We start from the raw sequence: 72,089 nt of genomic DNA on the forward strand, positions 1-72,089 counted from the left end.
TATATTGGTTCTATGCCATGTTTAGAGGTCTAGGGTGTTTCGGATACATTTTGGATGGACAGATACTTCTAGAGAGGGATGCATTTTCCCCTCTTGGCTTTGGATATATTTTGGATTGATAGGTACTTTTAGGGAGGGATGCAATATCTTCTTTTAGTTTTGGTCTATTGAATAGATTTTTGGTGTTCTCATTATGTTATACCACCAGATTGTTGTTTATGGCATTTATCTATTTATGTTTTCATTATAAAGGTGATAGGAGAGATTGTTCATCTACATGTGTGTGACATGGATGGGGTTTTCCTTGTGAGATTTTTTGGCATCCGGGAGGATTTTGCAAGCTTTTTTGGCATTCGAGAGGATTTTACGAGCTTTTTAGCATTTGGGAGGATTTTGCAAGCTTTTAAAAAAAATTGTTCTATGAGCATTGAAATGACTAATTATGGCCTAATTTGTGATATCATGGCCACTTTTAGAACCTGTGCATGGACACAGTATCGGCCATATCTCTTGGGTGGGCTACAAAGTTTCAAGGAGGTATCCTCCACATGCATGAAGCCCCATCTTAATTGGTTTTTCATGAGGATCACAACCGTGCAATTTGATTTAACGTAAACATTGAGGATTATCTGTGGCTAGAGGGTCTTTGCTTCAATAGCACAATTCTTGGTAGCCCAAAATTGGCAGATTCTCTAATCAGGGCCTAATTTGACCTGTTTGTGTCCAAACCCAAAATGGCATGGCACATGCACTGGTCATGGTATGTTCGTATAGGATCTAGGGCTCCGTCCCCATCTAACATCGCTTGTTTGGTTTTTGAAGGGCTACAAATGACTTTTAGATCATAGCTGCTTTTGGCACCTACGCAAACACACTATTAGCCATACCTCTTGGGTGGATGGTCCAAATGATATCTAGTAGGCTAGAAAGTCTCAAAAGGAGGTATCCTCCACATGCCTGTGAAGCCCCATCTTAATCAGAGTCCATTCTCCAAGTATCCCCTTGACACATTGTCTGACCACCACCAAGAGAATCCGCTTGGGCATCCTTGCTCAGGAGCCAAATCCGGTAGCACACCATTTGAAGAGTTTAAAATATTTTAATAGGATTTCTAGGCAAGGATGTAGACCATACAAAGGACTACTCTCACGAGGAGCATTGGCCTCATCAAACATTTCCTTTATGGTTTCCCGATAGCCCAAAAATGGCACTAGGCCACTTTTTCCAACGTGTCGCCAATGAAGGGAATGGATAATGGTCGTGCATCATAACGATGTCGGACTACACGCATCTAAAAAGGTAAAATGCTTTGATTTTTGTGAGGATCACAAACGTGCAATTGACATAAGCATCAAGGATTATCCGACCAAAGGGTGGCCAGTTCCTAGTGGCCCAAAATTGGCAGATTCTCTAATTACGACCTAATTTGACTTGTCCATGTCTAAACCCAAAAAACAGCCTAGCACATGCACTCGTCATGGTATATTTTTACATGATCTAGGGCTCCATCCCCATCCGACGTCATTTGTTTGGTTTTTCAACGGCCACACAACTTTTGGGCCAAAGCCAATTTTGGCACTTGCTCGAACACAATATTGGCCATATCTCTTGGGTGGATGGTCCAAAGTGAGATCTAGTGGGCCAAAAAGTCTTAAGGAGGTATCCTCCACATGCTTGTGAAGCTTCAACTTAATTGGAGTCCATTTGCTCCAATCACCCCTTAGCATGTCATCCGACCCACCAAGAGAATCCGCTTGGGCATCCTTGCTCAAGAGCCAACTCTAGCAATGCACCATTTGAAGAGCTAAAAAGATTTTGATAGGCTATTGGGCAAGGATGTAGACCATACAAAGGAATACTCTTGTGCATAGCATTTTCCTCATCGAACCTTTTCTTCATGGTTTCCCGACAGCCCAAAAAACAGCTCCAAGCCACTTTTTCCAACGTGTTGCCCCGAAGGGAATGGATAATGGTCATGCGTCGTAATGATATCGGACTACACTCATCCAAAAATGTAAAATGCGTAAATTTTTGCAAGGATCATAGCCATTTAATTGGATGTGATATAAACATTGAGAATTATCCACGGGGCCAGAGAATCTTTGCTTCGGTAGCACAGTCCTTGGTGGCCCAAAAAATTGGCAGATTCTCTAATCAGGGCCTAATTTGACCTATCCGTGTCCAAACCCAAAACGGCCTCGCACATGCACTGGTCATGGTATATTCATATAGGATCTAGGGCTCCGTCCCCATCTGACATCATTTGTTCGGTTTTCGAAGGGCCACAATGACTTTTGGATCAAAGCTGCCTTTGGCACTTGTGTGGACATATCTCTTGGGTGGATGGTCCAAAGTGAGATCTGGCCTAGATTGCTCTTCTTGCAAGAGCACATAAACCAACTCCTTTAACTTTACGGCATCTAGATTGACTTTCATCATGAGTGTGATGGTAGAAGCAAAACCTTGATACAAGTGTGGCAACACATTCAAGACAGTAGGCACCAATGATTTGTTAGGATATACTTCATCAACACTAGCCAACTACTCCTTAAAATCCTTGATTTTTGTAAGGAAAATGTCCATGGGGACTCCCTCATCCATATGCTCTAACTTTAATTGCTTGCATATATAAGCAACACATGCTTCATTACATGCCTGGTACAATGATGCAAGTGTATCCCAAGCATGTTTAGCAGTCTTGCATGACTGAATGTGAGAAATGATACTCCTCTTGATTGATAAAGCAGGGAATGCATATACTTGCGTATCTCTTCCATCCCACTTTGTTTGTTCATGTGTAGGATGTACACTATGCTATGGTAATGCACCATGTGAAACTGAGTCTATGTCTATAGATGTGCCTTCTACATCATGTTCATCAAAGGAACCAGGACATTTCTCATCAGTACCAACCACAACGTTCAATATCCCTTCGGCTACCAATACATGCCACATTATATAGGACCATAATGCATAGTTGGTGCTAGCGCTTCACTCATAGGCCGCTTCCTTGGTCTCTTATCCACCGTACCGCAAGCTCACCATTTAAATCGCTGGTCAAGACCTCGGCCGACCTTGCTACGCGAGACGTCCTCTGTTGACTCTCCGTCTCAGCAGTTGCAACTTTATCAGCTAGGTCTCCACGACCTTAATCACAAGACGGTCAAAATGCTTCCCCAGCATTCTTGATATAAAACAGTCATTTACAAACAGTCATTTACAAACAGTCATTCTTGATATAAAACAGTCATTTACAAACAGGTCACAAATACAGTTTCTATATTGAACTCTCGTCTTTCCACATTATCCCTCATCAGTCCACATTACTTATTCCACATTCCATTCATATGTGTACTCATTCCAATCACATCATTTTCCATCTCATCACCTCAGATTCATTCACATCACAAATCATTTATTCACATCCCAATTCACATGTCATCACATCTCATCCATTCACTCATATCAACGACACATCCATTCACAAATCATTTATTCACATCCCAATTCACATGTCATCACATCTCATCCATTCACTCATATCGATGACACATCCATTCACATACATATTCGCATTCATATTCCACATACACATCCACATTCGTATATCCACATCCATCTCTATATCCATACATCCATTTTTTCACATCCACATTCATACATCCACATCCACATCCACATTCATACATCCACATCCACATCCATTTCCACATCCACATTCATATTCGTACATCCACATCCACATCCACATACATACATCCACATCCACACCTACATCCATACATCCATTTTCACATCCACATTCATACATCCACATCCACATCCACATTCACATTCGTACATCCACATCCACATCCACATCTACATCCATACATCCATTTTCACATCCACATTCATACATCCACATCCACACATCCATTTCCACATCCACATTCACATTCGTACATCCAAATCCACATACATACATCCACATCCACATCTACATCCATACATCCATTTTCACATCCACATTTATACATCTACATCCATTCTTCGTTCATTTTCATCTATCTGATTCATTTCACATCCTCGTATCTATTTATAGAATACAAGAGAATTCTTATTTTTTATATAAGATTTCTTTACGCATCTATTTATGCATAAATTCCATTTTAAGGAGAATAACACTTTCGAAATAAAAATCAATCTTTTATGCATCTTCTTATGCATAAATTCATTTTAAATGAGAATGACACTTTTGAATTAAAAATCAATCTTTCATGCATCTTCCTATGCATAAAAACAAATTGATGAAAATAACTCTTTTGAACTAAAAATAGATTTCTTTATGCATCATTCTATGCATAAAATCAAAATTGAAAATAACTCTTTTGAATAAAAATAAATTTCTTTATGCATCAAAATTGAAAATAACTCTTTTGAACTAAAAATAGATTTCTTTATGCATCATTCTATGCATAAAATCAAAACTCATGAAAATAACTCTTTTGAACTAAAAATAGATTTCTTTATGCATCATTCTATGCATAAAATCAAAATTGATGAAAATAACTCTTTTGAAAATAAATTCTTTATACATCTTTCCATGCATAAATCCAATTTAGTAGGAATTACACTTTTAGAATAAAAGAATTTCTCTTATGCATCTAATTTATGCATAAAATCCATTTATGATGAAAATCTCACTTTTAATATAAAAAAATGCTTTTTTGCATATGTTTATGCATACAAATCATTTATGATGAAAATCACTCTTTTAATATAAAAGAATATCTTTTATGCATCCATTTATGCATAAAAAATCATTTATGATGAAAATCACACTTTTAATATAAAAAAATATCTTTTATGCATATGTTAATGCATACAAATCATTTATGATGAAAATCACTCTTTTAATATAAAAGAATATCTTTTATGCATCCATTTATGCATAAAAATCATTTATGATGAAAATCACACTTTTAATATTAAAAAAATATCTTTTATGCATATGTTTATACATACAAATCATTTATGAAATGAAAATCACTCTTTTAATATAAAAGAATTTCTTTTATGCATCTAATTTATGCATAAAATCATTTATGATGAAAATCACACTTTTAATATAAAAAATATATCTTTTATGCATAAAAATCAATAATGATAAAAGTAACACTTTTATAATAAAAATATTCTTTTATGCATTCTTTTATGCATAGAAATCAATAATGATAAAAGTAACACTTTTATAATTAAAAAAATATTCTTTTATGCATACTTTTATGCATAAAAATCAATATGATGAAAGTAACTCTTTTATAATTTAAAAAAAAACTGTTATGCAGTATTTTATGCATAAAAATCCATAATGAAGAAAGTAACACTTTCATAATAAAAAAATTATCAATATATATCTTTCTATACATAGAATTTAATTCTATTAAAAAAAATTTATAAAAATTAATCAATATGCATCTTTCTATGCATGAATGAAAATGACACTTTTAGAATACTCTAATGATGGGGATTACTCTTTTTGATTAATAAAAGATAAAATTTATTTCATAAATTTTCAAAAAATTTCACCATAATCTCCTTTGTATGGCTGACCATTTTTCAATTTTTAACTTACTAAAATTAATTAGAAGTTCACCAAGAGTATTTAAATCATTCTAATGTAAACATTTTCTACTTATTTAAGAGAAACATTATGAAAAACTTGATTTTATCCAATAATCAATCATCTAGGATAAAGAATGGTTGGATTTACTAAAGAAGAGAGGGGAATGCCTTTTTTCAATGAACTATTAACCTTGTCCTTAGTCAACTCTTCATCTTATGTGAGTATTTACTCATTTTTGGGGGGGTTTTCTTTTATTCTTTCATTTATCTCCTCCCTGCATTTGGATAAATCTTATTGGTCCGTAGAAACCTTAATTTAATTTTTTTTTTCGAAAATGTGGACCCCTAGGATAAGGTCTCTTGAACAGATTATACTTAATTTCTAATGCACCTTCTGGAAATCTTTTTGAACTTCTGTTTCAGGGGAACTTATTTTAATAAGATGAGAAATTTTTCTATCCAAAAATATTCAAAATCTGAATAATCTCTCTCTAGAACTTTTTCTCAATCTAGACCAAAAGAGGTAGAAACAAGATCTTTTATATTTCTGAAGAGGGATTTGATTACAGGGGAAGATACTGGACATCCTGAGAGGCTGGGGAGGAATCTTACAGCATGGGTGTGCATACGCCCATGCAATATGGACGCCCACATGTGAAGGCAAGAAGAAGAGGTGTGGCGTAAAAGGAAATGTTTTGTATGGGTGTGTGCATGGGTGTGCACATTTGAATTTACCATTCAAAGAATCGATAGCATAGAATAGAATTATTTGAAGGGAAGGGGTGTGTGGGGTTAAATGGAGAGTCAACAACAAGTGCCCACGAGCTTAACTATTGTATCACTTACCACCCATTGAAAGAATCAATATTATATAATAGAATGGTTTGAAGGGAAGGGGTGTGCGGGGTTAAAGGGAGAGTCAAGGAGGTGGGAGAGCATCAGTTCATTATATTACATGTCCAATCACATGGTTAGATTGGATAGTAAACATAGTCATTAGTCTTTACAAACGACTGCAACCATATTCTCATCAGAGGTTCAATAGAGAGTGGTTCAGTAAAAATTGAACCATTGAATTGAAATGAGATGCGATGAGAAGACAAAATGTAGATTACATCATGTTCTACATTTTCACTGGTGGGAATTGGAAGACCAAGTCTATAACACAAGATATATTCATTCATATCTTATAGGACTAATTTCCACGTTTTCAAGGATGATAATCTCCATCTCTCTTAGTAGGGACATAATCTCACCATTGAGACAAATGCAAATAATATCTTCCAGACATTTCTAGAGAAACTTATAGAGAAGATTGGGAATGTTGGGATCGCTCTAATTTATCAAGGAGCTGAAGTTGTGGCATGACTTCCAAAAGCATAAATTGTAAGAAATTATGAACATTAGGTGATAATTGAACATGTGCTTTATAAGCTTAATGCTCATGTGAAATGTAACAAGTGATATTTTATAAATTGCTAGGCTACTTAGAGTCATTTAGTCTTGGATTGAGCAATTCTCCCTTCTTTTACAACTCCATATTATATTAATTTTTTATAGCCTTGTGAACATTACAACTCATTACATGTAATCTACGACTCTAATGGCTTTACTATTGATTTGATCTTTAATATATTCATGTTTTGGACTTACCTCTTAGTATATTCCTACTCCCTGGACCTAGACCATAGAATTGCTACTAATTAAGTTAGGGAACTCCTTATAGTCAACCATTGAAAGCTATATCTTCACAACTCAACTGTACTAATTTCGGAGCTCAATTAGGAACTAAGCGCACAAGTCGTCTTGGTAATATTTTATGATCAAGTTTTTAATCAACTTTTAAACTCTAAATCTTACTTATTTATAACTTATTTCATGGATATTCATGGATAGTCATCATGTTATGTATAGTCATTACCAATAGGACTAATCTTTTTGGAATAAGTTCGGAATCACAAGATATAAGTTGGGTGGCTCTAATTATAAGCTTTAAATGAAAAGAATGGAGCATATACTTGTGTTGTAGGCTCATATTAACATTGTTGAAAGCTAAGACACTAGACCACATAGTCCCAAGCAACAAGCCGAAATGGGATTCAAAGGCTATAAAAGTCCTGCATATTATCAAAGCTAATGTAAGTGTTGTCTTACTTTATAATCTTAAAGAAATTACTAACCCTAAAGAAACATGGGATACTCTCAACAACATCTATACACGAAGGAGTAAAACTTGTTTGATGTTGATTTTCTTGATGAAGCTTAGAAAACAAATAGACACTATCCATTTGTTACCATTAGAGACCCCTCATGCATATGCTCTTAGAATCAAGAACTTGAACAAACAACTTTCAGCTGTTGTGATGCGATGAAGAGTTGGTCCAAATTGTATTAAATGGTCTTTGGGAAAGGTCATGACTTGGTCTAAACTATTTTTCTTTAAAGGAATCCACCAAAATTTGTGAAACTACAATCCATGCTACTTGCTAATGAACATAGAAAGCAATCTATCCAAGCAAGGAAGGGGCAGCTCAATGAGTATACCATGTCTTCATCTTAAAACAAAGGTAACGGAAGCAAGTGTAAATTTCAAATTAGCTAAAGTCAGAGCTCCAGCTCAAGAACTGTTCAAGACCCTCAACAAAGAGGAAGAGGTGGCAACAAATAGGTAGCCAAGCATTACGAATCATTAAAATTTCCAACATAAGGTGAATGTTACATGTCATCATTGTGGCAAATTTAGGCACGTTATTAAAGATTGTAGAAAGGAGCATGCTCATATGAGAACATGGGAAAGGGCCAACTTTAGGCAAGGAAACTATAAAAATGATGCTCAGCTCAATAATGAAGACCAAAATAGTGTTTTGGTGAATAATATGGATGATGCCTTAACTTCAATATTTGTTGATGATGTATGAGAATCAACCCAACACCATGCATGCCATGTCAAATCTTCCCAATGGACTACAATATGGAACCTTAGCATATAGGTAGTGGAGCCTCCTCTCACATATAACATGTAGTAAAGATCTATATTTAGATTTGGGTCCTATTTTAGATCTTAAGAGCTCTCATTTATAGGATAGATAACACACCAAATCTAATCCAATGTAAAGGTAGAATTCTCATACAAATACATATAGGCAAGAAAGGTTTATTAATGATGTTTTAGATGTTCATAACTCAAAAAAAAAAGAATCTTATCTCTACTAGAGCCATGACAAAGAAGAATTATAAAATTATCTTATATGGAAATGTATGTGTGATTTAAGATGACACCAAGTATAACTAGGTAATTATAAAAGATGCAAAGTAAGGAAAGCTTCTTAGGCTTATAACCAGCATTCTAGAGGATTTCATGTATGTGTACTAGCAATGAACCCTTGTCTACTACATAATTATGGCACAAAAGGCATGGGCATTTAAATTAGCTAAAACACTAAAATATTGGAATGCCTTTGGTAAATTTTAACTTGTGAATAAAGTATGTTAAGTTGTTGCATGGTCTAAAAGCAAAAGCTAGATTCAACCATAGTAAATTAAGTGGCTCGATTCAAGTGGTTGAGGTTCAATTGACCACAAGGAAGGATTTTCTCATGTGATGAAGATGGATAACATTAGGAGATCATTAGAATGGTGTTCCCTTTGGCTTAAAGACAAATGGAAATTAGAAATTATTTCTTTAATGGTGATCTTGATGAAGAGATATACATGGGCAGCCATTGTAGCCATATTTCGTAGTGGTGTGTGTGTGTGTGTGTGTGTCACTGGACCCTTTAATCTTCTTGAAGAAATAATTAAAAACTCATAAAATATATTAAAAGTTAAAACAAAGACTTGAATTAAATTGGAATCAAATCACATATGTTTAAAATTAAGCAAGATAGAAATAATAACATCACCATCAAGACAAGATTGAGTGCAATCTCCCCCCCGACATGTGTGGCTCCACTCTCACACGCGGTATTTAAATCATATTAATAAATTTAGCCCTTGGAGCCATAAATAGCATAGATTTTCCAAAATTGGGCTTTTTACAAAATTGAACCTTAGTCCAATGCTTTTAAAGCATTTCATAAAAAATAAACCTTGCCCAATATATAATTGCTAGTGGGCCTTGTTACATAAATGACTATGTGCACATTTACACCTGTACATTAATCTTGTGCCAACTTACACATTCCATTAAACTGAATCCTGCACAAATTAAATTGAACATATTTTTTTGTAAGATTATTAATTCATCAAAAATATGAATAAATATATACCTGTAAAACAGTCCTCCCGTTTGAGGAAGCAATTGTCCTCAATTGCGTAAAAAAATGCTACCAAAAAAAATAAAAATAAAAATAAATCTCCTGCGACACCAAAATTAGTGATGCTCGCACCATCATCAAATCACAAATAATAAAAAATAATATGATATAGACAAGATCCCTTATGTGTGACACACACACATTGCTCTTCATCACAAACACATCATATATTCACCACTTGTTTCACTATGATGAGAGTATCGCTATATGTACACATCATCTAGCATGGTGTGAGTTGCCACTTGTTACACTCCAATGAGCATGGCATATCAGTTGCATAAACCACTTGTTTCACTTCATCCATGTGCAGCTGTTAAGCATAGTCTACTTGTTTCACTTGACCACAATACAATTGTCAAGCATGGCACTACTTGTTTCACTTGACCACAATACAGTTGTCAAGCATGGCACTACTTGTTACACTTAAACAACATACACCCATCAAGCATGGTCTCAAGCCATGCCAATACCACTAGGTAATCAATATTTAATGTGGAGTCACCCACGATACCAATTCACTAGCATGGCACTACTTGTTACACTTAAACAACATACACCCATCAAGCATGGTCTCAAGCCATGCCAATACCACTAGGTAATCAATATTTAATGTGGAGTCACCCACGATACCAATTCACTAGCATGGCACACTAGTGTCCGGGCATCTCCGTACAACTAAAAGATAGACATTATGTAACATCCCTCCTAATTGGATAAGCAACTGACCTCAAATGCAGTTCTTCTTGAATTTAAATTCAAAAAAATTTACCAAAATCACTTGTCTCTTTCACCTCTTTGCCACAAGGTTTTGACCGCTTGCAAGAAGATTAAATTAAACCAAAGCTTGGATACCACTGTCACGGGACCCTTTAATCTTATTGAAGAAATAATTAAAAACTCATAAAATATATCAAAAATTAAAACAAAGACTTGAATTAAATTGAAATCAAATCACATATGCATAAAATTAAGCAAGAGAGAAAGAATAACATCACCATCAAGACAAGATTGGGTGCAATCTCCCCCCCCCCCCCGACGTGTGTGGCTCCACTCCCACACGCGGTATTTAAATCATATTAATAAATTTAGCCCTTGGAGCCATAAATAGCATAGCTTTTCTAAAATTGGGCTTTTTACAAAATTTAACCTTAGTCCAATGCTTTTAAAGCATTTCATAAAAAATAAACCTAGCCCAATATATAATTGCTAGTAGGCCTTGTTACATAAATGACTATGTGCACCTATACATTAATCTTGTGCCAACTTGCACATACCTGCGAAGGATCCTAGAGGGTGCTGACCATACGGTGCTCAGGCTCTGGGTCGCCGGAGATACCCACATGTGCATCGTGAAAGATATTGGAACAAGGAGTAAGAGTTGTTTTCTGAAACCGAGTATGGATCTGGTTGATTGACCTTGCTGGTCCTCAATTGATGAGTCCATAGCTCTCTTATATGGATCTGTTGGTTGATCTTGCTGATCTTCAATGAGGATTCCATCTTGATTTTTATAAGTGAATATTTGCCGGGTACTATGAGCTAGGAACTATCGAAAAGACCCCTGAGTGAACAGGTGGTGAGCGTTCTAGTTGCCAATGATGCCATAGATACTCCGATAAAGGAATGATTGGAAATTAAGATTCAACTGGATACTTGGAAGTTTATGATCAGTAACACTATGATTTCATTAAAGATTTAAATACATTTGAATCTGGGAAAAAGGCAATTTCATATTAAGTGTGTGAGTGGTGTCACTGGAGTTAAATTTGCTTGAAAATCCAGCTAGGGGGCCTGGGAAATTTTTTCCCTGGTACCCGGGACAAAACCTAACCAAATTCTAAATTGGATCCCATCACTACAGTGGTTGGGCGGTTGGCTAACCCATGGGACTGGATGGGGTTAGGCTGGACTGATGGATCCGTAAAATGAGACTCAATTTCTATTGTAGTACGCTAGATGAAGTAAATCCCGGATAGTAATTGTTCTATGGAAAAAGGAATCAACGGCTGTGCCTCTCGATGAGGAAAAAAGTGTTGATCTCTATGATCCAAGTGCAAGTTTCTTCCTTGATTTGACCAAGTGACTTTAGGTTCAGTTGGATCAGTTTGGTCAGTAATGATCCTGACTACGTTAGAGTAAAATTTTATCATGGAGGAATCGCATGTGCTTTTTGGGCAAGGGAAGTTTTTCTAAGTTCGGTTTTGGAAGAACCGAGGAGTTACCTGTCCAGATATCCGTGGTTAAGGCCCCAAGTGTAGGACCCTTCCCCGTGCAAGATGTGCTACTTCCGCTGCTAGCACCCAGAATCCGTTGCGCAGTGGGGACGGGGATCTTACAGTTTGTATCAGAGCCAATTGGCTAATGAGGTTCAACCGAGAAGCCAAATATGTCAAAAGTTTATCAAGAAGCACAAAAAGGTTGTAATTGTGTGATAAAATTCATACAATTTGATATTTAAACTGAAATTCATAAATTGGTAATTGGGTCTTCAGATGGAAGTACTGCAATTGTATGGAATCCCTGACTTGCTTGAGGCCTAGACATGATGGTCTTTACCTGATAATTCCAAGGACCATGACTACCCGTATATACCGAGAGTATAACTGCAGCTCTTTACTCTGGCAGTATATACGAGTTAATCTAAGACTTGAAATTATAAGCATTAATGCTATCTAGTTGATGAATTCGCATGTGATTGATATGATTTTTAAATTCTGGTTGAGAACTAATGAGTTGATTTGGATTCTGATTGGAAAATGGAGATTTCTGAATTTTGGTTGAAATAAGCTGAGCAAAACCACAATGAAGATAAATGGGACGAGTCCCTGTGATAATGTTCGTAGCTAGAATGACGTTAATGACTTCAGCAAATCACTACGAGATTAGTGGATTGTGCTGGAAGATTGCTACTGTTAACTTTTGTCCAGTGGATCAAGTTAAGGGATGATAAATTAAAAATCAAAAAAATTGTAATCCCCTTGGAGGACTATTCAGATGGAAAAAATTAGTCTGATGGACCATTATTGTGTTAAAGATATGAATGAGATATTCTGAATGAATTATTAACTGATAATGCATTCTATATGAGTATCTTTATCCCTTGATTCTGTGGGGAGCCGACCTATTTAGAGAACCTCGGACTCAAAAATCGGATTGAATCATAAATAAAGAAACTTAACAAGAATTTTCATATTGATAGGAACATGGATCGAGGTCGTCGTGGTAGAAATATTAACCCCCAACTCGATGAAGAAGAGCTCGACTTGGATGTTTGTAAAACTCTTCATAGTTCGCAGCCTGGACCTTTCAAGGGTGAAGGGGAAAATTTGGGCAAGGCTGTGGAGAAGTGGATCGAATCAATGGAAGAATACTTCGATGTCATCAAGTACAATGAGAAGAGCAAAATGGCTCTTGCAAGGCTGAAGATAGTGGAGACAGCTAGAGTGGCATGGAGAAACCACTGCGAGACAAAGCGTCTCGACCGAAATACCCAAACCTGGACCGATCTCAAGGCTTACCTCAGAAAGAGGTTTTGTCCCCCAGGCTTTCTTAAAACTAAGATGAATGAGTTCTTGGAACTAAAGCAGGAAAACCGGACAATTGAAGAGTACCATCAGGCTTTTGCCCTTCTCCTTAAATATTTCCCTCGATTGGATGAAGAGCAGCCGATGGCCAGGTTCATTTGGGGAATGAACGAGCCATTGGATGAAGAGCAGCTGATGGCCAGGTTCATTCGGGGAATGAACGAGCCATTGGATACTTTAGTCAAGAATGCCAAACCTATTTCCTTGGCCGAAGCAGTTCGGATGGCGAAGGATTTCGCCAAAGCCTTTGATGTCAAAGTTCCACCAAAGCCAGCACCATCACCTTTCAAAAGGATTCCCTGAAGATAATTCCAACCTTCCTCCGCATAAGAGACATCAGGGTCAAACCCAGGATATGGGAAGTTCCAGAATGGAAGAAATGTCCTTTTCTCGAAACTCAATCCCCTGGATTTCAACTTCAGAAGTTCCACCCTTGAACAAGAGAGTGAAATGCTATAACTGTCAAGGATTTGGACATCCCCTGGATTTCAACTTCAGAAGTTCTACCCTTGAACAAGAGAATGAAATGCTATAACTGTCAAGGATTTGGACATCGCAGTATGGATTGCCTGACTCCTTTTGGATCAAGGTTTTCAGGGCAGGAAAATCAGGGATCAAGATTCCAGATTCCAGTCCCTTTCGTCCAGAGTAATCAGGGTTCTATCTGCCAAAATCAGGGGAATCCCAAAGGTAGACCCTTTATCCAACCTCCAATTTCAATCCAAAGTAATGCAAGACCTCCACCTCAGAATAGGGGAAGTCAAAGAGAGTTGTTTCCAAATCAGCCGTCCACTTCCAAGGCAGTAACGCTGGAAGTGATTGAAGAAGAAGAAGAAGATGAAAGAAATCATACTCCACCTGCGAGATGAGGACATCTCACGTTTTTTAAGTGGGGTAGAATGTAAGATTCCTCCCCAGCCTCTCAGGATGTCTAGTATCTTCCCCTGTAATCAAATCCCTCTTCAGAAATATAAAAGATCTTGTTTCTACCTCTTTTGGCCTAGAGAGAGAAAAAGTTCTAGAGAGAGGTTATTCAGATTTTGAATATTTTTGGATAAAAAAATTTCTCATCTTATTAAAATAAGTTCCCCTGAAATAGAAGTTCAAAAAGATTTCTACAAGGTGCATTAGAAATTAAGTATAATCTATTCAAGAGACCTTATCCTAGGGGTCCAGATTTTCGAAAAAATTTAAATTAAGGTTCCTATGGACCAATAAGATTTATCCAAATGTAGGGAGGAGATAAATGGAAGAATAAAAGAAAAATCTCCCAAAAATAAGTAAATACTCACATAAGATGAAGAGTTGACTAAGGACAAGGTTAATAGTTAAAAAAGAGAGATATTTAGAAGAAATGATGCATTTTTGACACCTCAGTATGGGGGAATTTCCCTCATGAAGGAGGCGCCTATTTCACATGTGTGGGAGAGTTTTAAACTCCCAAATAATGAGATATTTTTATCTCTCCTCTCTCCTGTTTCAACTAGATCCAAAAAGTGAGCTAAACTGACCTAAAAATGACCAAACTGATCTGGAAAATTATAGAATCAGTTTACTTGGTTAGAGGCTCACTTTTTCCTATAAATAGAAGCCTTCCCCTTTGTTGGAGCTTAATAGTGTTTTGTACCGTTACTTTGCTTCTCCCATCAAAAACTGTGAATTTTACTCATAATTCATTAGTTTTGACCTTCCCTCTTTTAGAAGATTGGTGGCCACTCCTGTCTCAAACAAGGGTAGAACCCTCAAACCATCAAGCCAAAGGAAAGCTCTCAAATTATCCATGTAAGTTGGAGATTCTTCTCTTTTCTATTTCTTTTATGGTTTTTTATGATTTTTGTCTTCTCTAAAATGAAAGGATGTTATGCCTCATTGCAAAAAGGCATTCCCCTCTCTTCTTTAGTAAATCCAACCATTCTTTATCCTAGATGATTGATTATTGGATAAAATCAAGTTTTTCATAATGTTTCTCTTAAATAAGTAAAAAATATTTACATTAGAATGATTTAAATACTCTTGGTGAACTTCTAATTAATTTTAGTGAGTTAAAAATTAAAAAATGGTCAGCCATACAAAGGAGATTATGGCAAAATTTTCTAAAAATTTGTAAAATAAATTTCATCTTTTATTAATAAAAAAGAGTAATCCCCATCGTTAGAGTATTCTAAAAGTGTCATTTTCATTCATGCATAGAAAGATGCATATTGATTAATTTTTATAAAAGAATGATTTTCAATAGAATTAAATTCTATGTATAGAAAGATACATATTGATAATTTTTTTATTGTGAAAGTGTTACTTTCTTCATTATGGATTTTTATGCATAAAATAATGCATAAAAGTATTTTTTTTTAAATTATAAAAGAGTTACTTTCATCATATTGATTTTTATGCATAAAAGAATATTTTTTTAATTATAAAAGTGTTACTTTTATAATTATTGATTTCTATGCATTAAAGTATGCATAAAAGAATATTTTTTTATTATAAAAGTGTTACTTTTATCATTATTGATTTCTATGCATAAAAGAATATTTTTATTATAAAAGTGTTACTTTTATCATTATTGATTTGCATGCATAAAAGATATATTTTTTATATTAAAAGTGTGATTTTCATCGTAAATGATTTTATGCATAAATTAGATGCATAAATAAAATTCTTTTATATTAAAAGAGTGATTTTCATCATAAATGATTTGTATGCATAAACATATGCATAAAAGATATTTTTTTATATTAAAAGTGTGATTTTCATCATAAATGATTTTTATGCATAAATGGATGCATAAAAGATATTCTTTTATATTAAAAGAGTGATTTTCATCATAAATGATTTGTATGCATAAACATATGCATAAAAGATATTTTTTTGTATTAAAAGTGTGATTTTCATCATAAATGATTTTTTATGCATAAATGGATGCATAAAAGATATTCTTTTATATTAAAAGAGTGATTTTCATCATAAATGATTTGTATGCATAAACATATGCAAAAAAGATTTGTTTTATATTAAAAGTGAGATTTTCATCATAAATGGATTTTATGCATAAATTAGATGCATAAGAGAAATTCTTTTATTCTAAAAGTGTAATTCCTACTAAATTGGATTTATGCATGGAAAAATGTATAAAGAATTTATTTTCAAAAGAGTTATTTTCATCAATTTTGATTTTATGCATAGAATGATGCATAAAGAAATCTATTTTTAGTTTAAAAGAGTTTTTTTCATCAGTTTTGATTTTATGCATAGAATGATGCATAAAGAAATCTATTTTTAGTTCAAAAGAGTTATTTTCAATTTTGATGCATAAAGAAATCTATTTTAGTTCAAAAGAAATATTTTCATCGACTACGTTAGAGTAAAATTTTATCATGGAGGAATCGCCTGTGCTTTCCGGGCAAGGGAAGTTTTTCTAAGTTCGGTTTTGGAAGAACCGAGGAATTAGTTACTTGTCCGGATATCTGTGGGTGAGGCCCCGAGTGTAGGACCCTGCCCCATGCAAGATGTGCTACTTCCGCTGCTAACACCCAGAATCCGTTGCGCGGTGGGGACGGGGATCTGACAATTGGTATCAGAGCCAATTGGCTAATGAGGATCAACCGAGAAGCCAAATATGTCAAAAATTTATCAAGAAGCACAAAAAAGTTGTAATTGTGTGATAAAATTCATACAATTTGATATTTAAACTAAAATTCGTAAATTGGTAATTGGGTCTTCAGATGGAAGTACCGCAATTGTATGGAATCACCTGACTTGCTTGAGGCCTAGACATGATGGTCTTTACCTGATAATTCCAAGGACCATGACTACCCGTATATACCGAGGGTATAACTGTAGCTCTTTACTCTGGCAGTATATACGAGTAAATCTAAGACTTGAAATTATAAGCATTAATGCTATCTAGTTGATGAATTTGCATGTGATTGATATGATTTTTAAATTCTGGTTGAGAACTGATGAGTTGATTTGGATTCTGATTGAAAAATGGAGATTTCTGAATTTTGGTTGAAATGTAATAAGCTGAGCAAAACCACAATGAGGATAAATGGGACGAGTCCCTGTGATAATGTTCGTAGCTAGAATGACGTTAATGACTTCAGCAAATAACTACGAGATTAGTGGATTGTGCTGGCAGATTGCTACTGTTAACTTTTGTCCAGTGGATCAAGTTAAGGGATGATAAATTAAAAATCGAAAAAATTGTAATCCCCTTGGAGGACTATTCAGATGGAACAAATTAGTCTGATGGACCATTATTGTGTTAAAGATATGAATGAGATATTTTGAATGAATTATTAACTGATAATGCGTTCTATATGAGTATCTTTATCCCTTGATTCTGTGGGGAGCCGACCTATTTAGAGAACCCCGGACTCAGTTAAATAAAAAATCGGATTGAATCATAAATAAAGAAACTTAACAAGAATTTTCATATTGATAGGAACATGGATTGAGGTCATCGTGGTAGAAATGTTAACCCCCAACTCGATGAAGAAGAGCTCGACGTGGATGTTCGTAATACTCTTCATAGTTTGCAGCCTGGACCTTTCAAGGGTGAAGGAGAAAAGTTGGGCGAGGCTGTGGAGAAGTTAATCGAATCAATGGAAGAATACTTCTATGTCACTCGGTACAATGAGAAGAGCAAAATGGCTCTTGCAAGGCTGAAGATAGTGGAGACAGCTAGAGTGGCATGGAGAAACCACTGCGAGACAAACCGGCTCGACCGAAATACCCAAATCTGGTCCGATCTCAAGGCTTACCTCAGAAAGAGGTTTTGTCTCCCAAGCTTTCTTAAAACTAAGATGAATGAGTTCTTGGAACTAAAGCAGGAAAGCCGGACAATTGAAGAGTACCATCAGGCTTTTGCCCTTCTCCTTAAATATTCCCCACAATTGGATGAAGAGCGGCCAATGGCCAGGTTCATTCGGGGAATGAACGAGCCATTGGATACTTTAGTCAAGAATGCCAAACCTATTTCCATGGCCAAAGCAGTTCGGATGGCGAAGGATTTCGCCAAAGCCTTTTGATGTTAAAGTTTCGCCAAAGCTAGCACCATCACCTTTCAAAAGGTTTTTATTCCCAGAAGATGATTCCAACCTTCCTCCGCATAAGAGACATCAGGGTTAAACCCAGGATATGGAAAGTTCCAGAATGGAAGAAATGTCCTTTTTTCGAAACTCAATCCCCTGGATTTCAACTTCAGAAGTTCCACCCTTGAACAAGAGAGTGAAATGCTATAACTGTCAAGGATTTGGACATCGCAGTATGGATTGCCCAACTCCTTTTGGATCAAGGTTTTCAGGGCATGAAAATCAGGGATCCAGACTCCAGCTCCTTTCGTCCAGAGTAATCAGGGTTCTATCTGCCAAAATCAGGGGAATCCCAGAGGTAGACCCTCTATCCAACCTCCAGTTTCAATCCAAAGTAATGCAAGACCTCTACCTCAGAATAGGGGAAGTCAAAGAGAGTTGTTCCCAAATCGACCGTCCACTTCCAAGGCAGTAACGCTGGAAGTGATTGAAGAAGAAGAAGAAGATGAAAGAAATCATACTCCACCCGCGAGATGAGGACATCTCGCATTTTTTAAGTGGGGTAGAATGTAAAATTCCTCCCCAGCCTCTCAGGATGTCCAGTATCTTTCCCTGTAATCAAATCCCTCTTCAGAAATATAAAAGATCTTGTTTCTACCTGTTTTGGTCTAGAGAGAGAAAAAGTTATAGAGAGAGATTATTCAGATTTTGAATATTTTTTGGATAGAAAAATTTCTCATCTTATTAAAATAAGTTTCCCTAAAACAGAAGTTCAAAAAGATTTCTACAAGGTGCATTAGAAATTAAGTATAATCTGTTCAAGAGACCTTATCCTAGGGGTCCAGATTTTTGAAAAAATTTTAAATTAAGGTTCTTATGGACCAATAAGATTTATCCAAATGTAGGGAGGAGATAAATGGAAGAATAAAAGAAAAATCTCCCAAAAATGAGTAAATACTCACATAAGATGAAGAGTTGACTAAGGACAAGGTTAATAGTTAAAAAAGAGAGATATTTAGAAGAAATGATGCATTTTTGACACCTCAGTATGGGAGAATTCCCCTCATGAAGGAGGCGCCTATTTCACATGTGTGGGAGAGTTTTAAACTCCCAAATAATGAGATATTTTTATCTCTCCTCTCTCTTGTTTCAACTAGATCCAAAAAGTGAGCTAAACTGACCTAAAAATGGTCAAAAATTGACCAAACTGATCTGGAAAATTATAGAATCAGTTTGCTTGGTTAGAGGCTCACTTTTTCCTATAAATAGAAGCCTTCCCCTTTGTTGGAGCTTAATAGTGTTTTGCACTGTTACTCTGCTTCTCCCATCAAAAACTGTGAATTTTACTCATAATTCATTAGTTTTGACCTTCCCTCTTTTAGAAGATTGGTGGCCACTCCTGTCTCAAACAAGGGTAGAACCCTCAAACCATCAAGCCAAAGGAAAGCTCTCAAATTATCCATGTAAGTTGGAGATTCTTCTCTTTTCTATTTCTTTTATGGTTTTTTATGATTTTTGTCTTCTCTAAAATGAAAGGATGTTATGCCTCATTGAAAAAAGGCATTCCCCTCTCTTCTTTAGTAAATCCAACCATTCTTTATCCTAGATGATTGATTATTGGATAAAATCAAGTTTTTCATAATTTTTCTCTTAAATAAGTAAAAAATATTTACATTAGAATGATTTAAATACTCTTGTAATTAATTTTAGTGAGTTAAAAATTAAAAAATGGTCAGCCATACAAAGGAGATTATGGTAAAATTTTTTGAAAATTTATGAAATAAATTTCATCTTTTATTAATCAAAAAGAGTAATCCCCATCGTTAGAGTATTCTAAAAGTGTCATTTTCATTCATGCATAGAAAGATGCATATTGATTAATTTTTATAAAAGAATGATTTTCAATAGAATTAAATTCTATGTATAGAAAGATACATATTGATAATTTTTTTATTATGAAAGTGTTACTTTCTTCATTATGGATTTTTATGCATAAAAGTATTTTTTTTAAATTATAAAAGAGTTACTTTCATCATATTGATTTTTATGCATAAAAGTATGCATAAAAGTATTTTTTTAAATTATAAAAGAGTTACTTTTATCATTATTGATTTTTATGCATAAAAGAATATTTTTTTTATTATAAAAGTGTTACTTTTATCATTATTGATTTCTATGCATAAAAGAATGCATAAAAGAATATTTTTATTATAAAAGTGTTACTTTTATCATTATTGATTTTTATGCATAAAAGATATATTTTTTATATTAAAAGTGTGATTTTCATCATAAATGATTTTATGCATAAATTAGATGCATAAAAGAAGTTCTTTTATATTAAAAGAGTGATTTTCATCATAAATGATTTGTATGCATAAACATATGCATAAAAGATATTTTTTTATATTAAAAGTGTGATTTTCATCATAAATGATTTTTATGCATAAATGGATGCATAAAAGATATTCTTTTATATTAAAAGAGTGATTTTTATCATAAATGATTTGTATGCATAAAAGATATTTTTTTATATTAAAAGTATGATTTTCATCATAAATGATTTTTTATGCATAAATGGATGCATAAAAGATATTCTTTTATATTAAAAGAGTGATTTTCATCATAAATGATTTGTATGCATAAACGTATGCAAAAAAGATTTTTTTTATATTAAAAGTGAGATTTTCATCACATAAATGGATTTTATGCATAAATTAGATGCATAAGAGAAATTCTTTTATTCTAAAAGTGTAATTCCTACTAAATTGGATTTATGCATGGAAAGATGTATAAAGAATTTATTTTTAAAAGAGTTATTTTCATCAATTTTGATTTTATACATAGAATGATGCATAAAGAAATCTATTTTTAGTTCAAAAGAGTTATTTTCATCAATTTTGATGCATAAAGAAATCTATTTTAGTTCAAAAGAGTTATTTTCATCAATTTTGATTTTATGCATAGAATGATGCATAAAGAAATCTATTTTTAGTTCAAAAGAGTTATTTTCATCAATTTTGATTTTATGCATAGGAAGATGCATGAAAGATTGATTTTTAATTCAAAAGTGTCATTCTCATTTAAAATGAATTTATGCATAGGAAGATGCATAAAAGATTGATTTTTATTTCGAAAGTGTTATTCTCCTTAAAATGAAATTTATCCATAAATAGACGCGTAAAGAAATCTTATATCAAAAATAAGAATTCTCTTGTATTCTATAAATAGATATGAGGATGTGAAATGAATTAGATAGATGAAAATGAACGAAGAATGGATGTGGATGTGGATGTGGATGTGAAAATGATGTAGATGTGGATATACGAAAATAGATGTATGGATGTAGATGTGGATGTGGATGTATGGATGCGGATGTGGATGTACGAATGTAAATGTGGATAAGAAAATGGATGTGTGGATGTGGATGTATGGATGTGGATGTGAAAATGGATGTATGGATGTAGGTGTGGATGTGGATGTATGTATGTGGATGTGGATGTGTATGTATGTGGATGTGGATGTACGAATGTGAATGTGAAAATGGATGTGTGGATGTGGATGTATGGATGTGGATGTGGATGTGGATGTATGAATGTGGATGTGAAAATGGATGTATGGATGTAGAGATGGATGTGGATATACGAATGTGGATGTGTATATTGAATAATGAATGTAGATGTGTATGTGGAATAATGAATGCGAATATGTATGTGAATGGATGAGATGTGATGACATGTGAATTGGGATGTGAATAAATGATTTGTGATGTGAATGAATTTGAGGTGATGAGATGGAAAATGATGTGATTGGAATGAATACACATATGAATGGAATGTGGAATAAATAATGTGGGGGACTGATGAGAGATAATGTGGAAAGACGAGCGTTCAATATAGAAACTTTATTTGTGACCTGTTTGTAAATGACTGTTTTATGTCAAGAATGCTGGGGAAGCATTTTGACCGTCTTGTGATTAAGGTCGTGGAGACCTAACTGATAAAGTTGCAACTGCTGAGACGGAGAGTCAACGGAGGATGTCTCGCAAAGCAAGGTCGGCCGAGGTCTTGACCAGCCTCGGTTCGATTTAAATGGTGAGCTTCCGGTACGGTGGATGAGGGACCAAGGAAGCGGCCTATGAGTGAAGCGCTAGGTGACCTGTGAGACGAAGGATCCTAGAGGGTGCTGACCATACGGTGCTCGGACTTTGGGTCGCCAAAGGTACCCACACGTACGTCGTGAAAGATATTGGATTAAGGAGTAGAGTTGTTTTCTGAAACCGAGTATGGATCTGGTTGATTGACTTTGCTGGTCCTCAACTGATGAGTCCATAGCTCTCTTATATGGATCTGTTGGTTGATCTTGCTGATCTTCAACGAGGATTCCATCTTGATTTTTATACGTAAATATTTACCGGGTACTATGAGCTAGGAACTATCGAAAAGACCTCTGAGTGAACAGGTGGTGAGCGTTATAGTTGCCAATGATGCCATAGATACTCCGATAAAGGAATGATTGGAAATTAAGATTCAACTGGATACTTGAAAGTTTATGATCAGTAACACTATGATTTCATTAAATGACTGATTTAAATACATTTAAATCTGAAAAAAAGGTAATTTCATATTGGATGTGTAAGTGGTATGACTGGAGTTAAATTTGCTTGAAAATTCGGCTAGGGGGCCTGGGAACTCTTTTCCCTGGTACCCGGGACAAAACCTAACCAAATTCTAAATTGGATCCCATCACTACAGTGGTTGGGCAGTTGGCTAACCCATGGGACTGGATGGGGTTGGGCTGGACTGATGGATCCGTAAAATGAGACTCAATTTCTATTGTAGTACGCTAGATGAAGTAAATCCCGAATAGCAATTGTTCAATGGAAAAAGGAATCAACGGCTGTGCCTCTCGATGGGAAAAAAGCGTCGATCTCTATGATCCAAGTGCAAGTTTCTTCCTTGATCTGACCAAGTGACTTTAGGTTCGATTGGATCAGTTTGGTCAGTAATGATCTTGAGTACGTTAGAGTAAAATTTTATCTTGGAGGAATCGCCTGTGCTTTCCGGGCAAGGGAAGTTTTTCTAAGTTCGATTTTGGAAGAACCGAGAAATTAGTTATCTGTCCGGATATCCGTAGGTAAAGCCCCGAGTGTAGGACCCTGCCCTGTGCAAGATGTGCTACTTTCATTACTAACACCCAAAATCCGTTGCGCGGTGGAGACGGGGATCTTACACATGCACACAGCCATACAACACATTCTTCTTCTTGGCTTCACATGTGGGCGCCCATACTGCATGGGCGCACAACCTTTCCTATTAGAGAGAGAGAGAGGGAAAAGATAACGATAACGATACGTTGAAAGACCATGGCGAGCTTCGTTCAACCACCGTCTCGCTACCAAGCTTGGTGCGGCTATGGCTTCACAAAGCCTAACTCAGCCTTCCAAAAGCCTTTCCTCAAGTGCTCCACACACGCGTTCTCTCACAGCCCGAGCTTCACTATCGGATCCCAAGTTACCACTCTAAGCGATCCTGCCCAGGCCTCCAAACCCAAACGCTTTTCCCACCTGTCCGGCCTTCTGTCCCAGCTCCGCTCTCCGGCTGCAGACATTTCTTCCACTTTGGAGCCATGGCTGGACAGATTGAGTGTTGAAGACTGGAATGCCTTGGTTGCAGATGTTGGCCTCAAAGACTGGAGAAATGCCTTGCAAGTGTTCAACATCTTCACACAGAAAAGCTCTGTACGGCATGAACTGCTGCAGCAGAACAAGGGAAGGGATGAACACTCCGAAGGTGAACAGAGAGCTCCTGCACTGTTGAAAATGTACACCACTCTAGTCAGAGTGCTGTCCAAGAATGAGAGAAAGGAAGAGATCACAGTCATTCAAGAGCAGATGAAAGAGGCAGACATTTGCCCTGATGCTTCCTTCTATAATGCGTTGTTCATGTCATATTCAGACCAAGGGCAGGTGGCTGAAATATCTAAAGGTCTTCTTCAGATGGAGGCAGCTGGCATCAAGCCCGACCATCTGACCTATGAGGCGGTACACATCCTTCCCTGGGTTGGATTTCCTTTGTTTAGTTGGTGAAGCTTAGATTTTACATGCTTCTCTACTCTCTCTCTCTCTCTCTCTCCACCCACCCACCCACACACACGCACACACATGCATTAATATACACGAATATGTATATATGTATACGTATTTATACATATACATATTGTGTGTGCACATGCCCGGGGGTTTGGGGGTCGGTGAGAGAGAGAGAGGGCAAATCCTCTCGGCTTTGGAGCGTCACGACTCACAACTTCCCTTTTCCCTTCCTCTGCTTCTCACTTTGCTGTCCTTGCCCTATACTATGTGTGCATCTGAATCGGGCATGTTTATGTCCGCGTGCTGGGTTTGCTGTGCCCATGTGGTCGTGTGGATGCTCATTCATGTGCATGGTCATGCGGAGTCGTGATAGTGGGTAGATCTTACAAACCTGCATCCACTCTCTACATATTTGTTTGCTTTGGAGTGGTAGATACGGGCATGCGATTACATGTGTATGTGTGTTTTAGGGATATTTTGAGTGTAGTTTTGCAAACCAATCTGGTGATACTTTATGTGTTTCAACAGCTTATTTCAGCCTACCTACACGGTGAAGGTATTGAGCTGGATCGACCGACTAAAATTTTGAAAGATATGATTGGAGAAGGCTTACCTGTTGGTGCAAACACTTTCAAGAACTTAATCAATGCCTTTTGGAAAGCAGAAGACCTCGAAGGAGCCGAGAAGATCTTCACCTCTATGCAAGATGCAGGCTACCTTCCGGACTTGAAGGCACGCTAACTTATGCCTTCCACCTAAATCCTGATGTGAGTGTTGTTATCTTGCAATTGCAAATTGTTTTGGTCCACAGTGATTCCAGGGTTTATGACAATTTTCATGAAAAAGCACGTGTATGATTGTTTTTGCAAATGCATTTTCGTGTACAACAAAAAAACTCTGCAACATTTGTGTCTCGGTTAATGTGGAGGCACGAGAATCTAGACATACAACATGCCACTTAGCAATAGGCATTACATAAGATCAGCTCTCAAGCTATCGATCAAAAGGGTTATGAGCTACTGGGACTGGAATATATGGGCGCTCTTAGTGTATGAATCTTCGTAAAATTGTTTTCAACTCAAGATTTCTCCAGCTCTCATGTCATGGGTTTGTTACTCCATGAACAAACAATTTTAAAGGTGTGAAAGACACGTGAGTGGAAGGTGACATGGCCTGCTAAGCAATGTTTCAGTAAATATAGCATCGTTTCTGCCAAATTGCCCCAAATAAGTAAAGACATGTGAGGGTATATGAAGATGCTGAATGCCATTTTTTTGGTTGGAGTTCCAACACTCCATTGAGAGATGCTCTTTGTGTTCTAGGTTCTTGAGTTACGAGTTTCAAAACTTTTATTAATAGGCGACTCTTAATTTGCAAATTGCAAGAGTTAGGGTAGACCGCATAGGTTGTAAGGCCTATCTGTGTAAGTGCAAACGAGTAATAGGGAGTAATGTGCAACGGCAGACTTAGACTAATTCAAGCACTCATAGTGTATGTTCTATTATCGTTGTGAGCAATTTTGTTCTATATACAAGCTTGCTGAAGACTGAAAATTGAAAACTATAAAGAAGACTACTGGAAAACTTTCTCCGCTGCTCTTGGCTGCACTTCAAGCTTTCTCAACAAGGTGCAGACGTGTGGGTTGAAACTTAATGTAGAAGGATGAGGAGAAGGGGGGCTTGGAAGCCCCTTTGTGCTGGCTGATTGCTGGAACGCATGCTAGATGCCAGGGCGACCGATGTTGGTGTGGATCCAGAATTCGGCACCAATTAAGTAGTACTACCATTTGCAAAGCGCGTGCTCTTGGTCATAAGTGGAAAGTTTCAAGTCTGCACCTTGGAGTTGTCACATGTGCGGAAGCTCCGTGTGTCTTCTTTCAGCCCTAGGCAACTGGTAGGAACCCTAATGCAAATCACCAACAAAAAGAGAGAGAGAGAGAGAGAGAGAGAGAGAGAAGAAGAAGAAGAAGAAGAAGAAGAAGAAGAAGAAGAAGAAGAACGCTGTTTTAATGTCGTAGGAACAATCCCAAGAGACCTAAGAAGATCTATCCGACAGGAGTGAGATTCGAACACAAGACGTGTTCGAATCTGAGAGAGAGAGAGAGAGAGAGAGAGAGAGAGAGCTGTATTTCAGTATATAGTATAGTACAAAAAATGTACAAAACTTGTTGCCTTTGGCCTTCCAAAAGAAGTAATCTAAGACCAACTAAAAGTCCTAACTCTTGAGTCTTGACTTGCTCTCAACTGAGGGTATATCTGCTGCCAGGAGGTGTGGCCAACCGGGTCCTAGCCCACAGATAAGTCTTTCTAGTGCTTGGCAAGTTCTAGTTACTACCCTAAACATTTGTTTATCTGCCGCTCAATGAGGTTTTATACTGGAAATCAGCCATGTCCATGTGTGCACATGACATCCCCTCCTGCTAAACTTGATGACGAGATTCCAACCTTTTGACCTTGGATGACTGTCATCATCCCTTTGTCTCCTCGTGGACTCCCAAATTTGTCATTCTTGCCTTCATGCCCTGTCCCTAAATACTTCAATGGTATCCTTCTCGAGGTTGATCATTGCATCCTTGCTCCACTCCCTTGGAACCGTTTTCTTGAAAGCCTTACTTGGTATGCTGTGAATGGAATCCGACCCTCAGGGCTGCCATTCCCTTGGGTTTTACTGGCATTGACCAGCCCCATGGGACTTCTACCCTGGCCATGTTACTCTTCTTGTACTTGTGCACCTTCGTGGGGCACTTTTGGCACTTAGCCTTGCTGAGCTTGATGCTCTGATACCAATGTCACATGCGTGGAAGCTTTGTGTGTGGTCTATCAGCCCTAAGCAATTGGATAAGAACCTTGATGCAGATCATCAACACAGATAGAGAGAAGAGAGATCGAGATAGCTATATTTTTCATTTATAGTATAGTACAAAAAGTGTACAAAACTTGTAGCCTTTGGCCTTCCAAAAGAAGTAATCAAGACCATCTAAAATTTCTAACTCTTGACTCTTGACTTGCTCTCAACTGAGGGTTAGATGAACTACAATGACCATAGCCTTGCCTTTTATAAGGTCTTGGAAAAAACAATCAATTGGCCGATTGCTGGTCGGCCAGTTCCGTGGACAAATAATAATATATTTACTGCTGACATGAGGTGTGCCACCTGAAAGAAAGAGCATCACAGGTTGTAGGCCCAAAGCACAAACTGTAGAAGGCTGGAAACAGCGGATTATTGCTGAAAATGAGCACAAGGGAAGCCCGTAGGTGCTTACAAGCTTCAGAGACTGTTTCTACAGCCAATGACCTCTAGCAGATATGCAAGAATGAGATGAAAACTGAGGGGAAGGGTGAGCACACTTATATATCCCTCTAGAGAGCTGGTCGGCTAGCTGGAGCAGGCCGACAGCTGTCTAGTGGCATAAAATGCTATAAAATGCCTAAAGAATGGTAGAAAAATGTCTAATAATATTTGCTAAATATGCCAATGTAGGGTCTCACAAAATGACCAGTATGATATAGACCCTCTAGAGATGATATATACCACCACCCCCCCCTATGCTTGGCCCGATTGGGTGTGGCCCATAGATACATGAGTTTTCTGTGCTCATGTCAATTGGATGTCCATTTGGTAGCTACAATGCTGTAATATCTCCACTACCGGTGTTAGAAAACATTGTGAAGAGCTTGTCCGACTCGCGGATGCGGAGGTGGCAACATGAGAACCTTGATCTTCTTGAAGCACACGTGCTCCATTGGGTCCAACAAAGTACCTGATTCTACATAACAACATTTGTTAGGGTTGGTGTCTTGGGCATAGTGCTCCACAAAACAATTGTTTGAATGGTTTGTTGACCCAAAAAAAACCTATGAAGTTCATGTACATCTTGCCAGAATTGGCCTAGGACAATGGCCTCAAAATGTTGGATTAATGACAATTCAAGTTGCAATGAATTTACCTTCTCCACATAGAACTCAATTTTGGATTAACGACAATTCAAGTTGCATATAGAACTCAATACTTCTTTTGTTGAAGTCTCAACTAACTATCATGGACTTGTCATGTGATGATCTGAAGGTGGATCTTGTGCTCCTAAATCATAGTCACAAGAAATATTTCATCCGTTTCGTTGTTTTTGCACGTTTTGTCTCTATGGACGAAAAGGAGACGTTTCAAAGTGACTTGTCAAATCCAATTTGAAAAAAGTAGGAAATTTCAACAATTGGGTGTGAAGTGAGATGCAATTAAGGTTGAAAGTATTGTTGGATTATATCATCTCCAGATGGTCTACATCACCATTTTCATGCTTGTATTGGCTATTTATGCGGCCCTGCATTGGCATATCTTAGCAGATATTATTCAACATTTTTCTACCATTTTTAAGGTATTTTATAGCATTTTATGCCACTATCTGGCTGTCGGCCTGCTACAGTTGGCTGACCAGCACTTGGGGGAATATATAAGTGCTGACCCCCCTTTCTCCCATTTCATCTCATTTCTCCGCATCTTGTTGAGGTCATTAGTAGCTACCTGTGCTTCTTACCATTGTACGACACCTACGGACTTCCCTCGTGCTCAGTTTTCAGCAATAAACATTAGTTTCTAGCATTTACAGGTCTTGGACATGGGCCTACACTTGTGTTTTCTATTTGCTTCACTTTCTTGGTATCAGAGAAAATCATTGACTTGTGAGTAGAAGAGAGCTGCATTTTCTGTTTTGGAGAAGAGGCTTTGACAATTTGCTGCGTTTTTTGTAGATTTCAGCGTAGAAGCAAAGATTTCTGATTTTTTTATGTTGATTGGATTGTTGAAGCCCTCTTCTAGGTGCTAAGCTTGGAGAGATCTTCCTTCTTCATCTCCTTTCAGTTTCCGAACCTCCCTCCCTTTCCTCTTGCTGTGCACAGCTTGAGAGGAGGATTTGCTGATTTTTTTAGCCCCTTTCTTAAGAGAAGGTTTCTTGTCAGAGGACATGGCTTCGCGAGGTTTCTCTACTGTTGCTCCTTCTCTTTGGGGAGTATATAAGGGCCGACTAGCACTTGGGGGGGTATATAAGGGCTGACCCCCCTTTCCCCCATTTCATCTCATTTCTTTGCATCTTGTTGAGGTCATTAGCAGCTGCCTCTACTTCTTATCATTGTACAGCACCTACGGGCTTCCCTCGTGCTCAGTTTTCAGCAATAAACATTAGTTTTCAGCATTTACAGGTCTTGGACATGGGCCTACACCTGTGTTTTCTATTTGCTTCACTTTCTTTTATGGTATTAGAGAAAATCGTGAGCATAAGAGAACTGCGTTTTCTGTTTTGGAGCAGAGGCTTTGACAGTTTGCTGCGTTTTCTGTAGATTTCAGCGTAGAAGCAAAGATTTCTGATTTTTTTTCTGTTGATTAGATTGTTGAAGCTCTCTTCTAGGTGCTCAGCTTGGCGAGATCTTCCTTCTTCCTCTCCTTTCAGTTTCCCACCCACCCTCCCTCCCTCCCTTTCTTCTTGCTGTGCACAGCTTGAGAGGAGGATTTGCTGATTTTTTTAGCCCCTTTCTTAAGAGAAGGTTTCTTGTCAGAGGACATGGCGTCACAAGGTTTCTCTACTGCTGCTCCTTCTCTTGTTGATTCTCCAGCACCATCATAGCTTGGATCCCCTGCTCCCGTTCCACAAGTGGTTCCTATTCCCAATCTTTCCTCTGTGAGTTTCTCTAATCGAGGTCTTGCTCCCACCCCTACCCATATAACGCCCCTCTTTTTATGGGCCTACATTATAGGCTTTTGCTTTGCTTTGCTTTAGGCTGTTTTTCTCGTTCTCTTCGTGCTTCCCATTTGTGTATATTATATGCTGAGTTTTGATTCTCATGGCCGTTACAGGTCCTACTTAAATTGATGCAACTTCATGGACGCAAAGGCAATCACAAAAGAAATTTGGAACTTTTTAAAATGCTGAAAAAATTGGGCATCAAGCAAACCGATGCTGCTTACAGCCATTTGCTCCATGCGTATTGCAAAGCTGGTCTAATGAAGCAAGCAAGAGAGACATTCGGGAATTACCAAACGGTTTGCAGCTTGTAATTTGTTTCAGTTTTCTTCATTTCAAGTCTTCATCTGCATTTAGAAATATATAGATTTAGTTGTGCTCTTGATTTTTGAAGCAGTTTGTTGTTAGTGTCATTTTTAAAATGCAGAGGTAAGTACTGCAGATGGCATGTTTTTTTAAAGGCTTGTATAAAAGTGTATCGACTATGGTGTAAATCATTTACTGGCAGACCATTGCCTTTAGCGCTTGGGTTCTCGTCTGTGTGTTTTGTTGTAAGTCAACAATGGCAGACCAGGCCTGTGGGTGACGCCGCTCTCAGACGTTTATCATTTTCCTCCTTGATACTCCTACTGCTCTAGGGTAAACCTGGCAGCAAACAACAGATTTCACAGCCTGTCATGACGGGGTTTAGCAACCCCATCCCACTCGTGCAAATGCACACACTTAACTACCACTCGTATAAGTAGTGCACTGACTTATCCCTGATCAGTACTTCCAGAACTTCTATGGCTTGCGTAGTTTATACAACACACCTACCATCCTTGACCCCTATGGGCCTCTCGACATCATCATATTTAAGATGGCGTTTCAGGGTAGGTGCCCTTTGCAGGTTTATTCATAAAGACAGCCCTACAATGGTTTTAATTCTTCATTGCTAGACCAAGTGTTCAAGAAATTTATAACCTTTTCCAAAATGCATAGCAAAGGTAAGCACTTTTAAACAAATACAATCCTGCCCAGTGTTTTCACAAAGCATCCATTGAGAGATTCTCTCCACCTGAGCACAAATTCTGTCCACCTGGTTGTGCCTTATTAGAGTTTTCAAGAAAGTAAACTAGTTGAAGATCCAAAAGCTTCAATGGAAATACAAGGCAATTGATAGTCTTTACCTTCTTTTCTTCAGGTAACAGGTTCGAAACCATCCTTGGTGGCCTTCAACATGATCATAGATGCCTGCGGAAAGCAAGGCCTTCATGAAGCAGCAGTCCAGTACTATGCAGATTTATGTAACTCTGGCCTGGAGGCTAATGTGGTAAGCTACTGTTCCATCATTTCAGCTATGGTGAAGGTTGGAAGGTTCAAAAAAGCAGAGCAACTTTACAGGAGGATGTTGATAAAGAATATTCAACCGAATCTTCACATATACCTGACCATGATTCATTGCTATACTAGGTGCAAGTCAACGAGACTTGGACATGAGGTACCGTTGCATATTGTTGCTACCATTGATGCATTGTTAAAACTAAACTGGGATTTAATTTATTAGATTTGGAACTGCAAGTGTATCGCCCTCTTAATTAATCTTTTAAGTATTGGTTGCTGATTTAATTACCACTGTTTGTTTCTGATGCAGTTGTATATTGCGATGAAAGATTCTCAGATCGAGATGACTGATACTGCTTATGGGACAGTGTTGGCACTCTACATTGAAGGTAGATGGTATGAGTATGCAGCTGCTATAGTAAAGCGAATAGAAAGTGAAGGATTTAACCTGGATACTGCTGCCCATGGCTTGTTAATCCGTTCTTTTGGAACACTAGATGATGAAATGGCCCCTCTAGCACAAGCAGTCCAAGCCAGTCAATTTGGTATCTGCAAATTGCTAACATCTCTTTCTTTAGCAAATGCTGGATGTCCCAAGATGGATCCTAAGATGTATGACATGGTAGTTGATTTTCTTGAGAGACGGGAAGATGTGGATGAAGCTGGAACCGTCATCTCTCTCTACAATGCATTTTTAGATTGTTTCTGGCAAAGAGGTCTTAGGAGAACTGCCCAGACACTTCTAGAAAAGGCAAGAAAGGTCTTTGCTGTGAACACCTGTCCTCAAATGCATGCAACGGAATGGATCCTTGATGTAAGGGGTTTATCTATTGGAGGGGGTAAAGTTGCCCTAGCTGTTTGGCTAAATGGTGTGGAGGAGATAGCTACTGAAGGTCTAGTGGATGACATCAATATGGTAATCATGACTGGAGGGGGTGACTTCTTACCACAGGTTGTCAAGCGTGAGGATGTGGAAACTCAGGCCAAGGGTTTGAAAGGAGCTTTGCTGTCGATGTTGCAGAGACATGGGTCTCCTTTTGTGGAGTCACTGGAGAATCCAAAGAAGCTACAAGCTTCTGCTGCAGATGTGCTGAAGTGGGTTTCTAAGGGTAGATTGAAGCGAGACATGCGTCTAGTGGATTGCTTTTGAAATGTTCTGTGCAGGCAAAAGTTATTTTCTACTTTCAGGGAGTGGTGCCTATCTGTAAAGCAGATTAGGGACTACTAGCTTGAGTGTGTTCTGCAGTCTGTATATAGGCAGCTCACGTGTCTTGCTTAGCATGAGCTTAACACAACAGTCTGTATCCAGATACGTGCTTTGAGTAGGAGCTTTCAAAGGCACAAGGTTTTGCAATGCCCATCTAGATGTGATGGGTTTAATTATTAGGTGTAGACAAATAATGTCACTCTTCAATCTCAGTTCTTTATTTTGATATTGAGTGTCTATCAAGGCTCTTGAAATTCCCTCTAGGGCTATTTTTCACTTTCTTCCTTTTGACAAACAGTACTTTTTTACTGATTGAAGAATTAGAGAGAGAGAGAGAGAGAGAGAGAGAGAGAGAGAGAGAGAGAGCAAAGAAATTTCATGAGAAGAACGAAAGAAGAAAATGAAAATTGTGTTAACGTTTGTAGAAGGCCAAGATGACCTATGAGAACAAACACATAACATAAAGTCCAGAAAATATAATCAGGTAGTGGATTTGCTTGGCATTGAACGAGGTAGTTTTCGGTTTAAATTCACTAAAAATTATCTAGTTTTGGTGTTAGACTAACTAAAAATCATATAAATTTGGTTTTCCTCTCGATGGGGGAAGAGAGAGGAAGAAGAAGAAGAGAAAATGTTTTTGTCCTCAAGAGGCCAAGATGGCCTGTGAACCGTGAAAAATACAAATACAAGCACGATTGAGTGTGGCGTAAAGGCTTTCAGCTTTCACTAGTGAGGATGTGTTTTATGTGTGGTTAGTCAGATTAAATTTTATACTAGACTTCCAATCTAACTGTCTTATGTATGTAATATTGGGATTATGCCAGGTGAAACTGGCTTGACCAGTGTTAGTTTTATTTAGCCATAATGATTGAGAGTCCTCGGAGCTTGCATAATTGATGCAGAGTATCCAGGAGGTGTTGCAAAGCCTCTAATTTGTGTGTAAAAAGAACCACATGACAACAAAATGTCCTAGGGTAGAACCTTGGAATTTCTCAGTGCATGAAACCGTATAGTTGATCAAACAATGTGGGGTAAAGTAGTCATCTTTCCTTTACTTTCATGGTGCTAATGAACCCGGATATAGGCTTGTCTATGTCGAGTAGTGCTATTGCCTGTACTTGATGGGAATGTCCATCCTGCCCATAGGCTATCCATGGGTAGTGTTAAATGTCTTTTGAGATTCAAAAAGCATCAGTATAATGGATTTCCTTTTAACTAGCTCTCTCCTCCATGAGGACTCGGATGGTGACAAGGTAATCAATGGTGCTATGTTTGGCCTTGAAAACGGCCCATCCTAGTGCTTAACACTTTCAACCCACTTTTGCTTAGGCTTTCTTCCACTATAGTGTTGGGCCATAATGGTGCAGTAATTACTACGTTGATTTTCATCTCCTAACAGAGCTTTTGTGTGTGTGTGTGTGTAGAAAAGAGACTTCTATCGAGTAAAATAAAATCATACAAAGGGAGGTCTCAAGCCAAAAGGTAGGCGAACCTCAACCAATCAAGGGTACTATGTTGCCATACAGCTCCGTAGGAGTGGAGGAAAAGAAAATACCATGGTTAATATCATGGTTCAACTCTAAATTTGTTGTGTTTTGTTTACACAACTCTAGAAGATCCTTGTATACGGGCTAGGTGGCAAAAAAAGAGTGTGAACGATGTCACTCCATATATTGCAAATACATTGGGTGTCATAAACTTGAATGTTGTGGAAGGCCTTTGAGCATCTGGTCTTCCAAATATGCTATGCCATGATACTAGCAATAATTTCCTACGTGTTGTCAATACTTAGCAAAGGTGGTGTATATCGTAGTTGGAAGCAAACATCTCTAAGCTATGCCGGAGGGACAAGTATAACAGGATCTACTTCCCTCCCTTCAAAAAGGGGCTATAGATACCCATATCCTCGGTGCCCCTCTACACTCCCATAAGCAATGATACGTTGTCTTAGATGGAACTAGGATCTAGGACAAGTAGGCTCCATACCAAAAATAGATCTGCAATGGTTGGTCGGCAACCCACCGTGTTGAACAACCAAAAGAAATAGGATACTTGGCTTTGCTTGTATGAGTGCCAAAGTATTTGGAAGAGAATCTCCTCAAAATGGGGGCCTCTAAATGGGGTATAATGTCATACGCCTCCCAGTGAGGCCTAAGAGTAGGGAACTCTCTAAGTTTGTCCAAGCCTGAGCAACCTGGCATTATGCAAAGTGTAGCTGAAGAGGTATGCTCCTCACGGGGTTAGTCACATCAGCTCATTCCCCACTCACTAGCGTCCCAATGTAGATATTTGATAGGGCAGCATACACCATATAGCTGTACGCACCACAAAGCATGAGTAACCATTATTGGGGAAGGGTGAGTATACCAATGCTTTTCAGAGCGGCCCACTACTCTCATTGAATGGATCACAGAGCGAGGTGTGATCACCTATACATCACATCTCTCCATCCTCCATCCAGATTGAATGGATCACCTATACATCACATCTCTCCATCCTCCATCCAGATTGAATGGAATACCATTATTGGGGAAGGGTGAGTATACCAATGCTTTTCAGAGCGGCCCACTACTCTCATTGAATGGATCACGTATACATCACATCTCTCCATCCTCCATCCAGATTGAATGGAATAGAAGGCAACATCATCTTCCTTCTCCGGTTTTGAGAATCCCATCACTTGTCCTAGAAAAAACCCTCCAACCACAAGGGTGACACTCATGTGAGAATGTACGAGTGATCCAAGGGTTAGGTAAAGCTACGTATCAATTTGTGACTCCTACTAAGATGCTGGGTAGATGCCTCTCTCGGATCATCTAAAAGACCTTAAAGTTCTTCAAGTCAAGTATTATCGCTTTTGCTGTGCACTTATCTCCCAACTTAGCCATTGCATTTATCTTGCTACACCTAGGGGTCTCCCAACTTAGCCATTGCATTTATCTTGCTACACCTAGGGGTCTGCCAAGATCATATTTGATAAGGGTATTCCACATAATGGGGTGTTTGTTAGCCTCATCTATTGAGCTTGGGGGCCTGTGATGTAAAAATATCTACATACTACTACAAGCTTGGATAATGGAAGAAACCAGTGGGGAGGACGAGGGGGCGGTAAACTGCCTGAAAGGAAATAAAATGTGTGCTATGTCACTAGACACCACTGCTCTCTGTGACACATCTAAGAATATGGTACATGAAAAAATCCTTCTAGGGCTCAATATCATGAATGAATGCTCTAACCACAAGCGCATTAGATCTCTGGATCAATGATGTTCAATCCCTCTTCGTGCTTGGGAAGGATACTAGTTTCCCAAGCAACTCTAGCCTTGGTATTTAATCCAAGAAGTGACATACCAAGTTGTGGCAAGCAACATCTTTTTTACCACGAGGGCTCTAGATGCTACCCAATCAAGCTTCCAAGAACTCCAATCAGAAGGAGCTTTTTCTTTATGTCCATACATGGGCAAACTGTTGGGTAGGTGTAATGTCTATCCTAGCTTGGCATATTAATAACATCATGGAGGCTCATAGTGATCAAGGAGCATCATGATTAAGCATAATGATGAGCTTAAGCTAGAGTGATTAACATGTGGATTAACTTAATCACAAGAATGATTACCATAATCATGCACTAATTGTATTAACTAGTTTGCCTCTTAAATAGACTTCAAGTGTACATTAATTCACCAAGAGAACTCGTGGGCATGATTTGAGGAAGAATCTACTACATCTCCTAAACCTTCTCCATAAAGCCTAGAATCTCTCCACCTCTCCATAACTTATGGGCTTTATAGTTACTATTTACAATGGTGGGTATGATGACCATGCTAGTGCATGTAGGTACTCCAGTTAGGTTTACAATGCCATTTATGATGCCATATGCTAGACCCTAGTTATGTTTACAACAAAGGGATGAGTATAGGAGGGTATGTTCTCTTTTGTCTAGAAAGGGATGAGTATAGGAGGGTATGTTCTCTTTTGTCTAGAAAGCCTAGCCATCTTCAAGGTAGTTGGCCTCAAGTGAGGCTCCTACTTCTTCCTTGCTTCATCTCCACTTAATTTTGCTTCCTCTAGAAGTAAGGCCTTTTGGGGCTTTTTCCTGGCAAAACAATCCTCCTCTTCATGGTTATTTTTTCCACAGAAGTTACAAAACTTCTTTAAAAACTCCTTTCTCTGAAATGATCATTTGAAGGATGCCTTTGGTTCATGTTTCTTGTAGCCCCCTTGGTTAAAGTAACCTTCCTCCTTGTAACAGTGACCTTTCCTTTGCTCGGTCTTTTTGAGTAGAGAAGCCTCTACATCCATTAGTGTTGGAGAGGGTAGGTTGGTAAGTGTGGTAACAATGTTACTGTACTCATCTTCTGGTAGGCTCTTTAGAAGCATTGCAGTAACCTCATCATCTTCAATGTGTTTGATTCTTGCAAGTTAGGTTGAAATGCTCTTCATATAGTTTAGGTGAATGGGAAGAGGGTCTCCCACATTCATTTTCAATTCAAAGAACTTTATAATAAGAAGAGAGATTTTGAAGTTTTTGGCTTGTGCCCCAGACAATACATCAAGTGTTTCCCAAGCTTGGTTTAGGTGTCCTTTCCATCGATGTGATGGATCATATTATCACTTCAACCCAAGGCTATAATGGCAAGTGCTTTTTCATCTTTGGCTAGCCATGTAGCTTCTGCATCCCTTGTACTTGGTTTCTTGTCTTTGCCATTTGCAAAATTCCACAATCCTTTTTCCATTAAAGTGAATTTAATTTTGTTTGCCAAGTATGGAAATTTTGGCCTTCAAATTTATCTATATTCATTGAATAAGCCATTTACGGAAGGTCTTACCTTTGGGATGAATACCCAAAAAGTAGTGTCTGGTCTCTTTACAGATTTAATGGCTAAAAAACTAGAATTCACCTTCTCCATACATATGCATGTTATTGCTCAAAAATTGACTTAAACCCATAGTCCTTGCATAAACATAGTAGTGTGGCCCTAGTCCTAGAAAAGAAGAGGGAATCAACCTTCCTATGGAAGTCATCGTCTAACCTTGCCATGAAAGGAAAAGATAAATCTATCCCAAGATGCCCTTTCAAGCATGCCTTATGTCCCCCCTTCCCCTTCTTAGTCATGGGTGTCTCAACCATGTTGAAGTCACCTCCAACAATCCAGTGATCTACCCGAGAGAGAGAGCCCATGATGACATTCCAAAAAAAAATTCTTTCTTCTCTGAGGTTAGGAGCCACATTCAACACACCAACTTTCAATCCACCCCGCATAAGAATAATCCAATGTGCTTTAGGCAGGGATAATAACTCGACGACATCATATAAGTAATAAATGCAAGTGAAGTACATTCTCCACCTTTGGTTCCATCTGTATAGTGGGGACTAAAAAGTGTGCCCATATAAAATCTTACCAGATCTAGTGCACTAGACACATCAAGCTTATGCTCTCGTATGAGCATAATATCCATAGGACCATCTATAAACTATAGGATGAAGCTAGTTCTTGATGACCTTCTTTCAATGGTGAGGAAAGAAACCATCAAGCTGCACATTCCATGAGATAATTCTCATGATGATAAAGAGGCAAAAAACATGGCACTAGATCTAGTTTGGTGGCTCTACCCCTATAAGGGGTAGAAAGCTATCAAGTGTGATGGCCAATCTATGATCATAAAACATCATTATCAACGTGGATATCATCACCAAGATGCTGTAAGGCATGTACATCTAACTCATTTGCCTACACGCTCTATTGTACATCACCATGCCCAATAAATCCTCCTTATGTAATAAATCCCTATGACTCATCTAACTACACACTCTAGTGTACATCACCATGCGCGATGATGCATCCTCCTCATGCAATAAATCCCTATGTGTAATACATCATGTCAAAGGTGATGTGTCAACATCCACATTTGTTCCACTATAACGGGATCTCATGTGATCAATTAGGTGTATAAGGGGTGGGTGCACATCTTTAAACCTATCTAAACCCAAATAAGCTGAGGTTTGGGAATAGATATAAGGACTAGGTGATGACGGGCTGTGTGACAAACACATTTGGATTACTAGAGTATCACATAGTTATAGTGCCCGCTTGTATAGTTGGGTTCACACTATGGACCGACCTTGTATGTTTTAGTAGGAGAGTACTTTCCCTTATTAAAGTATGTACTCTTATCTTTATGATATAATAGATTGAGAAAAGAAAAAGATAGAAGAAAATTCAACTATCCATTTGTCTCTTGTGTCTTGCTCTCTCTCTCTCTCTCGTGTGTGTGTGTGTGTGGTTGCTTGCAAAGAACTAAAGCTCTCCCTCTCCCTTGAATTCCCTTTGATAAGGAAGAGGGTTGATGATGAAAGTGAATTGATATTGGTTTAGCATGAGAAGAAGAGGTTGAGAAACTCCACATACTGTAAAATATCTCTAATAGTTGATACATCACATTTGTAGGTTATAACAAAAACCATAAGCACTTGACTAAGAAGAAAAATGTCATGAGAGAAAAAGAAAAAAGGGCTGATTTAGAGCTATTGTAAAAACATCATAAACATGTATAACTAAGCATATATACAAATGTTTGATTAACAAAGATGAGCATGAAGAGAGCTGAAAAACTGAAACAAACTTCAATAGTTTGTGATGGACCTATCTAAGCTTTTTTCTATACTGTCGCATGCTTGTATTTTAGCGACTATAACTCTCTTATCTTTGTTGGAATTAGGGTTGCAGGAAAGCACACAAAGCTTGGAGAGGAAGAAGCAAGAATGCACACAACACAAAGTGTATTAGATTGTGTCAATGTACAAAGATAAGTTAGCCCTAGAATGATGGGCGTATATACAAGCCGGGGAAAAAAACCTCCTAAAGAGGGAAAAAGTGCCCCGGCGGTCCTAAGTGTGTTCACACACATCACTGCCTATGTATATGGCAACAAATCCCCCCTGGGAGTGATGGTGTGAACGAGAGCTGGCACTCATGTATAGGGGAGTGCCATGCCAGAAGTAGATCAATCCACAAAGGGGAGCAAGCCCAAAGCTTTGCGGAAAGCTTCGAACTTCTCACGAGGAAGCGCCTTTGTGAAAAGATCGGCGAGGTTGTCCTGTGTTGGCACATAGGCCAAGCTGATCTCTCCTGCTGAGAGTCTCTCCCTGACATAGTGATAATGCACCTCAATGTGCTTTGCGCGAGCATGAAAAACTGGGTTTCTCGCAACTGCCAATGCGCTCTGACTGTCAGTGTGTAGATAGAGGTGGCAGACTCCTGTCCAACACCCAAATCAGCCATAAGCCGTCTGAGCCACACACACTCAACCGTAGCTGTGAAAGCTGCCCTGTACTCAGCTTCACAACTAGAAGTGGCCACAGTAGGTTGCTTCTTGCTCAACCAAGATATGCATGAGCTACCGAGCATGAAACAAAAACCACTTGTGGACACTCTTGTGTCATAGCAACCAGCCCAATCTGAGTCCGAAAAAGCATGTAAATCTGGCAGCAACGATCCCCCCTTAGGATAAAACAACCCAAGATGTATGGTGCCACTCAAGTAGCGAAAGATGCGTTTAACTGCCTTCCAATGCTGAGACCCTGGGCTATGCATAAACCTGCTCACCTGTGAGACTGCAAACTGAATGTCCGGCCTCGTAATGCATACATAAATGAGGCAACCAACAGCTGTCTGATAGAGTGTGACATTAAAGTGATCTCCAGCATCATGAAGACTCAACTTCAAACCTGTCTCCATTGGAGTAGCAATAGGCTTGCAGTCTTCAAGGCCAAATCTCCGCAACAATGTCTCAATATACTTTGTCTGACACAAAGCAATACCTCCATCACACTGCTTAAATTGTATCCTCAAATAATGATGCAAATGCCCCAAATCTGACATCTCAAAAGAGGCATTCAAGTCAGCCTTAAAATCAGCAATATGACTCTCATTTGGTCCTGTGAGCAGCATGTCATCGACATAGAGAGCAATGATTAGATGTACATCATCCACACGTTTAACATACAAAGTGCTTTCTGTTGGACTATTTTGAAAACCATGTGCAGTCAAATATGCATGTATCTTTTCATACCAAGCTCGTGGAGCTTGCTTTAAACCATATAAAGCCTTTTTCAACCTACACACTTTGTTTTCCTGCCCTCTTTGAACAAAACCACGAGGCTGCGATACATACACCTCCTCATGCAAATCTCCATTCAAGAATGCAGTCTTTATGTCCAACTGATGTACATTCCAACCATTATGAGCTGCCAATGCACAAATGCTACAAATGGAAGTCATACGACAAGTGGGAGCAAAGGTCTCATCAAAATCAATGCCCTTTTCTTGAGCATAACCCTTTGCAACAAGCCTAGCCTTATAGAGATCAACACTGCCATCTGGCTTTCGTTTCAACTTAAAAACCCACTTACATCCAATGGCCTTTTTACCAATAGGCAAATCACACAAAGACCATGTACCATTCTTCATTATAGCATTATATTCACTTTGCATTGCAGCCAACCAATTTTCTGAATTTTGTGCCTCATCAAATGAAAGAGGTTCTTCCTCTTCACACATACTAGACATAGCCAAAGCATAACAATCTGATGTATAAGAGGCATGCTGAAAACCTGAACGAGTACGACTAGTCATAGGTGCATCAATCTTATTATCACGCAAGGTTTGCACCAGCCATTTAGGCATACCTCTAGCCTGCTCATTTTCAGCCCTATCCTCATGAATTACATCCTGTAAATCTGCATCAGAAATAGGCTGATCTATGATGTCGTTTGAAATCTGCATAGGCTGAATATTTGCCTCATTAGGACTTACATTTGAATTCCCACCTGTAAAGAGAGGCAACAACGTATCAAATACATCCCGTGAGCTCACACTTGTCTCTTTGGTACATGATAACAAGGGCTGCACAGCATCTTCCACAAAAACAACATCCCGACTAATCAAGATACGCTTTGACTGCGGATAATACAATCTGTAACCCTTGCTTTCAGCACTGTAACCAACAAAAATGCATTTGACAGCCTTATCATCCAATTTTCTGCGTTGTTGCACAGGCACTAAAGCATAGGCCAAGCAACCAAAGACACGCAAGAAGGTTTTCTGCCATGCCAAGCTTCATATGGAGTAATAGACTGCAAGGCCTTAGTGGGACACCTGTTGAGTACATATGCAGCACACATGACAGCCTCAAGCCAAAACGCATGTGGCAAAGCTTGGCTCTTGACCATACATCGTGCCATCTCCATAAGTGACCTGTTTTTCCTCTCAGCAACACCATTTTGCTGAGGGGTATATGGCACTGTACATTGGTGTTTTATCCCACGACTAGCTAGAAATGCATCAAACTCTTTAGACATGTACTCCCCCCCTCGATCAGAACGGAGGGTGCCCACAGTACAATTGGATACATTTTCAACAATAAGAAAAAACTTTTTGAAGCACAAAAACACTTCGGACTTTGCCTTCAGTGGATATACCCATGCATGCCTTGAGTAATCATCAATGAAAGTCACGAAGTACAAGTGTTTACCAAATGACGGAGTTTGCATAGGCCCACATACATTACTATGTACAAGTTACAATTTGCGAGTGGCCCGCACAGAACCATCCTTTGGAAACGCAGAACGCTGCATTTTGCCCACAGCCTTCACAAACATGTTTTAATGGTGCCTCAAGAGGGGGAAATGAAGCAACCATATCAAATTTCTACAAACGCAGCAAACTAGCAAAGTTCAGATGACCAAAACGAGCATGCCATAGTTTTGCATCTGAAACTGTCTTTTCATCAGAAATTGCATTTGCTGAATCTTCCACACCCTTGTCAGAAGAATTGAGCCTATACAGCCCACGAAACAAGGTGCCAGATACAATAATCGTATCACCAGAAGTCAAATCATGAACAGTACATCTGTCATCCACAAATTTGACTACAAGCCCAAGTCTAGCAAGCGCAGAGACAGACAATAGATTCTTCTTTATCCCTCTCACATACAAAGCATCTGAAAGTGTGAAAGCGCTGCCATTTGCAGCCGTAAGCATAATTTTACCAATGCCCTTCACTGGGTAAGAAGCATTATTGGCACATGTGACAGTATTCCCATTAGGGACAACCTCAAGAGAAGTGAACATATCACGATGCGAGGTAATGTGCTTTGTAGCACCACTGTCAAAATACCAAACATGAGAGTCAACAGAAACTGCCAAACATGCATCATGTACAGATGGGTCATACTGGCAATACACGCTAAACGCCCATTCTGTATCCTGCACAACATTTGCAGAATCTGCATTTGTAGAAGCATCCGCTATTGTGGCTACATTTGACTCTTTCTTTTTTTCCTCTTTAGCCTTTAGCTTAGGGCAATTCTTAATGACATGATCATTTGCCTTACAATAGTTGCACCTGGTCTTTTTCTTGCCTTTATCAAGAGCCTTCTCAGACTTATTGTTGCTACCTGTGGAAGGAGAAGAAGTTGCAGACCTACTAATAGGAGAAGAAACAGTGGAAGGGGCTGCCTTACCACTTCTTCTCTGCTGCTGCTGGGCAGCAATAAATGCTTGATCAACTGCACGCTGCCTGGCCCTGTTTTGCCTAGACTGCGCTTCTTGCAAGAGCTTATTGACTAAAGTATCATACTTGACAGCATCAGGTCTGTCCTCATTAAGAAGTCTCCACGTGGAAGTAAAAGTCTGATATGTCTCAGGTAAAGCATCAAGAATAGTCTGCACAAGAGAATGATCAGGAATAATCTCACCTGCAGAAATCAACTGTTCTTTGAGATCTTTAATCTCAGCAAGAAAAACATTCATGTCATCATCTTCTTGCATAATCTTCAATTCTAGCTCTTTACGCAGGTAAGCGATTTTTGCCTCGTTACGATCTGCATACAAACCAGCTAGAATATCCCAAGCTTGTTTTGCTGTTTTAGCTGAACGAATATGTGGGGTGATGTTACGTTTGACAGAAAGTGCAATCAAGGCATGAGCCTGCGCATCTTTACCATCCCAACGAGCTTGTTCAGCAGTGGGTAAAACAGCAGCAATAGTAGAGCTGCTAGAACCTGCAACATCCTCAACAGATCCTACATCCACAGAACCTGGACGTACATCCATACCTTGCACAATGTTCCACACTCCTTTTGCAACCAAAACATGCTGCATCATGTATGCCCAAAGTGGGTAGTTGCTGTCTCCATCCAATTTGTCATCAGCAAATAACATGCGAAATACATTATTGCTGTTATCAAACAACCATGGCCACCACTGACTGAAACTGATGCAAAAGCTACCTGTAATGAAGCAAAGACTGAACAAAAAACAACTCGTGCTATGTAGCACGGTCCACAATAGAGTACGTATGCCTGTTTTGCAGAAAACTGCACTGTCAAAATTTCTGCAGAAAATGACGAAAACACCTGTGCAAAACTTGAAATGCAAAAACGGAGCCCGAAACGACCTCAGATACGATTTCTGAGAACGCAAATTCCTACGGCCCTATTTACAGAGTACAGGGACCTGCAAGCGCTCGTGAAAACTCACCTCAATCGGAGAACGTGAGTCGGAGGGTGTTGGCGGCGTAGCCCTGGGAGCCGATGCCTGCTCTGATACCAATTGTTGGAATTAGGGTTGCAGGAAAGCACACAAAGCTTGGAGAGGAAGAAGCAAGAATGCACACAACACAAAGTGTATTAGATTATGTCAATGTACAAAGATAAGTTAGCCCTAGAATGATGGGCGTATATACAAGCCGGGGAAAAAAACCTCCTAAAGAGGGAAAAAGTGCCCCGGCGGTCCTAAGTGTGTTCACACACATCACTGCCTATGTATATGGCAACAATCTTATGCCAGAATATATTTGACTTCATACTCAAAATTACAGGAATATGGTCGGTCGTGGACATTTTCTCAAAATTTGCTTGCATGCAAAAGTCGCCCAATATTTTTTGACTCTTTAACCTATGCATGTACCCTTTTTTATGCCTAAATTTACTCTCTACCTTTTATCTCTACACATTCTTCACTACATAAACTTAAATCTAAGTTGGGCTAAGGTTAACTCTCATCATGATCTCCAACACTCTCTTCCAATCCCCAACATTCTTGTAGCTTGTTATGTCGATCTTGACCAAGTGCTTTGGTGAAGATATCTACTACTTGGTATTTAGTGTTGACATAGACTGAATTCATTTCCTTTCCATGACTTTCTCTCGAATGAAGTGATATTGAATCTTCACACATGCTTTTCTCATGCATGAAATACTGGGTTACTTGCCAACACAATTGAGCTTATGTTGTCACAAAAAATAGCAACGGGATTTGCCATTTCAAAACCCAAACTCTCAAGCAAATTCTACATCCATGTAACTTCACATGAGGCTTTTGTGATGGCTTTATATATTCCACCTTTTTGCTATACTTAAGACCATTGTTGGTTGCTTTTCAAGACAACCTTGAAACAAAACCATTGCTTTTGTGCTACTTAAGACCACTATTGGTTGCTTTTGAGAAAACCATGAAACAAAACCATTTCCCAATGAATGAACCATACTTGCAATACTCCTTCTTGTGTTGGGATCAGTTACTGAATCTGCATCACTATACACCTCAAGCTTTAGCTCCTTGTATCTTCTGTAAAGTAGACCATAATTAACCATTGCCTTAAGATAATGAAGAATTCTCCTCATCACTACATCATAATGGTTCTTGTAGAAAATAACTTATGACTCCCATGCTGTCTGCTATATTTGGTCTAGTAATAGTGAGATAAATTAGTTTTCCCACAATATTCTTGTATAAAGGAACATCCTCAAATAAAGCTCCTTTGTTAGCTTGCAATTTATGATTTACTTCCATTGGAGTTGCTTTACTGGCTCTTGCAACTAAGCATTCCATTTTGAGTTAAGCATATCCCATATCACCTTAACACCCAAAAAGAACTTAAGAACTCCCAAATCCTTCATGTCAAACTCTTTGGACAACTCCTTGACTTTCATGAAAGCTGTTGCTAGTCATGACTAATATACATAGATGACTATATTTAATAGAACCCCCATTCACTCTCACAAATAAATAATGATATGCATGACTTACTTGAAATCCAATTTGCTTCAAGTAGACACTCAATCTCTCAAACCAAGCTTGTGGTGCTTATTTAAGTCCTTACAATGCTGTGTTGAGCTTGAACACATAAGTCCTTTTGGATCCATAAAAACCTTCTAGTTGTTGCATATACACTTCCTCTTGTACAATATTGTGTTAAGCTTGCACACATAAGTCCTTTTAGATTCAACAAAACCTTCTAGTTGTTGCATATACACTTCCTCTTGTAGATACCCATTAGGAGATGTATTCTTTACATCAAGTTGATGTAAAGAATACACTTCCTCTTGTACAAAACCTTCTAGTTGTTGCATATACACTTCCTCTTGTAGATACCCATTAGGAAATGTATTCTTTACATCAAGTTTATGCAAATCCCAACCTTGACTAGAAGCAATTGCAATCACACTCCTTATTGTTGGCATCTTGAAAACTAGTGCATAAGTCTCCTCATAATCGAATGCGTATGTTTGTGCATACTTCCATCCGAATGCGTATGTTTGTGCATAATCGAATGTGCATGTTTGTGCATACTTCCATCCGAATTATGCTTAATCCTATAAATCCACTTGCAACCTATGATTGGCTTATCCCTTGGTTGAGGTACTAGCTCCCATGTCCCGTTCTTAAAGGTTCTTTGCATTGAGTCACTTTTGACATATATTCAAAGTGGTGACACAAAATGATCATATGTAATGAAGCACATAGTTGAAAACTTAAGCACATCATCCATGCACAATGCATGATCCATAAGAATAAGAGAAATCTGCTCCATCCTCCCAATACACTACCACACACAAGGACTATCCTTAAGAAACATATGTGCTCGAGGTATGAGATCATCCTCATCAAGGAAATTAAACACATAGAACCATAAATGTATGATATTTGCATGCCAATAGCATAGAAAAATCCATACTCTCTTGTTGCACCATATAATCCATAAGAATATGCCTGAATAACCATCATATGAAAGAGAATAGAAAAATCTCCATCAATAACTACATGCCTTGTTACCCATCACAGGTAACAAGCTGAATATATCTCCCGTGAATATTTGTAAACCCACTTTTGCATGGGATAAACAAACTAGCCCCATCATGCCTCATAAAAGAATGGGATAAACCCTCCATCACATGGAAAAATCCATCAACATGGATCCCATCATGGATGGAACACATATGAACACATATATCGTGAATAGCATCATGGACCACCATGGAATCATAAAAAATAATATCATGAGAAACAACATCATCAACATGATGATCAAGAGAAAGCAAAAATGAGGTAATCATTGCATCATCAACATGATAGACATGAAGATCAATATCATGTGAATCTGGAGAATCATCAAATAAGATCATATCAATGTGATTATCACACAATCATGCATAGTACACTCAATCAATGGAACCTCCAAATTTGGATCATGTGTAGTAGGCTCAATGTGAGTCTCCACACATGAATAACTCGATCACCAAACCATAAATAGAGTGAAAGATACTCATCATATCTGCATCAATATCAATACTAGATAAAGCTAACTCTTCTGGATCATCATCAAAAATCTGTGAGAGAGTATCATTGGCTACGTCACCACTGGAAACTAGATCAAAGATGTGCATATCCTCAGTGTCATCATGCTAGAACACTTTATCTGCAACATATGGCTGATTTGGAACCATAGAACTGTCCTCCTCTAGAAAACCCAAAATCACACCATCATCATGGAGAGCATACTCCGTGTAAAATCATGGCATCCATCATGTACCACATCATCAATCCTCTCGAAATCATGAGGAAATATGACATCATCATAGACATGTGAGTCAGAACTATACACATTGGCATATCTATCATCTTGACCATTTGCCAAACCATGGGAAATATTTGATGCAAAGCTAGGGACATCTAAGGACTCCTCTTGGTAGTGCTGGCCTTCTTGATCCTCCCATGCACCCTCAACTCCCACCATTCTCATAAGCTTCCTCTGAATCCTCTATTGTTGTTGCTGATTGCAAGGTTTCAATCCTTCTCAAACTCGAGCAAGACTTATGTCTACCCCTCTCACAATAATCATATGCATCATCTAGGGTATCTGAAAAATCACAAAGTTTGCTCCTAGCTTTCTCCAATTTTTTAGATGATGATGCTTTGCGAAAAGATTTAATGATCCCATATAACTCCTTTGCTAAATCAACCATGCAATAATATTTGAATTTATCCCCTTTATGACAAGGTGTACATAATAAGAAGCAAGCAGATATCTTATGATCCCTCTCTAAGTAAATATCACATTTCTTCTTCTTATTCTTATCCATTGATCTCACAATAATGCTGGCTCTTGTTGAAAGCGCATCACGCTAATGCAAGACCAAAAAAGCACACAACTTGGAGAGCTTGGTGCTCTGCCAAGATCCAAGCAATGCACAACACTCAATTGCCTATAAACTTATCATAATTGCAACCAAATAATTATGCATCAAATTTGTATGATCAATTCTCTCTCTTCCCCGATCCTCAAAGTAAGGCAGAAGTGTCTCTCACTTCCCATCCCATAGATAAATAAACATCTATTGTGAGCACATAAAATCTCCATCATGCCTTTCCCCACCATTTGAAAATCATGTATGTTCCATGTGATAAATTATCTTCAAAAGATAATTTCAACATGTATGAGAATTGAGAAATCATAAAACCTTATCATAGATGTTTGAAACTCTCTGATGATCAGCCGGCCGAACCCTCGAACTCTTGCTAGTCTTGCGGATCTCAAATCAGACATTAGACTTCGATTAGTTTTAGATTCGGAGTCCGGACCAATCCGCCTACTACGTCTTATTGGAATTAGGGTCAGGGTTATAACAATACACACACACACACACAAGATAGAGAAGCTTGAGAGCACACAAACTCACTAGTAGAATGAACAAATGTGTGCCAGATACAAAAGATAAGTACACACCCCAAGATGAGTAGATAAGAGGGTGTACATACGCACGGGGAAAAAAACCTCGTAGTGAGGGAAAAAGTGCCCCGGCGGTCCTAAGTGTGTTCACTCATATCAGTACCATATAATGCTACAAATCCCCCCTTGAGTGATGATGTGAACATGTACAGGGTATGGCCGATCAATCTTGAAAAGGCAGTAAGCCCAAAGCTTTATGAAAAGCTTCAAACTTTTCACAAGGAAGAGCCTTCGTGATAAATCTGCCATGTTGTCATGTGTAGGCACATAGACTAAGCTGATCTTTACTGGAGAGAGTCTTTCCCTCACATAGTGGTAATGCACCTCAATGTGCTTAGTGCAAGCATGAAACATTGGGTTCCTCACAACTGCTAATGCGCTCTCGCTGTCAGTGAAAATCATAGTGCTAACGAGTGTCAAACATGTGAATCAACCATAAGACGTCTGAGCCACACACACTCAACTGTAGCTGTAAACGTTGCCCTCTGTACTCAGCTTCATAGGTGGAAGTGGCCACTGTAGGCTGCTTCTTGCTGCTGCTGAGCCATGATATACATGAATCACCAAGGGCAAAAGCAAAATCCACTAGTGGACACTCGTGTGTCATAACATCTAGCCTAATTTGAATCACTAAAATCATGTAGCTGTGAGTGACTTACCCCCTTTTGGATAAAACAATCCAAAATATTGAGTGCCTTTAGCAAAAAACTCGCTTAACAGCCTGCCAATGCTTCGTACCTGGGCTATGCATAAATCTGCTCAACTGTGAGACCGCATATTATATATCTAGCCTCGTGTTGCATACATAAAGAAGGGATCCAACAGCCTGCTGATACAAACTAGCATCAAAAGAGTCTCCTGCATCTTGAAGACTAAGTCGAGTACCTGTCTCCATAGATGTAGCCACAGGTTTATAGTCTTCAAGATTAAACCTTTTCAATAGCTTCTGTATATATTTAGACTACAGCATAACAATGCCATGATTGCGCTGCATAAATTAAATCCCCAAATAGTAATGCAACTCCCCCAAATCTGACATCTCAAACGATGACTACAAATCAGCCTTAAAGGCTGAAATCTAATCTATATCGGGTCCCGTGCGGGCAGCATGCCATCAACATATAGAACGATGACCAAAAATGTGTCCTTACTCCTCTTCACATAGAGGGTACTCTCTATTGGACTATTGCAAAAATCATTTGCAACCAAGTATGTATGAATCTTCTTATACCATGCTCTAAGAGCCCACTTAAGGCCATAAAGAGCCTTTTTCAACCTGCATACTTTAGACTCTTCTCCTTTCACAACAAGACCAGGAGGCTGTGATATATACACCTCCTCATGTAAAGCACCATTCAAGAATGCAGTCTTAATGTCCAACTGATGTACATTCCACCCATGATGTGATGCCAAAGCAATGAGACACCTAATGGTAGTCATACGAGATGTGGGTGCAAAGGTGTCATAATGATCAATACCCTTTTGCTGGGCATACCCCTTTGAAACAAGTCTTGCCTTGTAGCGATCAATGCTACCATCTGCTTTGCGTTTTAACTTGTACACCCACTTAGTACCAATGGCCTTCTTGCCATGAGGTAGATCTGTCAATACCAGGTGTCATTCTTGAGTATAGAGTTATACTCATCCTACATAGTATGCATCCAATGATCATCATCCTATGCTTCCTCAAAGGAAGCAGGTTCCTCCTCATTACATAAAGTAGAAATGAGAACATGATCCACATGAGAATAATCTGCATGATGAGAACCTGCACGAGTTCAGCTAGGGAAAGGAACTGCCAACTTGCTATCCCTTAATGTCTGCACAAGCCATTTTGGCATATGCCTAGATTCTTCTATGGCTGCTCTCTCCTCATCTACTACATCCTCAATAATTGCCTCATCAAAAGGCTGATTTTGCACCTGCAAAGGCTGAATTTCAGCACTTGGTTGAGCATTCAATTGCTCTACATATGGCTGCTCTCCCATTAAACAAAGGTAGGAGCGAATCAAACATGTCCTCTAAGCATACATTCTGCTATTTTTTGCATGAAAGCATGGATTGAACTGAGTTTTCGACAAAAACATCTCTACTTACCAAAATTTGCTTTGAGGCTGGATGGTAGAGTATATATCCCTTGCTTTCTGAACCGTATCCCCACAAATATGCATTTAACTACCTTATCATCAAGCTTACTGTGTTGTTGCTTAGGCACAAGAGCATAAGCAAGACAACCAAAAACACGCAAATGAGCCACAGAAGGCTTCCTGCCATGCCAAGCTTCATAAGGAGTTTTAGACTGCAATGCCTTTGGTAGGACATTTATTCAACACATAGTTTGCGCACATAGTTGCCTCTAACCAAAAACCATGAGGTAAATCTTAGGCTTTCCCCATACATCGTGCCATCTCCATGAGAGACCTGTTCTTCCTCTTAGCCACACCATTTTGTTGAGGTGTGTATGGCACTGTACATTGATGCCTTATGCCTTCTTCAGCCATATATGCATGAAATTCCTTGGACATATACTTCCCCACTCGATCTGAATGAATGGTGCCAACTTTACATTCACATGCATTTTCAGCCATGTGTTTTTCGTATACAGCACACTACAGTATATACCTTCTTCTCCTAAGAGGGTATCTCAATGGGAGATTAAAAAAACATGGTCATGATGAGGAGGGAGGCAGACTACTAGATCGTGTCAAGGAAGCTAGCTTTGATACCAATTGTTGGAATTAGGGTTAGGGTTGCAACAATGCACACACACAAGATAGAGAAGCTTGAGAGCACACAAACTCACTACATTTGAATGAACAAATGTGTGCCAAATACGAAAGATCACACCCCAAGATGAGTAGATAAGAGGGTGTACATACGCATGGGAAAAAAACCTCCTAGAGAGGGAAAAAGTATCCCGGTGGTCCTAAGTGTGTTCACACACATCACTACCATATAATGCTACACGTCTGCCAAATAGGAACTTTTGCCACCATCTTTGTTGAGAGATTCGAGTTGCACCTGTAGGGGTGAGACCAACCCACTTGTAAGGGGCATTTTTTAAAGTGATCCCACCCTTACATGTGTGAATATGACAAATATGGCACCTTGAAATGTATCATAAATGGCCATCTACTCCTACTGGGATTGTTATCAACCTCGTAGCACGGTCGTTCACCATGAATTCACCGCCATGTGCCATGAATAGTAAAATCAAACACCACATTGCCAAGGTTCGGAGGACACCCACACAATCGCCAAGTGTTGAGGGGTGAATCCTAATAGAGATTAACACAAAAATACATAGAGATTACCATGAAAGGAAAGCTTGCTCATTGTTTTACATGATAAAGAATTACAAACGTGTGTGGGAGAGATAGAGGGTTGTGCTCCCAAATGTTGAAATTTGAGCATAATGATGAGCTATGGTGGATCAAACACTAGAATCAACATCATTAACAAAGTGATTAGCAAATGATTAAGACGTAATTAGTGAATAATTAGCAAATAGATTAATGTAGGCATGGATACTCAAAAACCAGCAAATTCTCATTAGGGCTATGCCTCAATTTATAGAGTTTACATCAAGCATCTAATCCCATTGATTTCTCCATGATTCACTCCCAGAATATCTCCACCTTTTGCCTGATTCTCTCCACCTCTTCTCTTTTCCCTGTTATCTCCCAGAATATCTCCACACTCCTAAATTCCCTCATGCTACCCATTATTCTCTCCCAGTAGATTCTTCTAACCTTTTCACAGGTTCTTTCCCAATTACATCTCCTCTTTTACAGCCTCTATCCAAGAGCTTGTTCCCGCACACACCCTATTCACTTGTATATTTCAACACCTCCCCTCAAGTGAATACTCCTAGTACACCTAGACCCTATACCAAGTTTGCCTCCCCTTACTTGGTAGTCCGCGACGAGTGTCTACTCCTCCCCTCAAGTTATCTCAGCACACCTGGACCCTGTATCAAGTTTCTCTCTTACTTGACAGCCCGCGACCAGTGCCTCAAGTCCATAAACTCCATAGTCCTTGACACTCTCTCTCTCTATGTGTCCAAGGCTACTATAAGTGCCCGCGACCTTGACTAAAGTGCTCACACATACATCTACCACGTGGCCTACATCATCGGTGGCTCAGAGGTGGTTTTACTTTATTGGGGTAGGTTACATTGGGTTGTGGGGTCTCTCTCTCTTTCTCTCTGAGAGATTTTCACATGGCTCCTCACTCTTTGGAGCCTCGCATCTTCTCTTATCTTCAGTCTTCTTCTCGTGGCAGCATCTCTCCACGCGTCCGTCTCTTCTTTCAGTCTTCTCAGGGTAGCTTCTCTTCTTGTGGCAGCTTCTCTTCTCGTGTCCATGTCTTCCTTCAGATCTTCTTGGTGTGGATCCTCTTCTTGGGAAGAGATATTCTTCTTCTTCCATGGCTTGGGCCATGAGCTCGTCCGTCAGGTCATTTTGCTCCATGTGGGCAACGTGTTTCAATGTTTTGCTGACAGTTCCTTTGGGCTTTTTATGTTTATTTTGTATCATTATGCAATGCAAACCCAAATTTATGCGGGAGGTCTTACCTCTTGCCTTAATCTGGACAAGGGCAGTGTCTGTTCCCATTTTTACACTAATGCAATGTGCCCAATACATAATGCGTATAGCATTCATTCTTATGCACATTCCAAATGCAACTCTGGCTGTGAATAATCTTGATTTTGAGTGAGATTTACACGCATTAACCAAGGGTTAAATGCAAAATGATGATTTTCACAATTTTATCAGCACAATTTTCCCAGAAATTACATTAAATCAAGGGTAACCAATTTGTACGGGATGGTTGGAGTATCAAACCAACTCCGATTTGCAATCTGAAGCTATAGGGATCTGTATCAAATACCTAATAGTTAATTTGAACCCTCAATTACACCAAAATACAGTGATTAGCACTGATTAATCAATGATTAGCAAATTAATGCTCTGTTTTGTGTGCAGAAAACAGAGTATGCGGGGAGCCCAGATCTGGTGCCTTCCACTTCAAATGAGCTCAAATGCTTTCAAAGGCATCAATAGCAATGATTCTAGTAGAGGATTAAGCCAAGAAACACAAGATTTGACCAACTAATGAAAGCTTAATCTCTGTTTTACCAAAGTCACCTGTAGATTTGATGAAGAGCTTGGATCTCACTGTAGACTTGATGAAATTGATTTCTGTCTTCACCAGCTTGTAGAGCATGCTTGATTACCCCTTGGGCTAGGAGGAATTGAAGCAATGTGATTTGATGAAGTAGCAATGTCAAAAATAGCTCAGAAACTCATTCTGTGAAATTCTGCAGTTTTGCGCTGAATTGGCCCACAAGATTCAAGGTGAGTGTAGCCCTATGAGTCTACTACAAGTATCTAAAAGGGCTTAACCTAATGTTATGTGTGCAAGGAGAATGGAGTCCTCCACTGGCTGGGGGTGAAGGGGAAGATGAAAAACTCACTAAAAATTGATTTTTTGCTAATTACCTACTAATCCTAATTAATTAACTAATGGGCTCATAAACCTGGTTGATTCTAGGCATGGCTCTGATACCATGTTGAAATTTGAGCATAATGATAAGCTATGGTAGATCAAACACTAGAATCAACATCATTAACAAAGTGATTAGCAAATGATTAAGACGTAATTAGTGAATAATTAGCAAATAGATTAATGTAGGCATGGATACTCAAAAACCAGCAAATTCTCATTAGGGCTATGCCTCAATTTATAGAGTTTACATCAAGCATCTAATCCCATTGATTTCTCCATGATTCACTCCCAGAATATCTCCACCTTTTGCCTGATTCTCTCCACCTCTTCTCTTTTTCCTGATTATCTCCCAGAATATCTCCACACTCCTAAATTCCCTCATGCTACCCATTATTCTCTCCCAATAGATTCTTCTAACCTTTTCACAGGTTCTTTCCCAATTACATCTCCTCTTTTACAGCCTCTATCCAAGAGCTTGTTCCCGCACACACCCTATTCACTTGTATATTTCAACACCAAAAGGCACGTATGAATGGGTGCCACCTTATCTAAGATTAAATGACCATATAAATGCATAATGTCCATGGTTAATGCCTAATGAATTATGTGTATATGCATCCCCAAACGATCCCAAAGAACAAAGAGAGCAGTCGCTCACTCATTTCGAGCTTTCAAGGCCAACATTAACTTTCCCTCTGTGCTCCAATCCACATTCACAAAATCGCACCACCTTGCAATGCCTCCATTTGACCATGGAGTAGTCTAATAATTAAAAAGAGGTCACAAAACTAGTAAAGAGAATATCTTCAAAATTATGGGGACAAGTAAGAGTATGGTACCAGATTGGAACAACTTACGAGTATTGATCATTGTTGTGAGCCAAGTCACGAGTCTATGGTTCCCATCCCAAACAACAATCTTCTTGCCTCGAAGATCTCCAACACACTATAGCTTGATTTCTCAAAGCTGTGTACAAGCCCGTTGGTCCCGGTACCAATAGCCCTTATGGAAAAATTCTCCATGAGACTACAAAGAGGTATGCGAGGTGGATCACTACATCTCTTTATGATGAGACTCTCAACCACCTCCTCTAAAATCCTCTCTAGAACATCATTACCGAAGGTAGGTGAGTGGTTAGGTGGCCTATCCACCACTGTGGTGGCCTATCCACCACAGTGGTGGCTATATTGGAGATGTTATGTTGTCACCTTGCTTGGTTTGAGATGGGACTATTGGATCCACCGTCTCTTTTGCTTGTTCCTCAATCTCGGGATCCACCTCCTCATTTTGAGTGCTATCAATCTCTGAGGGAACTGGTTGTTTCTTTGATCTCTTCCTCATACTTGTATATGCAATGATGTTTTACTTGATGGAAGTATTACTTATGCTAAACCAAATCCTTGTTTGAGAAACTATAGACTCATGAGCACCCCTTCTATGTGGCCAGTATTGCCTGACCAAAGGGCATATGTAGTCTCTACAAAAACATTGAATGATGAAGAAGAAAAAGGATGATACACACACCCTCCACTTGCCAACTTGAAAAGCAAACTTACTTTTTGTTGTAGGAGGGGGTTTCTTCTTAGGAGTTAGCACCATTTTTGCAAAGTACGCTTCCTTGGAAGCCAAATCAATACCATGATTAAATCATTTTTTACAACTTGTGTTGCACAATGAAAAGCAAGCATGCACGCTGCCAGTTCAATGTGCATGGGAACCTCTTGAATGGACATCGCATAGCCCATTTCACACTGCCTACCTAAACACATAAAGATTGTGTGTAATCAAATTTTAAGCCCATGATGCCATTGATAAAGCACTCTATTTGAGTACTTTAGGGATATGCCATTGATAAGGCACTCTATTTGAGTACTTTAGGGATATGCCATTGCCTCTTTGGTGCATTATATCAAGGTGTGTGTGTGTGAAGACCACATTGAGCTATTGTGTGTGTGTGTGTGTAGACATGTGTATGTGTGTAGACCATCGTATGTATGTGTGTCTCTATATAAAGCCTCGTATGCATGTGTGTGCGTGTGTCTTCTGATGTGTGTGTGTCTTCTAAACCTGAGCTTGAAAGCAAGCAATGGAGTGCCTAAGCCTAGCTGCCCCACTACCCCCTCTATGGCACACCAATGGTGTGTGTGTGCACCACAACCGAGCAGTAGTGCGCTCAACTATGGTGAACACACACACCATGTGTGTGCCCACATGTGAGTGTTATCCTCCTTACTAGACATCCGGCATCAAAATTTAAAGTAAAAGGGGCAATGGCTATGCAGTTGCCCAACTTGGAGAAAGTGAGAATGATTTTCATATATTTGAAAGAATGCTAAGAGAAGGTGTAAAGCCAGATCCAATTAGTGACATCTCGAACTGGAAGCCTGTCAAACACTTGCCATGCCAAACCAAGTAAGCCACATTTAGCATACATATCGATAAGGGTGCTGCCATCAAGAAGGTATCTTTCTAGAAACCCTCTTCTTATGATTTTAACATGTATTTTATCACGGGATCTAGAAAATACTTGATTGAAGAATAATATAAAACTCAAATAATACAAAGAATATGACCATTCAATTGAATACAAATTGAATAAAAGTAAACATGAAATAATTTGCAACAACAAGAGATAGAGATAGAAGGTACATGACAAGATTGGGTGCAATCCCCCCCTTCCCCCCCATGCGTGTAGCTCCCATTTCCATGACTTGAGTATTTAGAGAATTGTATTCCATAAAAATAGCCCAAGGAGCTAATAATAGTTGTACATACAATTTGGGCTTGCTTTTCCCACATTTGGGTTTTGCTTTACATATTATTAACCATATCAAAGTTCCTAAGGTTTATACATATCAAACCTTTGCCCAAATATGAATGCTAATGGGGGGCCATTACACATGAAGTAACCTTGTGCACATTTGCACGTTAAATAACCTAGCCACATGAAAGGCTATAAATAATTTATGAAATTCTAATACATGATTTAGCAAAATATTCACCATCTTCATGCCACTGCTCAATCCACCAGCCATATGACACCTCAATCGGTTCCCTCGTATAGTACAATACCTCAATCGGTACCCTCGCACATCTCATGCCATGCGATACCAAATTTGGTACCCTCGCACATATCATTACCTATACTCATACACACAATCCACGTTAGTTAAATAATTAATTGAACACATTAATTAATCCCAACGTCGTCATGAGATATCGGCAACCCTAAAAATCAAATTACACGTACCAACATGCACGATATATATGGGTGTCCTCGAAATAAAATAAAAAATATAATTCCCATTAAACAAGAGTTAATTCTCATATCATTCCCTCTTGTTGGGGTTGCAACTGTCCTCAGTTGCATAAATGCATGAGAGGATAGCTTCATGATTGGTGTGGAAGACTAGATCAACACATGAAGCATATGCAATGAACTACTCAAATGAATGTATGTGAAATGAGTCCAAGTGTCCTATACCACATAGGCGCATTGCACATACACACATAGGATGATAAAAGATAGAAGACATAAATATATCTGGAGTAAGTATATGAAACCAATCTGATGTCCTATACCACCAGATTAATTCCATACATCACTTTCTTTAGAATAGACGTTGGAGACGGAGTGGCCAGTTCCCTCTGCTGAAACTTAAATTCCGACACAAATTTTCTTTATCTTAAAAATTTGTTTAACTTTAATAAATTTGAAGTAATCTTAATGTTGAATCTATTAGGTTCTTATGTTGTAAAAATATTATAGAAGTGCTTAAGAAATATAGAACAAATTTGAATAGTGTACAAAAAGAAGTAAATGTATACATACCTTGGTCGTTTGTTAGATTTTTGATGGTGATACTCTCTTGCTTGAGTTGTTGGTTGTGAGTTGTGGATGTGGATAGAAGCTTGTTCTTGTTTTTTGTTGTTGACAATCTTTAGCATAATGTCCTTTTTGATGACATCTGTAACATATTAAGGTAGAGTTCTTGCACTTCTTGTTAATGGAGGTATGATTGTCTCTTTTCTTATTTTTCTTATCTTTTGTTATTTCTCTTTTAGTGCTCTTGCTTAGTTGTCTCAAAAATTTCTTCTGGAATTTCTCTTGAAGATCTCGTTCTTTATATAAGAACGAGCAAAGAGAGTCAATCTGCTTTTGAATTGTAGGACGTTGCGGTAAGTCTACCATAGTTGAAACTAAAGAAATAACACAAATTTTTGATAAGAAAAATTGGTAGAGAATACATATCTTATTGTTGTAATGTCGTTGAAATCGTCAGGAAAAAATAATTTTAACACTCCAAAAATATGTGAGTGGAGTGGTTGGGTATAATTATTTTCTGTGGAGGTGATTAGAATTTGTAATTCAAAATAAGTTTAGACAAATTAAACTTATTTACATATTTTACCTAGGGCAAGCCAAGGGTGCCAAGAGCCTTGCTCATACAATCTGAAAAGATGATGGGGAAAAGTCTTCATAAGGTTAGTAATAGCTATTATCGGAAATGCTGCTCAATACCTGGGGATGTGGATATGAATTTCAGATACCATGTTAAAGAAAAATAGAATGTGCAATTTCAATAAAGCATATGGAAAGGCGTTATGGGTCACAGCCATGATGTCAAAATCCACAACTTTCGTAGTCGAATCCCAAATGATTCCACGCTCCGATAAGGTAATAGATGTCCATCCATCAAGGAAGGACCAAGGAGGAGGCTTGTGGTGGTCGATGAGTTTCTCCACTAGAATGTAGATGTGCGGTCCATAAGTTTCTCTAAGGGGCGGATCAAAGGTTGATTGGCCATTTGTCAATGATTGATTCCAAGCCAAGATAGTAGAAACTTTGTCTCAAATTCTTGACAATTAACCTTGTGAACAAAAGTATCTTATTGAGAATTCTAGGTAGAGTTCTCTTAAATGTTTTCATAACATACAAAGAGATTGAACAAGAAATATAAATTTAAATCAAACTTTGTTTATGCTATGCTTTAATCTCTAAGTAATTTGGGTCAAGATTAAACATGGTTAGAGAACACTGAAAGATGATAAAATAAGGAAGGAATAAAGTAAGAAGGTGGCAATTTAATAAAACTAAGGACAAAGTTTTTGAGGGGTCTTGAGCTAAAAGCTATAAGATTCCAAAGTTTATGTATAAATATAAATAGCTTTTGAAGGTTGTAAACTTTTATAAACTTATAACTATAATAAGCTTATAAAGTTTAGATTTAAGGTTTTATACAAAGCTTTATAAGAATGAAAAGCTTATTATAAGTATAAAAGAAAACTTTTCCTCCTAATTGAAGTACTCATGGTCCACGCATAATAGAGGCTTTTAATATTTATATATTGAAGCTTTTAATTAATTAATTAATTATATATGTATATATAAGCTTGATTAATATAAATATAAATATATATATATATATTTGTATAAGCTTGATTAATAAAAGATAGAAAAAGGTTGTCGCCACACTGGTGTAAATTCCACTTAAAGATTAAAGATAAAAGTTTTAAGTTTAAGCTTACAAATGTTAAGTTTAAATTTTTAAAATTTAGTTTTATTTAAAGCTTAATCAAGCTTTGAAATAAGCTTATGTAAGCTTATAAAAAGCTTTTACAGCCATGTGAGACCTCCCTAGCGTGCAGCGCAGTTTTGAAGAAAAAGAGGGAGAGGAGAGGCTCTTTGTCGTCGTTGTTGTTTAGGTTGAGAGAGAGAGAAAGAAAACAAAGAGGCACAACAGTGCATGCTAAATAAAGAAAAATAAAAAATAAAATATATTTTATTTTTTCTTAAATAAATAAAATTAAAATTAAAATATATAATCTAAAGCTAATTACAGGTTTGTGAAATGCTAATCCATCTTCTGAAGATTAGAGAAGAGTGGAGTTAAGGGTTTTGGGCTATGGTGAATCCATCCATACTGTTGGATTTGTGGGGTGTAGAGTATGGAATAAAACCACTTTCAACCTTGAAGGGTGGTTTTCTAGTTATAGAGTATGGAATAAAACCACTTTCAACCTTCTTGAAGGTTGGTTTTCTAGTTATACAGGGGGGTGATTTCAAGAAGAAGGTCATGATTTACTCCCAACCCCCTTGATCAAGATCTTCATCCAAGGGTCCACAGAGCTCCCATGAACCTTCCAATTTTTCTCCCAAAGGTCATTGAGCTTTTCACTACTCTACCCAAAGGATTTTAGAGAGTTTCTACTCTTCTTCCAATCAAAGTATTTTAAGCTCTGATAGAACTGTCACTGTGGATCTAGAAAATACTTGATGAAGAATACCTCAAAACTCAAATAATACAAAGAATATGACCATTCAAATGAATACAAATTGAATAAAAGTAAATATGAAATGATTTGCAACAAGAGTTAGAGATAGAAGGTACCACAGCGTGTAGCTCCCACTTCCACAACTTAAGTATTTAGCGAATTGTATTAGCCCAAGGAGCTAATAATAGTTGTGCGTACAATTTGGGCTTGCTTTTCCTACTTTTGGGTTTTGCTTTACATTTTATTAACTATATCAAAGTTCTTAACGTTTATACATATCAAACCTTTTTCCAAATATGAATGCTAATGGGCCTTTACATATTATTAACTATATCAAAGTTCTTAATGTTTATACATATCAAACCTTTTTCCAAATATGAATGCTAATGGGCCTTTACACATGAAGTAACCTTGTGCACACTTGCATGTTAAATAACCTAGCCACATGAAAGGCTATAAATAATTTATCAAATTCCAATACATGATTTAGCAAAATAATCACCATCTTCACACTACCGCTCAATCCACCAACCATATAACACCTCAATCGGTACCCTCGTATAGTGCGACACCTCAATCAGTACCCTCACACATCTCATGCCATGTGATACCAAAATTGGTACCCTTGCATAACTCGTTACCTATACTCATAGACACAATCCACATTAGTTAAACAATTAATTGAACACATCAATTAATCCCAATGTCATCATGAGATATAGCCAACCCTAAAAAATCAAATTACACGTTCCAACATGCACGGTATATATGGGCATCCCGATATAAAATAAAAAATCTAATTCCCAATAAACAAGAATTAACTCTTATATCATATTTCTTGACCCTTGTTTGTGGCTCCTATGATTCCACAAGCTTTCAAGTTGTAAGGAATGTCACAACATTTGTGGAGACACCCTTGAGTTAAATCTTCTCAAAACTCTCAAGTGCTTCCTCACCATGCCCGCAAATAGCGTATCCTGTGCAACCATCCGCTCTGTGGCACACATATGGTGTGTGTGTGCACCACAACCGATTAGTGTGCACACTGTTTAGCTATGGTGTACACACACACCATGTGTGTGCCATAGAGTGGGCTTCCTATAATGTAGGGCTGAGAACCCTCCATAGCCTCCGCTCTACAGCTTGTTCCCGTTCCCCAAGCCGATCCCCCTCCATGGCCGCCCAGACCCCACAACCCAATATAACCTGCCCCAACAAAGTAAAACCACCTCTGAGCCACCGATGATGTAGGCCACGTGGTAGATAGATGTATGTGTGAGCACTTTAGTCAAGGTCGCGGGCACTTATAGTAGCCTTGGACACATAGAGAGAGAGAGTGTCAAGGACTATGGAGTTTAGGGACTTGAGGCACTGGTCGCGGACTGTCAAGTAAGAAAGAAACTTGATATAGGGTCTAGGTGTGCTAAGATAACTTGAGGAGAGGAGTAGACACTAGTCACGGACTATCAAGTAAGGGGAGGCAAACTTGGTATAGGGTCTAGGTGTACTAGGAGTATTCACTTGAGGGGAGGTGTTGAAAATACAAGTGAATAGGGTGTGTGCGGGAACAAGCCCTTGGTTAGAGGCTGTAAAAGAGGATGAGTAAATGTGAAAGAACCTGTGAAAAGGTGAGAAGAATCTACTGGGAGAGAACAAAGGGTAGCATGAGAAGATTTAGATATTCTGGGAAAAGTGAAGAGGTGGAGAGAATTAGGGAAAAGAGGTGGAGTGAATCATGGAGAAATCAGTGGGATTAGATGCTTGATGTAAACTCTATAAATTGAGGCATTGCCCTAATGAGAATTTGTTGGTTTTTGAGTATCCATTTCATCATTAATCTATTTGCTAATTACCCACTAATTACGTCTTAATTATTTGCTAATCACTTTGTTAATGATGTTGATTCTAGTGTTTGATCCACCATAGCTCATCACAATGCTCTAATTTCAACAAATTCTACCTCTTCCTGCTGCATCAGGTGTAGGCTGTCCTTTGCTTTTATTTAGGATTGTACCAACATTGAGCTGTGCTGTGATTCCCTTTCACAAATGTCACAATATTGCTTCTCCTTTGGTGCTACCACAGAATACCCAAACTTTTTCAATTTACTTACCAAATCCGCCTCTTTGGGATGCTTATCCTTCTGTTTTTTCTTCTTACTTCTCTCCTTTCTTTTTCTTTTGTCTTCTTCTCCATCACTTTCTGATGATGTATTCGAAGCCTCCTCCTTGTCTGAGTCTGATGTTGTATCTGACCCTTTTTCGGAATCAGAACTGTTATCTCTACTACTCTTTTCTTTTGTCATACCTAGCCTCTTTTCAACTCTTGCTACAGCAGCAACAAGATCATTGATTCCTCCAGCAATGTCAATGCTTGCCCCACAGCATTCTTCAAACTATACCTTAATCCTTTCAAGAAATATCCTACCAACATCTCATTAGTGGGTCTTTCATTGCCCTGCAACCTTTCAACAACCAAATTTCTAAATTTTTGAGCATAGTCTTCCACCAACATATTCTTCTGCCTAATGTCCCTGAGTTTTCTCAGAACATCGGTTGGAGTCTTTTCCTTTCGGAACCTCTGCAAAAATGCTGCCTTCAAAGCATTATAATTAACAAAATGTGGAATACTGTATTGGCTAAACCAGCTCATGGCTTTACCTTCTAATGTGGCTGCAAACTGCTGAAGTTTAATTGGATCATTGTATAAAGCCTGATAATAACCGCTTGCTTGCCATCGAGTTTCAAACTGGGCTACATGGCAATCTGCATCTTCCTTGGATCCTCCTTTTTGAATTTAGCAGCTTTGATCGTGGGGTTGAGAGGTGGTTGAGCCATGAGGTTCGATAGCGGTGGTCTCCTAGGTCTTTGCCTGGTAGCCCCCTATAGTGGGTCAAACTGGAGACTTCTTCTTACTCTTGCAGATCTTCTTGCCAAGATTAAATCCCCTAACAGTTGCCTTACTTGCCTTCCTCCTGCTGCTCCAAAATTCTTCCCCTGTTGGTCTACTGCGCGATTTTCAAAGAGTGGACTCTCCGGACCCTCCTGGGCAGCTTGATCGTACTGAAGTGGATCAATATTGCCTGCCTGGGCTTGCGCCCTTGTATAATAAACTCTGGCTACTCTTCTATCCCTCTCTGACATGCATCCCTACTGGCATTCATCGCCTTTGGCCAAACAGGACAAACACAGCAGGATCGCCAATTATGTTGGGGTTCAACAACACAGAAGAAAGTATAAACAGACCCAATTGTTCAATAAAAGACATGTTGATTAGGCCAAAGCAGCAAACTCAGACATATCAGAAACGTGATGCACAGACAGAGGGTTGATCGAGTAAGGTTACACACAAGAGATAAGAAAAGAACTCAAAATTCTGCTTGATTCACTCTCTCATTACATTACTTCCCCTTCTTTTCTACTTGGCTCAAAACGTTACTCTTTCCAAAACGTTCTTCTTGAACAACCGTTACCTATCTTAACTTCTAAGATTCCCAAGAAAGTCATCAGATATACCTACCACTTGAGCATATGTCTGACTTACTAAATATCCGACTGCTACATATCTGACTTACTACATTCTGACTTCTTACATATCCGACTTACTACAAAATATCCGACTGAGCAACATTGACTTAAGGGAACTATGCCTTCAACATTACGTAAGGATGAGCTTTCCTTGTAAGCCTTTGCTTTTGTTGAGGATTCAATCCAGGAGGGAAGTATCCTGTATCTAAATAGTGTTGAACATCTTGGAGCTCAGGCCAACCTGTATCCATTAATGCAAGAATAGCTACTTTGAAAGAAGCCAAAGTTTTAGTAGCCAATTCATCAGCCTTTTGATTATCCTTCCTGTTAACATGCACAAATTTACAAAACTCAAAAGCTTCATTTAACTCCATTGCCGTTTTATACAATTCTTGGGAGATTAGGACTCCTTGCCTTATATTCTCCTTTCATTTGTCGGATGACCAATTGCGAATCCCCTTTAACCTCTACCTCTTTAATTCCATCTTTTATGCAATCTTCTAATCCCCAAATTAATGCATTGTACTCAGCCACATTATTTGATATAACCTTTGGAAATTCCCTACCCTTGGCCCATAGCTCTTTTCCTTCTGGATCAAATAAAACTATCCCCCCAGTCCCACATTGCCTGGAAGGGCTAAAGGCTCCATCAAAATGCATAGTGAAAGCAGTTGGTGGTGTCTCCAAATCTTCATATACTTCTTCCTTTGTTCATGTTCCTTCTTCCTCTTCCTTCCTTGTAAGCAAATCTGCAAAACAAGAGAGGCCCTAGTGGTGTTTTCTATAATAAAAGTGAAAGAGAATTCTTGAAGCTCACAAATCCACTTTGCAAACTTTCCTCCTGCAGGATTGGGTTTGCGGACCAAGAATTGTAAAGAAGGTTGAGATGTGAGGAAGAAAAAAGGGCGAGGTAGCAAGTATGACCTAAACTTCTTTACTGCAAAAACAAGAGACGAACCACCTTTCTCCATTTCACCATACCTCTCCTCGACATCAGTGAGTTGTCAGCTTGCATAATACACTGGTTGCATATGCCCTTGCTCTCCCTTTTGCAAGAGTATAGCACCCACTGAATGTGATGAGACACTTGGGTTCACATAAAAATCCTCCCCCCACCTAGGAGGCTGCACAATTGGACTTTGACTCATGCATTCCTTGAGCAAACAAAAAGATTGAATTTGATCGGGCCCCCATTGGAAAGAAACATTCTTCTTTGTCAACAGATTTATAGGATACATCTTCTGAGAGAACATGTCAACAAAGCATTGGTAATACTTTGTTTTACCCAAAATCCTCCTTACCTCCCTTACATTGGTAGGTGGTGGGAGGGCCACAATTGCCTGCACCTTCTCAGGATCCATCTCTATGCCTTCTTCTGAGATAACATGTCCCAAGAGAACCATCTTCCTTTGTGCGCCACAAGCGGCATTTTCTAGGATTAAGACACCCTTTTGCATCATCAATACCTTGCAAGGCCAACCTCAACTTTTTCCAAGTGATCCATGTGGCTTGAATAAATGCAAAAATCATCCAAAAAGACCCTTATAAACTTTCCCAAGTAAGGTGCAAATACCTAACTTATGAAGCGTTGAAAAGTTGCTGGTGCATTGGTCAAGCCAAATGGCATCACCCTATAGGCATACACTCCCCAAGGGGTGATAAATGAGGTTTTCCTTTGATCTTCTTCACAAATCTAGATTTGAAAGTATCCAGAGTATCCATCACACACTGAATACAACTCATGACCTGCAACTTGATCCAAAATCTCATCCTGAAAGGGTAGAGGATAATAATCTCTCTTTGTGCATGCATTCAGAGGGCGAAAGTCTACACACACACACACACGCGCCATTTTCCACCCTTTTTGGGAGTGACTACAACTGGGGAAATCCACTCTGAATTCTCTACTGGAAAAATAAATCCAGCTTCAAGCAAATTAGTTACCTCATTCTTAAGCACCTACTCCGAAACGCCTTAGCCATTGTACCACTGGCTTATTTTGGGGCTTGAGATCAATCTTGTGCTCTACTAGGGTAACTTGGCGTACTTGTGAGTAGCTGTTTGCAAAAAGGTTAGGAAATCCATCCAACATTTTTAAGTAATTCTCCCTTTCAGTACCTGCTATGGACTCATCAAGAAGAAGTTCATTTTGTTGTGGAGACTAGTGAGGTCCACATCTCCTTTCTTGAACATGGTTGAAGAAGCTTCCCCTTCCAAGGCTCCATTGTCTTCAGCATCCCCTCGATCCCTTCCCAGGGAAAGCCCAAATGCAACTCCCTTCACCTCCCCTTTTGAGATGGAATCCTTGGAGCTACCACTTGTCTCCTCTTCATCCGATGACTCTGACTCTGAACTTTCGGAAGTTGAAGATTCACCTCTTGCTACTTTCTTGCGACGACGACTCTTGATGTTGTAGTGGATCTTCTTATTCTCACCTTGTCGAATAAGATCACCTGTCTCCCACTTTTGAATTGCCTTCACGTGGCGAAGCCATGGCCTACCCAATATCAATGGGTAAGCCCTAGCATCAGGCTTTGTAGGAATGACCTGGAAAGTTGTAGGCACAGAAATACCACATACATCCACTCCCAAATTCCTGACAATTCCTAAGGATTTCACCCTAGTATTATCAGTAAGTTTGATGCGATAGGGAGAGTTAGTAGAAGACAACTTTAAATCGGCATCTTTCATTGTTTTTTCACTCATGACATTGATTGACACACCTCTATCAATGTATGCATTAGAAATTGTTTGCCCCTCAATGATGACATCAATCACATGCACATCATCTCCTATATCAATATCCACCTTTTGAGCCAGAGGAGTCCCATTATCCCTCTTCTTCTTTTTCTTAGATTCCCTTGTGGTAGCCAGCTTACCCCATTCCTTTTTGAGCTTTGGAGAGAGTTCCAAAAGCTACCCAAATGTGATTTGTGCCATTTTCTCCTTAAGATTTATTAAGAGGTCATAACTAAGAGATCCTTGTCCAAGAGGAAAGTCAGATTGTCCAATTTTTCTCCTAGACGACTTCTTCTTCTTCTTATTTTTCTCCTCTTCTTCAGACTTATGTTCTTGTTCTTCTTCTTCTTGGCTCCTAGTTTTACGACCCATTTTTGCCCATTAATGGCATCAATGTTTCCTCTTCTTCTATTGAGCATGTTTCCTCTAAAAGTGCTAAACTTTTATCCTCTCTTTTCCTCAATTTTGGACACTCAGTGCGATAGCATCCCATCTCTTGACATTCATAGCATGTGACACTACTTCTATCCCTAGGTTTATCCTCAACTCATGGAACCCTAGGTGGCCTTGCATTGACTAAGTGTAACTTCAAATCAGCAAATTCTGTCATAAGTTGTGCAATGTTATGATCCAAGGATGGAGCTTATACCTGAGATGTTGAGGCTATCTCTACTCGTGGTGGGGTCGGCACACTCAGAGAAGATTTGAATGTGGACTCAATATGAAGAGTGGCCTCCTTCTTCAAAGCAATACAAAGAGCCTCTTTAAAATTAGTGGGATCTTTGCTAAGAACTTTTCCATGCAAGCAGGGATCCAAAGTCATGATAAACTTGCTCATCTTAAGGTGCTCCATTGCTAAAGAACTCTTTGAATCTCCCATAGAAGGTGAAAAAGAAGAAGCAACATGTAAAGTAGCTTGTTGATATTTGATGAACAAGGCTTCATACCTCACTGAAAAGGTAGAAACTGACTTTCCTTCCTTTTGGAAAATCTGATCCAATTGCAATAGTAAAGCATTTGATGACTCCACTGTGTCCCAAATCTCTCCTTCATTGCTTTGGTCAACCTTTCCCAATCATTCTTGGACTCCTCTGGCAAAGCTTCATGCCAAGCTAAGGCCACACCCTCCAAGAAATCTAGAAGTATTTCTGCCCTCTCCTTCATAGACCAACCCGTTATAAGCGGCATGCTCGGTTAAACTCTCGGAGATAACTCCCTGGGTCTTCTCTTTCCGATCCTTGGAACACTAGAATGTTGAGTATCTTGAACCAAAAGATGAGTAGTAACAAGGAAAATTTACTTATTTCAAAATAACTTTTCTTTAATCATACGGGACCTTGAGGTTAAAATAGAATAATTCTAAGTAAAACCTGCCCATCAACTCCACCAAAAGATGTGACACAAAGTTGGGATTTTGACTTCGGTCACTTCTTAGAATCAAAACACACTTGTATGAAACCTCACAGTCTCCTCACCTCCCTTTCTCTCCCTAGGTTAAGATAAAGATAAACACATCAAAGGTGAGATCATAATTCATGGAAGAAAAGATGAAAGGCTCAAGAGAAGCAAGAATTTGTGCCAGTCTTGCAGCTCCAAACAAGAGGGCAATTCTTTGTTGGAAGAAAATCTTCCGACTCAGGATTATGTGAACGAAAACATACGGGGACTATTGGTAAGGTTCATCCGTTCAAATTGGGCGATTTGGATGAAACATCTTAAAGTAAAAGAATATAGCAATCACTTACAAGAGGATAAGATACATGGGATTTGCTTTTTGATAAGAGATTAAGAGGAATTAATCATTATTAAGAAGAAATAATGACCAAAAGTCTATAAAAATAGAGATACACAGAGAATTGTAGTTTTAAATCCATATAGATTGTACAAAAGAGGATTACATAGGTATGTAGATCTTGAAGAGAGCTTCGTGCCTATATAAAAACTTTCAAAAATGGGCAATCGAGCGAGAAGTTATGAGCATTTTACTACAAGACTATAAAATGACCAAAAGTCTATAAAAATAGAGATACACAGAGAATTGTAGTTTTAAATCCATATAGATTGTACAAAAGAGGATTACATAGGTATGTAGATCTTGAAGAGAGCTTCGTGCCTATATAAAAACTTTCAAAAATGGGCAATCGAGCGAGAAGTTATGAGCATTTTACTACAAGACTATAAAACTGCCAAAAATGGGCAATCGAGCGAGAAGTTATGAGCATTTTACTACAAGACTATAAAACTGCTAAAATTCGCCTAAAAGTTAGCAACTTTGGGAGAAATTCTGATCATCAATGAAGTAAAGGATTAAGAAAGAAATTAGTTACATGAGTGGAAAGAGCATATAAAGAGCTTCCTAGCCATATGAAGTCCTGAGGGTTCTAAGGTAATTTGAGTGGAGGAATCTAGAATGATGTCCTTAATCTCAAAATAACCTAGAAAGTAGGGTTCTTTCCTTTGTTTCCTTTACCACCTTAGAACTTTGGGAAGATCTTGGCTCATGTAGTTCTATCATACATTTGGCACTACATGTGCCTTCCCTCCTTTGTTATGGTCCCTACTCTTTCTTTTCCCTTTTTACATTTAGGGGTTTGTGATGTGGAAGAAGTTGTGGAGGGGTTTGTGATGTGGAAAAAGTTGTGGGGACAAGACTTCCTCATCTTGCAATTGCTTGGCCTGGGCCCTCACAACATTTTAATATGGTACTTCTTTTGTCTCCAAAGATGATGTCACAAGCGAATATGACACACTAACTATTCCCAACCCCATGGCAGACAGGCGACGATGTACACTTTGAGGGATTTTAAGTTATTGGCATGATAGGGCATTTAATTAAAAAATGATAAATGCCAAACTTCATACACCATCTATCCAAAGGTGGTGGACTTAGCTACTGGGAAATCGACCACCTTGTGAGGGCCGTGGCATCTAAATTAGGCTAATGGAGCTCACCTTGGTGCATTGATATCTCTTAATATATAAGCTGAAGATGTTATTTGCATTAAAGTGGTAAGGAACATGCCTTTGTAAATCGTCTCAGAAGATGAGTCTATGACCATCGCCAACATGCCTTTAGTAAGGCCAAAACTTCAAGAAGAAAGAGGAGCCTTTTGAAGTCTATCAATGGTGGATGGAAAATCACACAAGTCATTGGGAGACCCAAGTAAGACCGGCTAGGAAACCAAGGAAATCCCACTAAAGGTATTTAAAGACGTGCCTATCATTGTATGAGGAAGTACTTTGAAGGTGATGATATAAATGCCACCATCCTAATAATCAAACTGGAGGGCGTGACCATGACTGTGATCCTAGATGGGGGAGAAAGAGTGAGCATATCCACCAAAAACATGTGGCAAATATGGGGAAGCAAGCCTCTGAAACCTTTAAAAATTATCCTCAAATTAGCTAATGGAAATTTAGGAACACCTATAGGAATCCTAAAGGAACTGGAAGCAATGTCATGTGGCCTAGCTTATGAGTATACCTTTGCTATTGTTAAGTTGGAAGGCCAACTAATTATGATATTCTTGAGCACCCTTTATGCCTCAAATAGTGTTAATCTCCATGACTGGGGAAGAGATGACATCTATCTCCACCAAGAGGGCACTACCATCAAGGTAAACTTAAAGAGATATTTCTATAGGGATTTCACCATCAACACACCTATCAAGACTTAGGGTATAATACAATAGCACACTCAAAACTTATGCCAAGTGAATGGGCATAGTTGTAAGAGTTGTGATCAAGACGAGGAAACTTCAATTGCTTCACTGCACCGAACCTTGAAGAGGAGGAAAATTGGATGCACCTATTGGTGGCTATAATAATAGGTGAATGGAAACATGTCCTATGATGATGGGAACCTAATCCTATGATGAATATGGTAATGCTGTTGTTGCTATTAGAATCGTTGTAAGATTCCTCCCTCCAGTTTTTGAGGTGTATAGGTGTAAGAACCTCCCCTTCTGATCTTATAATTATTCCCCTCTCTGAAATAAAAGAAAGATCCTATTTTGCCTTGTTTTGGCCTGGAGAGAGAAAATGTCTAGAGGGAGGTAATCCAAAATTGAGATATTTTTGGATATAAAAATCCTCCTAGGGTCTAAAATGGTTTCCCTTGAAACTGAAATTCAAAAAAAACTTTTTAAAGTGCAATTGGGATTAATTGAAAATAGGTATAAAGGACCTTAGCCCAAGGGTCTAGATTTTCAGAAATTTTTGGATTATGGTCCAATTAAGGTTCCTATGGGCCAATAGGATCAATCCAAGTGTGGGGAGGAGATAAATCCAATTTATAAAAGAAAAATACCCAAAAATGAGTAAATACCCACATAAGATGGACTTGACTGAGTACAAGGTTTATTAGTAAAAAACTATGAGATATTACTAAAAAAATGAGATATTTTTGGTATAATGATACATTTTGACACCTTGGTAAGGAGAAGGGGGCACTTCAAGGAGGCGCCTATTTCACACATGTGGTGGAGTTTTTAACTCAAAAATATTATGATATTTTTATCTCTCCTCTCTCCTAGATCAAACCAAATCAAAAGTGAGCCAAACTAGGTCCAAATCTTGTCCAAATTCAGCCAAACTAAACCTGGAAAATTCTAGAACCTAGTTGGACTTGGTTAGAGGCCTCCCTCACCTATAAATAGATCCTTAGTCCTTTGTAAAAAAAATATGTGAACTATACCATGCCAGTATTATACTAAAATAATGATATTTTCTATTATCCTCTACAATTTGGAGAGATTGGAGCTTCTCTCTCTCTCTTCAATCTTCTTTGGAGCCTTCCTCAACATACTAACCAATTGATTGGTTGGGGACCTCTCCAATGACTAAAGAATCAAGCAAAACAAGAGATAAAATGTGATTTTATGGTCTTTTCCTTAATCTTCTAAATGTTTCTCACTTCTTAACCCCTCTCAAGCTTGAGAAGTATTCAATTGAATGGTTCTTCAATGCAAATGAAGCTCTCTAATGAATTTTAGTGATTAAACACCTAAAGTTTACATTTATGCTTAAAATAGAATGCTTTTATGTTTATCTCTCTCTCCCCCAAAGAATAGT

At 38.6% G+C, this 72,089-nt stretch overlaps 1 protein-coding gene across 2 annotated transcripts; it reads left to right on the forward strand.

Annotated features, from left to right (window-relative positions):
• Positions 1-23,869: 23,869 nt before the first annotated feature.
• Positions 23,870-33,121, forward strand: LOC147632983 (uncharacterized). 2 transcript variants are annotated; one of them, XM_086805985.1, is made up of 6 exons: positions 23,873-24,580; positions 25,157-25,184; positions 25,293-25,360; positions 30,473-30,658; positions 31,543-31,839; positions 31,993-33,121. In XM_086805985.1, the coding sequence occupies exons 1-6, from the start codon at positions 23,903-23,905 to the stop codon at positions 32,830-32,832; spliced, it is 2,097 nt and encodes a 698-aa protein (XP_086662111.1). In that variant the 5' UTR covers positions 23,873-23,902; the 3' UTR covers positions 32,833-33,121. The 2 variants fall into 2 exon arrangements, with proteins under 2 accessions (XP_086662110.1, XP_086662111.1); XM_086805984.1 differs by having other exon boundaries at positions 23,870-24,580; positions 25,157-25,360.
• The last annotated feature ends 38,968 nt before the right edge of the window (positions 33,122-72,089 follow it).

Source organism: Cibotium barometz, chromosome 12, assembly GCF_041138505.1.
Source record: "Cibotium barometz isolate CiBa-2024 chromosome 12, ASM4113850v1, whole genome shotgun sequence".
In the NCBI taxonomy this organism is placed as follows: domain Eukaryota; kingdom Viridiplantae; phylum Streptophyta; class Polypodiopsida; order Cyatheales; family Cibotiaceae; genus Cibotium; species Cibotium barometz.

Bases quoted from the DNA above. Each gene is read 5' to 3' on its own strand.
- LOC147632983 (XM_086805984.1), top strand. From the start codon at position 23,903: ATGGCGAGCTTCGTTCAACCACCGTCTCGCTACCAAGCTTGGTGCGGC. The intron at 25,361-30,472 runs GCACGCTAACTT...TGGCCGTTACAG, and splicing joins GCTACCTTCCGGACTTGAAG to GTCCTACTTAAATTGATGCA. The intron at 31,840-31,992 runs GTACCGTTGCAT...TTTCTGATGCAG, and splicing joins CAACGAGACTTGGACATGAG to TTGTATATTGCGATGAAAGA.